Source organism: Phascolarctos cinereus, unplaced genomic scaffold, assembly GCF_003287225.1.
Source record: "Phascolarctos cinereus isolate Bilbo 61053 unplaced genomic scaffold, phaCin_HiC Scaffold_5;HRSCAF=322, whole genome shotgun sequence".
NCBI lineage: Eukaryota > Metazoa > Chordata > Mammalia > Diprotodontia > Phascolarctidae > Phascolarctos > Phascolarctos cinereus.
The window spans coordinates 8,147,537-8,219,625 of NW_027555958.1; the positions used below are offsets into that span (position 1 = coordinate 8,147,537).

Sequence of the window (72,089 nt, forward strand, 5' to 3'; positions counted from 1 at the left end):
TTAAATGTGCATTGAATTGAGAACCGGGGGCTTCGGCCTTGGTGGGACAGAGCAGCAGGCAATCAACTGATAAAATTGGGCCACAACCAATCAGCACTTACTAAACCCTTCCTCTCTGCTGTGCTCTGGGATACAGAGACAGGAGTGGATTCTTCTTTGCCCTTACTGAGTCTGCATTTTATAGACAACAGCATGGGAACAGACAAGACCTGGCAACTAGTCAGATCAACCGTGCAGGGAGTCTAGAAAAGTACATAGTTGGGGTAATGGAGATTCCACATTTGGAAACAGGCAGAGGTACAGGTAGGTGGGCAAAATATGGTGTCAGCAGCAGGGAATATACAGAGGTCCAGTACTGTGAAAAGTCAATATCTAGGAGGTACGGTAGTGGACACCTAATACTGCAGCTAGGTACCCCAGTAGGCAGAGGTACTGGACTTGGAGTCAGGAAGATGAATTCAAATCCTTCCCTAGACAATTACTAGCTATGTGACTGTGGCCAAGTCATTTAAACACTATTTACCTCAGTTTCTTCATTTGTAAAATTTGTAAAATAATATCACTTACCTCTCAGGGTTATTGTGAGGATCAAATGAGATAACGTATGCAATGTGTGAACCTTACAGTACTCTGTAAGTGTTAGATATTGGGAGGGAAATAGAGTATAATAATCAGAGGAGTCTGGGAACAGAAGAGAGGTAGAACTCAAGACTTCCTTTTGGGAACCTGATAGAAGGTCAATTTAATTCAATTTAACAAACATTTATTAAACCTCTACTATGTGCTGGGCACTGTGCTAGGCACTGGTGGTACAAAGACAAAAATGAAACAGTCCATGCCCTCAAGGAGCTTCCATTCTACTGGAGTCATGCAGTTGATGTAGAGGGAGAGGGAGAAGGATCCCAATAGTGCACAGACCCAGGTCTGACTAGGTCTCTTTCGGCTCCAAATCTATGGATCTATGATCCTTTGATCTCTCGATAATACAATTTAGGAGCTAATGGGGACTGAGAGGCAATCCAGGACAAAGCATTATGGGAAAGGTGAGGAGGCAGAGGGCTGTGTCATTGGGAGATGAAGAAGAGGAATATTCTGGAAAGCAGAGAGGGGAAAGAGGTGCATTGACATGGGGCATGTCTTGTGTGGATGCATGGAGGCAGGGGAGACAAACTCAAGCCCAAGGAAGAGCTAACAGGCTGGTTTGTCACAAATGGGATCTATGGGAAGGGAAAAATATGGAAAGGAAGGCAGGTGCCAGACTATAGAGGGTTTTAAATACCAGGCTGAGATATGCATAGCTTATCTGAGAAGCAATAGGGAGCCACTGAAAGCTTTTGAGCAGGGGAGTTTCAGGGATAGATTTACTCTTTTAGGAGATTATTTTGGAAGCTACAGTAACTATGCACTAGGAAAGAGGAGAGCAAAGGCAGAGAGAATATGCTGATAGGCTGGGCAAGAGGTGATAAGCACCTGACTCAGGGCTGTGGCTACATAAATAATAAGGATGTGGTTTGGAAAGGTTCATTTCTTGGGAACTAGGGTTCATCACGGGGCTCCAGTTACTGGAAGCAGGAAACAGAATCAGGGTTGGACTTTGCTGACTTGGGACTTGGACCCAGGGGCCCTCATGTTGGTCACACCCTAGGGGCTGAATGGGTCCCAGAGCCTAAGGTGGGAATGAATCAGGAGGTAGGTGTTAATAGACTCCAGCTGTCAGGACTTGAGAAACCCAAGGGCTGGGAGCCAGGATAGTCATTAGAGCCAGAAGTATGTTATGCTTCAACAGTGAGTATGACATGGCTCTGAAAACATCCAATGTGGTCCCCGAGTGTCCTCCTGGTCACTGAAAGGTCACTGTAGTCACCGCAAGTTGTTTCTAGCTCTGCCACCCCTGGCTTATGCCCATCACTTACAGTCACCACACTAGTCAGAGGGACATAGGCGAGCTGTAGTGAATCCAGAAGAGGGCAAGCAAGGTTCAGGAGGGAAGAATGCTTATGGGAAGCAGGGATAGCTTTCTTGGAGTCAAGCAGGAAAGCCATGGTAGCTGTGGTCAAATATCTGAGAGACTGATATGAAGAAGAAGGCCTGGACTCAGCCTATGGAGCTTCCAAGGTCAGAAGCAGAGCCAGCGGCAAACGGTTCTTATTCCCTCCAAGACCAGAAAGCAACTCCTCTGTTTGAGTTCTAAACTGCTGGGCTGCCTCCATTTGGGTCTCACAGCACGGCTTGCCCTTTACTCCCCTCTGTCTCCTCAGAGATCTTGCTGTTCCTCATGCTCAGCTCTCTATCTCCCACCTCCCTGCTCTGGCACTGGCTCCCCATCCCCATGCCCGGGAATTGCCTCAGCCTGATTTCTGGCTCTTGACGCATCACTGGATCCCTTCAAGAGCCAACTCGAATCCGACTTTCTGCAGGAGGCCTCTCCAGCTGTGAGGTCCTTCCTGTCTTGCATCTGCTACGCTTTATCAATGCCTAGTGATGCCCATGCTGGCTTCCCTGTTTGAGTAAAGGCTTCCTAAGGGGGGACAAGTTGTGGTTTTGGTCTTCATGTCTCCAGGACTTAGTATGGTGCCTGTACACAGTAGGCACTTAACACATGCTTGTTGGGTTGATTAATAATATGGGGGGGAAGAGCAAATTTCAACTCATTTAGTGAAGAATCGTCTTAGAATCTGATCCATCTCAAAGTAGAATGATTCACCTTATATAGTAGTGAGCTCCCTTAAATGGAAGCAGGACAATTATCCTAGAATCTAGGAAAGCATGGAAAAGATTCCTGCATTAGTTGGGAGGATGGATCAGCATGGTAAAGAGCTTGATTTAGATCAAAAGGTTTTAATCCCAGCTGACTGCTCATGAGACCTTCATGCTGGGGCAAGACCCAAGCTCTGTGGGCCTCAGTTTCTACATCAGGCTGATGAAGGGTTTGGATCAGACAAGCATTTAGCTTCCTTTCCAGTTTAAAATCTATAATCCCCAATGACCTTGAAGGTCATTATCAACTATTATCACTACCAACCTCAACATACTATGAAGCAAACAGGAACATTGATGCCTCTTTGGGGAGCCCTGTATTGCTCTAGTCATTCTAAAAAGCAACTTGGAATGATGAACAAACAATTAATAAATAGAGCATGGCCTTTGACTCAGTGACTTTACGAGGCATAAACCCTACAGAAATCAAAGAAAGAGTAAAGGACCCTATGCACAGAGGGATTTATAATCTCATTTGGTGAGATCAAAGAATTGGGAATTAAGGTATGGCTGAACAAATTATGGTATATCCAAGTAAGACAATATTCTTGTGCCTTAAAGAAACAATGAAGGGAATAAGTTCAGGGAAACCTGGGAAAACTTGGATGAACATATATGGACTAAAGTGAATAAACCAGGAGAACAATGTGTATTATAGCATCAATATGGTAAAAATGAATAAATGCGAAAGACTTAAGAATTCTGATCAGTGAAGTAATCAGCCATGATGCCAGAGAACTGACGTAGAGGAACATTGCTTACCTCAGGGAAGAGACATGATGGATTAATAGGCAGAAGGAGAGACACATTTTTTGAATGTGGCCAATATGGGGTTTTGTTTTACTCTTCTGTGTTTGTATCATACAAGAGTTCCCTTCCTCCCTCTCTCTTTCCCTCCCTCCCTTCCTCCCTTCCTTCCTTTCATTCTTTCTTCCCTCTCTCCCTCCCTTCTTCCTCCCTCCCTCCTTCTTCTTGCCTCTCTCTCTTCCTTCTTTCATTTCTTCTATCCTGGTGGGAGGAGATAGGAGGGATTAAAAAATGCTTGATAATTGAAAAACATTATTTTTTAATAGAAAGAGAAAGAAAAGTCTCATAAGTATTTTGGGCAGCTACTAAGAGCTTGCATGCATTTCTACTTTATTTCCTGTATTTTCACCTTAGAGTAGAGGCTAGAGAGCTTAGCTTAGGGTTAGGAAGACTGGATTCCAGTCCTGCTCCTGACACAGACTTTCTGGGTGACTGAGGGCCAATCCCTCACCTGCCAGGGTTGTGGCTGCTCTTTTTGACCCTAAATGACAGACAAGGCATTGCTCTGTATTGGTACAAGGCATTTTCTCACCAGGAGTTCCATGCACCAGTGAAATTAAAGGTCCAGTCTAAAAATTTAGCCTGAAGTTTGTATATAGCAAGCTTGAAGTGCATGAAGAAGATGTTAAGGGAAAAGAGTTAGGCTGTCCCATGGCTGATGCTCTGCCCACACTCTGGATTCTCCATTCCTGGCTGACCATCCAAAGGAACAACGAGTGGGACATCTGGGGAATTGCGCTGTGGAGTTTCATGAGGCCCAGGGTGAGGAAAGACCTCCCTCCTGGGAGGCAACCAGCGAGAAAGCCAGGAAGCTTCTAGGTCTCTCTTTTTCTGTAGAGTCAGATACCAAAGACGACCAGAAGTTATAGGGAGAAATCAAGGCAGGTAGCAAAGTGCTGTGGAAAGAATTCTGACTGTGCAGTCAGAGGACTGCAGTTTGGGCTGTAACTCTACTTCCTACTAGCTGTGTGACTTCTCCCTCAAGGACCTGAGTTTCAGTTGTGACTTTGCTACCCATCAGCTGTGTAACTTTGGCCCTCTCTGGGCTTCAGCTTTCTATCAAGTGAGGGGACAAGGTGACCTCTTTCTGTCCCTTCCAGCCCTCCTCCTAGAGTTCTATGATCCTACCACTCCACCCCAAGTTTCTTTCTTTTAATCCACTATTCTTTCACCATGTCCTAAAGGGATCTTCAGGGATTTGTGCTGAGGGAGATGGTTGGCCTCAAATCCAGAAGGAGCCCATTTCACATTTTGCCTGGGGCTAGTCCTGAGCTATACAGATCCAACCTCAGCTCCCAAAGAGCAAAGTCCCTAATCCACTGGGGCCATAAATTGATAGGTCTGGGCTTTATCATGAGCTTGAGTCTATTACGGGAGAGCACCCAGAATCTCTAAGAGCTAGGAAGGACCAAGCCTATCTGCTAGCATCTGATGGGGCCTAGAGAGGACAACAGCTTCCCCCGAAACCTCTACAAAGACCACTATTTCCATAGCCGCAAGGGTCCCATGAGTTTTCCAGTGGGGCCAAGATGTTCCAAGCAACTAATTTCTTTCATGACAGATGTACCCATTCTTTCAAGTTTGGACCTCCGATTAGACAGATGGTGGGATTCTAGGGCCAAGTTTCATTTAGGGGGCCCTCTACAGTGATCTCCTTCATTTGGATGGGAGTTAAGATGGAAGAGGATAGTCTGAGCCAGGCTTAAGCTCTGACTCTAGGCAGAAGGTAGGTGGGAGAAAAGGAAGGAAATATTGACTGATTTTCCCTACCAGTGAGAGGGAATGTGTTGGTAGGGGTAGAACTGGGACAAAAAAAAAAAGAATTTCCTTCTGTTCCTTCATAGAATTGGTGGTAATTGTAAGTAGAGTAGGACAAAGGTATAATTTGGGGGACAATAAGACTACTACCCCCAAATATTTTCCCTCCCCATAAAAGAGACTCAATTTAGGTTGTTTTAGTTCAGAAGAATAGGGCACTTTAATCTGTCATTTACACCTTAGTGTGAATTGATTCTATCTAAACTTTGATCTCTGTACCTAACTGAAATTGTCCTTGTGGGGAAGAGGGAAGATTTGAGCTTGAGGTTGCATAGGGGGAGCTATGAGAAGATCATAAACTCTGGAGGACAGAAGGCCAGCTTCAGGAGGCAGAGCACAGATGAAGAAATGAATTAAGTGCTCACCTAAATGTTTTCTGGCCCTTTTTTCCCCTCAGATTCCCTGCTCTACATGAGGTCACCCATTCTACTCAAGGAGGAAAAACTTCTACTGTTACAGGTTGCTCCTTTTATCAAGGCCCAACCCACCCTCCACTGCCCCACCCCCCACCCTGGCCCTTAGCAGCCATCCATTGCAGCTGGCTGTGCCTTCTGGGATCAAGTGCAGCAAGGCTGGCCCCTCTTCCATGTAACAGCCTTTCAAGTATTTTAAGACATTGTGTTTTAAAGAATTTTGGGGGGTGGCATTATTTTGCAGAGGGAGAAGCTCAAACATCCAAGTATTTTAAAAGGAAAACAGTGTGCAGTCCTGGCTATGCCAATTAGATTGCTGGGCTCAGAGAATGGAGAACCAGTTCTGGAACCCCACCTTTGACATTTAATACTTGTATGACCACAGAAAAGTAGTTTAATCTCTCTGACCCTCAGTTTCTTCATCTTTAAAATAGGATGATATAGCCTGTAGGTACCTATGTTACAGGATTGTTGTGAGGATGAAATGAGATGATGTATATAAAAGGCATAGACCTTAAAGCACTATAGAAATGTTAGTTATTGTATTATTATAACTAATCTTTTCTCCTTCAGGCTAAATACCCTCAGATCTTCTGACAGATTCTCTCTCTTTTTTAAAATTAATTAATTTATTTTTGGTTTTCAACATTCACTTTCACAAGATTTTGAGTTCCAAATTTTCTCCCCATCTCATCCCTCCCCCCACCCCAAGATGGCATGCATTCTGAATACCCGTTCCTCCAATCTGCTCTCCCTTCTATCTCTGCCCTCCCTTCTCTTCTCCCCTTCCCCTTCAATTTTCCTGTAGGGAAGAATAGATTTCTATACTCCATTTCCTGTATATCTTATTTCCCAGTTGCATGTGAAAACAGTGTTTTTTTTTTTTTAACATTTTTTTTTAAAACTTTGGGTTCCAAATTTTCTCCCTCCCTCCCTCCCCACTCACCCTCATTGAGAAGGCAAGCCAATACAGGTTATACTTGTGTAGTCATGTAAAACACTCCCACAGTAGTCATGTGAAAAACTAAGTATATTTCCCTTAATCCTATCCTGTCCCACATTTATTCTATTCTCTCTTTTGACCCTGTTCCTCCTTAGAAGTGTTTGCTTCTGATTACCCCCTCCTGCAATCTGCCTTCCCCTCTATCTTTCTCCTGCTCTCTTGTCCCCTTCCTCTCTGTTTTCCTGTAGGGTAAGATAGATTTCCATACCCAAATGAGTGTGTGTGTTATTCCCTCCTTAAGCCAAATCTGATGAGAATAAGATTCACTCATTCCCTCTCACCTTCCACCGTTTCCCCTCCACCATAAAGGCCTTTTCTTGTCTGTTTTATGTGAGATAATTTACCCAATTCTACTTCTCCCTTTTTCCTTCTCCCAGTGTAATCCTCTCTTACCCCTTGATTTTATTCTCCAGATATCACTTCATCTTCAACTCACCCTGTGCCCTCTATCTATCTATCTATCTATCTACATGTAATTTTTTTTTCCCTCCAACTACCTTAATACTGACACAGGTCTCATGAGTTACAAATATCATCTTTCCATGCAGGAATGTAAATAGTTCAACCTTAGTAAGTCTTTTATGATTTCTCTTTCCTGTTTACCTCTTCATGCTTCTCTTGAGTCTTGTATTTGAAAGTCAAATTTTCTGCTCAGCTCTGGTCTTTTCATCAAGAATACTTGAAAGTCCTCTATTTTGCTGAATGACCACTTTTGCCCCTGAAGGAATATACTCAGTTTTGCTGGCTAGGTGATTCTTGGTTGTAATCCTATCTCCTTTGCCCTCTAGGAATATTGTATTCCAAGCCCTCCAGTCCCTTAATGTAGAAGCTGCTAAATCTTGTGTTAACCTGATTGTGTTTCCACAATACTTGAATTGTTTCTTTCTGACTGTTTGCAATATTTTCTTGACCTGGGAAGTCTGGAATTTGGCTACAATATTCCTAGGAGTTTTTCTTTGGGGATCTCTTTCAGAAGATGATTGGTGGATTCTTTCCATTTCTATTTTGCCCTCTGGTTCTAAAATATCAGGGCAATTTTCCTTGATAATTTCTTGAAAGATGACATCTAGGCCCACATGGAGTGTGGTGGAGGCTGTGGCAGGAGGTGGTGGGAGCCAGTTGTGTGGGCTGCCGCTATGGCAGATGAGATCAGCAAAGCTTAGACTGCCCAGCCTGGGGGAGACACCTCTTTGGGAAAATAATTAGCAACAAAATCTTAGCCAAAATAATTTTGGAGTATGACTGGTGTCTTGCTTTCCATGATGTTTCCCCACAAGCTCTAACTCATTTCCTGGTGATATCTAAGAAACCCATTACTGAGATATCTGTTGCAGAAGAAGATGATGAAAATCTTCTCAGGCACTTAATGATTGTTGTTAAGAAATGTGCAGCTGACCTGGGTCTAAAGAGAGGATACTGAATGGTGATCAATGAAGGTGCAGATGGGGGGCAATCTGTCTATCATATCCATCTGCCTGTCCTTGGAGGATATCAGATGCAATGGCCTCCTGGACAAATTGTTGGAATGATTTGTTTTATTTAGAGAGCAAGGCAGGTTTACAACATATGTGTTAAGCTGAGTATACTTAATGTTTTCTGTGAAACAGGAAATTGGGAAATCACTTCAAAATGTGCACAATAAAAGACAGTTATCTGTTTCCCACGCTTCTGAAAAACAAGAGAAAGAAAGATGATGGCTTTCAGATACTCCAATCATTTTTAAATTGTCTCTCCTGAATCTATTTTCCAGGTCAGTTGTTTTTTTTCCAATGAGATATTTCACATTGTTTTCTATTTTTTTCATTCTTTTGGATTTGTTTTACAGTGTCTTGATTTCTCATAAAGTTACTAGCTCCCAATTGCTCCATTCTAGTTCTTAAGGAATTATTTTCTTCAGTACGCTTTTGGACTTCCTTTTCCATTTGGCTAATTTTGCTTTTTAAGGCATTCTTCTCCTCATTGGCTTTGTGGACCTCTTTTGCCATTTGGGTTAGGCTATTTTTTAAGGTGTTATTTTCTTCAGTATTTTTTGGAGTCTCCTTTAGCAAGCTGTTGACTAGTTTTTCATGATTTTCTTGCATCACTCTCATTTCTCTTCCCAGTTTATCCTCTACTTCCCTTACTTGCTTCTCAAAATCCTTTTTGAGCTCTTCCATGGCCTGGGACTGATTCGTATTTTTCTTGGAGGCTTTGGAAGTAAGAGCTTTGACTTTGTTGTCTTCTTCTGGTTGTATGTTTTGATCTTCTTTGTCACCAAAGAAAGATTCTAAGGTCTGACTTTTTTTGTGTGAGGTTTGTTCATAATCTGAGCCAATTACTTGAGTTATAAACTCTTTGTTAAGGTAGGGGCCTGCTACCAGTTTGGAGAACGTACTGTCCAAGCTTCAGGGGTTTTGTGCAGCTGTTTTCAGAGATACTTCTAGAGACCTGCAAATTTTCAGTTCTTCCAAGGTGGTATGATCAAAGGTTGAGATGTTTACTCCTTTTCTGGCCTGAGCTCTAACCTATGAGTGACTACAAGCATTCTTTTCTACTTGTAACTGTGAGGAGGATTTTCTTTTCACCACCACTACAAGCTCTACCTTGCCAGCACTCTTCTTTGCCCCAGGATCATCACCCAGAATTGTAACCCAGATCCAAGCATGAGAAAAGCAAGAGAATCCTGCACCAGCAAAGAAATCCCCGCAATTCCGCTCTGATCAGCCAACTCAATTCCCCCTCAGTCTGTGGGCCAGAAGCTCCGGAAACGGCTGCCATCCTAGGGCCACTTTCAGGGACTGGGGCTGGGACCAAGCTTCTCTCTCAGTGTGGTCACAGACTTTTCTTACTGACCTTCTAAGTTGTCTTTGGTGTTCATGGGTTGGGAAGTCTGGAAGTCATCACAGTTGCCATGATTTAGTCCTCTGAGGGCTGCTCTAGGATAGCTGAGGCCTGTTCTGCCTGTGTGCCCATGCTGAACTGCATTCCTCTTCTCACCCAGCACAGTATACCTTTCTGATCAACCATCCACGTTGTCTTTGGCTGTAAATTTGTTTCACTCTGTCTTTTTGTGGTTCTGCTGCTTTAGAATTTGTTTAGGGACATTTTTTACAGGTATTTGGAAGGGTTTGGGGGAGAGCTCAAGCAAGTCACTGCTGTTACTCTGCCATCTTGGCTCCACCCTTGATGGATTTTCAAATGGCCCATTCTTGAGTCTCTTCAGTCCTGGCAGCTAGTCCTTTGCTGTGCCCTGGCATCCATCTCCTCAGTCAACCTCCTTTCTCTTGAATTGACTCCACATTCAGCATCTCTACTTCAAGCCACAAAAGATTTCAGGCAGCTTCCTGAAGACCCTGCATATCCAGACCTTCCTCATCCAAAGGTACAGGTCCTTTCTCACCTGTGGTACACCCAGAATGGAAACAGAACCGTGGCCAAGCCAGCCCAGCCCCAAAGCTTCTTGCTGAAGTTTGCGTTGCCTTCACATCAACATAAAACAAAACACCTCAGATCCTTAGCTGACAACTCCTGCATTCTTCTCACTTCCAATGCCCTCCCCTTTCCAGGCAACCTGCCTCTCCTTCCTGTGCCTCATCTGGAAATAATGGCAAGGAGAGTTATTATCTGCTTGACTTTTAGAGCTGGGTCAGCCCAGAGGAAATCTAATGGAAGAGACAATGTGCAAATAGATATATACAAACAAGCTACAGACAAGATAAATAGGAAATAATTAATGAAAGGAAGGCGTTAGAATTAGTAGGTGTGGGGAAAGCTTTCATTTAAAAGATGGGCTTTTGTTGTTGTTCAGTTGGGCCTGACTCTTCATGATCGCAGGGGTTTTCTTGGCAGAGGTATTGGAGTGTTTGGCCATTTCCTTCTTCAGCTCATTTTATAAACGAGAAATTGAGGCAAACAGGGTGAAATGACTTGCCCAGGGCACACAGCTAGTACATGTCTGAGGCCAGGTTTGAATTCACAAGAGGAGTCTTCCTGGCTCCAGGCCAAGTACTCAGTGCCACCCGGCTGGGACCTAAGGGAAATTAGAGAAGCCAATAGGTAGAGATGAGGAGGAAGAGCATTCCAGCCATCAGAGACAAGGACTTCTGGAACTGACTGTCCCAATCCCTAATGCAATCTGAGATTGTTTTAAGAAAAACATCATGTCCAGGATTTGGGGTAAAGGACAATCCTGCTGGACTCTGAGGTTCCCACTAAAGCTGGTCAAGCGACGGCTGGACAGCTCCTGGCTGTGTGGCTAGAGAAAGAGGGGCTTCCTGTTGAGGTGCAGGTGGAAGGAGCTGCTCTGAGAGGGCCCTGTCAGGGTTCAGACTGTGGCATTGTATCTTAATTGTGGCAACTTTAGACATGACGTCTCTTTCTTGGTAACTTAATCCATTAGCTCTTTCCTGGGGTGACGTTCTTGTTCTACGGGAAGAAGGCGTGTCTATATCATGGATGGCTCACTGTGAGGAGAAATTTGGAAATGAGTTTGGTCTTGTGCAAGGAGGTGCAAGCCCTCTGTGGTGCCTCCCCCTTCTGGGCAGTGCGGAGCCTGTTCTGTGCCTTGAGGGCAAAGAAGATTTCATTTTTATGACTACAACCTTATCATTAGTACAATGCCTGGCATATATCCATATCCATATCCATATCCACATCCATATCTATATCTATATCTATATCTATATCTATATCTATATCTATATCTATATCTATATCTATATCTATATCTATATCTATATCTATATCTATATCTATATCTATATCTATATCTATATCTATATCTATATCTATATCTATATCTATATCTATATCTATATCTATATCTATATCTATCTATACGTGTATATATATATATATGCATACATATATAATATACATATATTGGGGGCATGGTGAGGGGTAGGGGGAGCCAGACAGAAGATTTCATTGGCTTTGGGAGCTTCCCTCCCATGTGAGGAAATCCCCTCTACCAATGCAGTTCAGTAGCTTCTTTGTAGCTTAGAGTCTTAGAGCTGGAATTCTTGTGACTTTTTGTGTGTCCTGGCCCCTTTAGCAATCAGTCTGGTGAAGCCTATATAGGTCTTCTCAGAATAACATGTTTAAATGCACAAAATAAACTACCTAGGATTACAAAGAAAAGCAATTATATAGAAATTGTTATAAAAATTCACAGACCCCCATGTCCAGGAAGCCTGTGAGAGCTGCCTGGACCACTGGGAAGTTAAGTGATTGGTCCAGGGTCACACAGTCAGTCTCTGTGATGTGACTCAGGTTTTATGGGCTGCAGCTCCTGCTCTCTGTCTACTATGGCACACTGCTTCCTCTCATTTCTCATCATTGGCACTAAGTCCGTCTTTGCTAACTTGTTTGGAATGGAAGGCCTCATCCCTGGGCTGGCCCCTTTGATCATCCTTTCCTTTCCAATGCTGCAGAAGCTAAAGCTTGTGTTTCATGATGTACTTGGCTGAGGGCATCATTACCCTTTGGGTTTGGACCTTGGCTGGCCTCCTTCCACCATAAATGATGTAAATATACCTGAAATCAGGCTTCACATGGGCCTCTTCTGAGGAGTGTGGTTTTCTTCTGCAAGTAGTAGCAGCAAAATATTTCCCCTTCCCTCTTCTATGGGATCAGCAAGGAGATTGTCACCATTTTCGGCCTTTCTGTGAGGCCCTGAATTTACCTAAGAGCAGACAGTGACTCTCTCAGGACAGATAAAAACTTCATAGGAGATGACAGTTGGTAGGCTGAGTTCTCTGCAAGGGAAGAACAGCATGGTACCACGGGATGGGAGAGAAGAACAATATCTGGGGAGTCAAGATGACTTGGGCATCCATCCCAACTCTCCTATTTGTCCCCCGTGTGGCCTTGGGTCAATCTCTTCCCTTCTCTGCATCTCAGATTCCTCTTCATCTGTGAAATGATGGGCTTGGACTGGATGGTCTCGAGCGCCTCTTCAAGTTCCTGAACAATGAATCTTCAAGAGTTGGGCTGACACCTTGCTTGCAAAGAGCTTCTTAGACTTCGTCAGGGTTTCTCTTCTTCTCTCCTGTCCAATCCTGCCAACGTTTCAGCAAGATGGAAAAGTGTTTAAATGCAGTTTGGGGGCCCTTGAAAAATGCAGATTAGTGGGAAGGTCAGTGCAAAGTTGTGGGGCAAAGCACAGAAAAGCAGATGGTACTCGGTCGCTTCTAGGCATACTGCCTTATTCTCATGTGATGAAAATGCACTTTGAAAGGGCTTTCTTTTCATTAGAACCACTGGCTAATTTCCATTTGGATCACCCTGATTTCTCTCAGCCTTTGTGCTTAGAGGCAAATCCCTGCTCTTCTGACTTGGATATAAAAGAGAAAACTAAGATGATGGAGTAAATGCTGTGGCCAGGAGGTGGGACACAGAATCATGCAATACCCCATATGGAAGGGGCCTCTAGTGCAACCTGCATCTGCCTCTAAACACATTCCCAACAAGTGGCCATCCAGCTCAGCCTCCAAGGTGAGGGAAACACCTACCTCCCCAGGAAGACCATTGCATTTGGTTATAATTTTAATTTCTAGAAAGCTGGTTCCTCTATTTCCTTCTTTGCAACCTCTGCCCACAGTACCTTTGGGACCAAACAGGGCAAGTTGAGGCCTCTTCCATAGGGCAGCTGTTCAGACACATGGAGCCAGCTGGCATATGGTGCCAAGCTTCCTTTTCTCTTGGATGGGCATCCTCAGTTTCTTCAGCTAATGCTCACGTAGCACAGGCTCAAGGAGTTTCTCACTGATTGAATTCCCCTGGGTGTGTCCCAGCTTATTAATGTCCTCCTTCCAACATGAAGCTCTCATCTGAGCACAATTCTGAAGCAATGGTCTGGCCATTCTCAATTCAGTCCCCTCCATCCCATTCCACAGACATGTGGTAAGCACCTATTACTTTCCAGGCACAGCATTCGGTATTGACAATCAGACAGGAACAAGACATATTATACTAAGGCATAGAAGGGGTGAGTGTTCTATACCCAGATGTGTAAATACAAGATTCAGGCAAAATTAACTCAAAATAATTTATAAGGGCACTGACAATGGAGGTGGGGTGGTGATCAGGAGAGGCCTATTGGAGGAGGTTGTCCTTGAGCTGAGCCTTGAATAGAACTTGGAGTTCCAAGAGCAGAGGTGAGAAGAAAGAACATTTTAAGTCCCAGGAACAGGACAGAATAGTTAATTAAATGGGAAGGTTGTAAAGGATCAGTAAGAAGTTGGCCCCTTCGGCCCCAACTTAGATGAAGGAAGGAAGGGTACTCAATCTGAAAAGAAGCCAAGGGCTTTAAATTCCAAATAGAGGAGTTTGATTTTAATCTTAGCAGCCATAGGGAATCATGGAAGCTCTTGAGCAGGGGAGAGTCATGGAGGATGGACTGGAGAAGAGAGAGGTTAGATGAAAGGAGACCAGTTACAAGGCTGTAGCTGTAATAAAGGGGATGAGGTAGTGGTGACTGGGGAGAAGGGGACTGAAGTGAAAGAGCTTATGGTGCTAGTATCAACCACATTTGGCAAAGGTTTGAATTAGCTTTTATAGTTATAAACTTCAAACCCTTAACAAGTTCATGAATATGGGTACTTCTACTGGTATAGACAACCAATTTCCACCTTTGCTTCTGATGCAGTTCCTGTGACCTCCTTGAAGTTCTTCCTAGAGATTTTAACTAATGGGTCAGATTCTGTCAGTTGGTCCCAACCTGTGGACTTTGGACCTCTGGGGAGCCAATATTGTAGGGCATGTGGACAAATTTGCCCTGTCCAGAATCTAGCTTCCATACTCCTTATTCAACTGAAACTATCCTCCCCAAATCACCAACAATCATTTAATCCACAAATCTAATGACCCCTTCTCAGTTTCAATCCTTCTTGACCCCTCTGTAACCATTGACACTGTTGACCACCCTCTCTTCCGGGAAACTCCTCTCTGGGCATCTGTGACTCTAATCTCTATTGGTTTGGAATTGGTGCTCCTTGTAGAGATTGTTTCATTGTTAGTATTTGAATCCCAGTGCCTGCTATGAAATAGACACTCAGTGATACCTGTTGATTGATTCATTGTTCTGAAACCTGTCCATAGCTTTTCAACGTCCTTTGCTATTTCTTCATCTACGTCACACTCAGCAACTGTAAGTGTCCACCAAGGTTCTAACCTGGAACCTCATTTCTTTTCATTTCTTTTGTCTCTACACTCTTGCTCAATGACCTCATCAACTATGAGTTCAACTACCCTTTCTATTTGGATGTTCCAAGGCCTATACATCCAGGCCTAGTCTTCCTTCCTTCCTTCCTTCCTTCCTTCCTTCCTTCCTTCCTTCCTTCCTTCCTTCCTTCCTTCCTTCCTTCCTTCCTTCCTTCCTTCCTTCCTTCCTTCCTTCTTTCCTTCCTTCCTTCCTTTCCTTTCCTTTCCTTTCTCAGTTTATATTACTTCTCCCAGTGGAATATAAGTTCCTTGAAGCTAGTGACTATTTCATTTTTTTGACTTTGTATCCCCAGGCCTAACACAGTGCCTTGTACATACCAGGTATTGAACAGATGCTTGTGAATTGATGTATCATTCCTTCTAACTGAGCTGTTTTGGATTCCATAAAGGGTAGTACCCCCTGGATATCCACTTTGGTCTTTATGTTACTGGAAAGCTTCTTTTCCAGGAAACTTTATCATCTTTAAAATAGTCCTAAATTCTCTTTTTGGTGGAGAGTGAACCTGGCTCCCCACCAAAGGCACCAGGCTTGCTGACTAGAGTGAGTACCTACACTCAGTTCTTTCTCTGTTATTCCTGATTCCTTTTAAACCAGGACCATATTTTCATAGACAACACACTTCTTTTGGGACTTGTAGGAGATGTGTTTAGCCATGTCTGCATTTGAATATCAAGACGAATGTCTCCACTTGACCTGCCAGACGTGGTGTCTGCATGTGATTATTCATTTGGCAATGCCGAGCAAAGCTTTGATCTTTTCTCCCCCGTGGTTTTGTTTCATGATTTATACCATTTGTAGTGGCATGCGATTGGGCTGAGCTGGCTCACAGAGGTCAGGCAGAAAACCCCCTGGGCTTGGGAGGGCTTTTGGGTCTGGTGATAAATCCCTGAGTAATAAAGGTTTCCACTGTTCCTTTTTATGCATCTGTGGGGACCCTCCTTAAACCACAAAGAATCCAAAAGTTTGCATAGACAAATTGTGTTTTCAATACCTGAAAATCTGTTAAGGGCTTTTTGGCTACTCCATCTTTGTTCCTGGAGAGGGACTGCTGGCTGGGTATTCTTTTGACCAAGAGGGGCTCTTATAAGCTTACAAGGAACAAAATATTATTGATGATGATGATGATGATGGTGATGGTGATGATGATGGTGATGGTGATTATGACAGTGTGTTTTGACAGCTTGCCTTAAGGCAAGTATATGGTATCTTTGTATATGGTATCTCATTTGATTCTCCCCACAACACTTTGAGGTAGGTGCTATTATTATTTCTATTTTGCAGATGAGGAAAATGAGATTCAGAGGGGTTAAATGGTTTACCTAGAGTCACACAGCTAGTAAGTGTCTAAGGCAGGATTCATAAATCTGATCACACATTCTGATGCACACGGGTGTGCTCCATAATTGTTAAAGGAACTAGATGGAGCAAGACCCCAGTGAGAAGTATTGGGTACAACTCTAGCTTACTACATGGCCTGAGTCTGGCCCAGCAGTCTGCTTAGTTTTAAATGGAGAAAACTTGGTGGGTCGCATATCATTTCAAGTTCTAGGGGAGCACCCTGAATTGAATACTTAAGTCATCCCTGCCCTCCTGCATTTTCCCCCTTAAATAGCAATTTAAAAAGAAAAGAAGTTGACTTTGAAGTACAGAGGCTGTTAGATGCTTCCAAAGGTGAATGCAAGATTTTGAAAGTAAAAATCTCTAGGAACATAGAGGAAAAGATTGTAAAGACTCTAAAAGAGATAGATCCTCCCCTGCCCCTCCCCCAACCCTACCAAGTCTTTACAGCGTAGAGTCCTACGGAAGAGACTGGGGAAGTGGCCAATATCCTTCAGGCTGTGGAAGCGTGGATAGTCACAGCCTGCTAATGGAGAGCGAGCTTACATCATGAGGCAGGAACTGAGACTCTTTTACTCTGTGTCTGCTTCTCAGCTCCTAAACAATTTTCTGTGGTGCCTGCAGTTAGATGAGGATGCCATTGAGCTAGTCCATCAGGCTATGTATCTGGGCTAAATGTCACACACAACTCACTGGATGGGTCAGCCTGCCTGAGGGAAACTGCCTTAGGGCTCTCAGTGGCCCTTAGTGGCCCCTTGCTTCCATAGCCCATCTGTTTGATATCAGGGTTCTCCTAGTGATGCTATGTGACTACTGGCCGTGGAACCCAATGACCTTCAGAAAATCAAACTTGTAAGTGCCTCTGACTCTAATTCAAACTCACTAGAGTGCCTACTAGTACCTTCATGTTCCAGAGTGACCACAAGAAGGTCAAACATGTCTCCCTCAACACATTCTTTGGCATCTTCATCAGGGTGGAGGACTGAACCAGACTGGTGACAGGCCTGGCTATGGGACAGCACAGTTCTTAGATTTCTTAGAGAAAGCTTTGGTTTTCCTTTTCTGCTTTATAAATCCTGAGGTAACTGAGCCTTTCTCTCTTCAAAGACAGGGAGTGTCCACTGATTTTATTATGTACTGGTTACTGAGCCGGTCTGGGATGGGTAGCTGCAAGAAATACTACCCAAGTGATCTGGCCTTTTTGGGGCTGGGAGGGGGATAGTTTGTGAATATTTTCAGCTGCTGCATTTCCCTAGACACCTCCAGGTGTCAGAATGGAGCAGAATTCACCTCTCTGCCCTATTCCTACATTATAATCGCTACCACATTTCAGTACTTGTAAGCCCAGCCGTGGAACTATCACTGCGAAGTCTTAATGAAATGAAAATGAAGGAGGAGGGGAAAAGGGATGTAGACTGGCCAGAAACATTGTCATTCAACACACAAAGGTTCCAATGATGCTGTTAGTTTATGGATATATATTCCAATATATATTCCAATCATGCAGATCACAACCCCTGCCCTTCCCAAACAACCCTCTCATCCATGTCCTCCCACCATAAATTGGCCACAAGTAGTCTATCCTTTTGGGTCAACCAGAGAGCAGACCCTGAAAAGGTTAATCTTTGCAGGCTGGGAACTCCCTTTTTTGAGCCATAATGTCCTGATTGGTGAGAGCACATATGACATCTGGTTGGCCCCAGACCCAGTCACCTTTCTGCCTTCCTACTATCCTTCCCCCCTCCCTGACCCACACACACTCCCAGTACCTCATCACTTTCTACTTCTGGAAATAGGAATCAAATCAACATGACCACTGAAGCACCGATATACTGCCCTAGGGCTCCACTCACCAACCCTGGAATTTCCCAGACCCAAACTCCCTTCCTTTGCCACTCTCTATTTATATGTGTTGTCTATCCCTACTATAATGTAAGCTTCCAATAGGCAAGAATGGGCTCTTTTGTGTTCATATCACCAGAACTTAGCACAATGCCCGACACATTGTGAGTGCTTAATACATTCATTCTCATTTGTCTATTCTCATAGTATGAGAGAGGCCTTCTTCTACTTCTTTTGAAGGTCTCTTGACCTCAGGAGGACATGTGGGCACATGTGGGCAGGCCACCTCTCCCCTCTCACCACATAACCAGATGATTTTCTTTTTGTAGCACACATTTCTTAGATGTAGGGATGACAACACTTCACAACCTTTCTGTATAGTTGAGTGGGCTGCACCCCACAATAAATGTCTCTGTCCATTGTCCACTGAGTGACGCTCATTTAAGATTATTTAGCAAATATAATTTTCTCTTATTTGCACCTTATCTCCACCCTCATATCCAACATGTACTCAGTGATCCAGTAACCTGGTCTCCTCACTGTTCCCTGAACAAGGTTCTTTTTTTCCCAGCTTGGAGCATTTTCTCTGCTTATCCCCCACTGGGAATGGTCCCTCTCCTTGTCTTTGCCTCCCAGCTTCCTTCACATCCCACATAAAATCCCTTCTTCTCTCGGAGGCTTTGCCCCGTCCCCTTCAGTACTAGCGCCTTCTGTCTGTTGAGCGTTTCCAGTCTATTCTATCCCAGCTTGTTGTACATACTTTGAGGCATGTTGTCCTTCTCAATGGACAACTCCTTGACAGCAGGGAATGACTTTTGCCTCTTTTTGTATCCCTGCATTTATCACAATGTTTGGCACACAGTAGGCACTTAATAAATGTTTATTGACTGACTTACACACTTAAAGCCATGTAACACCAGAATGTGAGTGTTAACTATTTTTGATATTTTCACCCAGTCACAAAAAATATCCCAATGGTACTTTATATGTTTTAGAAATGCTTGTTTTATTTCATAAATTAAAAGACAATAAATTAAATTTTAAAAAATAATGAGATGGCACTTGGGGTCCTATAGCATCATCAGACAATGGTCCACTCAGGGAGGTTTAATAAAGATTCTATGGAGGATGGCTGGGCAGAACACCCTTGACTATTCCTCCCTTCCATTAGCTTCAAGCTTCATTCATTACTTCATTTACAAATGGGACTAGATACAGTGGTGGGGAACCTGTGACCTCAAGGCCACATATGGTCTTCTAGGTCCTTGGGTGTGACCTTTTGACTGAGTCCAAGTTTTACAGAATAAATCCTTTTATTAAGGGGATTGATTCTGTGAAGTTTGGATTCAGCCAGCACTAGAGGACCTAGAGGATTATATGTGACCTCAAGGCCACAGGTTCCTTACCCCTGGACTAGAAGCTTAATCAAAATAAGTATTTTGGAAATTTTCTCCATCTTCAAATTCTTCTTAGGACAAAAGCTTCACCTCATGGGACTTTTTCTTTAAATACTTAGAAGTTTTCATGAGTTTAAAAATGAATCCCAAATTTTCCTTTGAAGACTTTCGGAGGGAGTTGGAATGATCATAGGAATATAGCTTTGGAGCTGGAAAGGGCTTTGAAGGTCATTGAGTTCCACCCCTTGCATTTGATGGACTCTCCAGGATTTGTCTCCTAAGGCATAGACAGGTCATTGTGACCTGCGTTGAGGGGGCGCTTTCAAGGCAGGGCTTGCTTTACTCTGGTCCTCCCTCTTGTCTTCCAATTTCTGAGCAGTCACCTCTGCAGCTTCTATCCTTCCCTTCCTTTCTAATGGTCCAGGGCCCAGGAGAGCTCTGGGTCTCCATCCCTCCTGGGTTTGCCTCCTGCTTATGGTTTCAGATTTGCTGTTATACTACACTGAGCTAAATGTCAGAGACCTGGCTTTGTAACATTGTTTTCAACTATTGACCTGCCTAGCTAACTCTCTATTTGTCTTTTTCTCTTTCTGCCTCTCATTCTCTCTATTTCTCTTTATCCTTCTCCCCTCCCCTCCTCTCTTTTCTTCTTTCCACCCCTCTTTTCCCCTCCCTTCTTCTCTTTTCTCCTCTCCTCTCCTCTTTCCCCCCTCTCCTCGCCTCTTCTCTCCACTCCTCTTGTCCTCTCCCTTCCCATCTGCTCTCCTACCCTATCCTCCCCTTCTCTCCCTCCCCTCCCCAATCCTCTCTTCTTCTTTACCTCTCTTAGCAGTTTGTGTTTGACTCACAGGTCAAAGGAAGAACAGAAATATTCCCTCCAGTGAAAGGGACAGTGTTGGCCTTAGACTTACTTAGACTTACAAAGACTTGGATCTAAGGCTGCCTCTCATATCTACTGGACCTCTAACCCTCAATCAAATCATCTCACCTGTTGGTTGAGAAACAAATAGGTGGACATTGTGATCGATGAAGCTTAAGATGGCGTAAGATGGATATCATGATGCCAGTGGCTTTTTTGGCCAGTGATTTCCCTTCTCATCCCTTAAAACAATAACACCAATCAAAACCCTTGTGACTTTTCTTTCTTTCATTAACTTCTTATCTCATAAATTGATAAAATTGGTGCCTAGAACAGGGTGCGGCACATAGTAGGTGTTTAATAAATGCTTGATTATTGGTTGAAATTGGGTGTGTATATGTTCTTGTTTGTGTTAGTGGAAAGAGGGCATGTCTTGGTACTTATCATTCATCTGCACCCCCAGGTCCAATGATTCCCCAGGGCTGGATGAATATTTGATAAATCTTCGTAGAAATGAAAGAATTAGCATCGTACATTCTAACATCAGTGCCTTTTTTCTGAGTCCTCATTCATCTTGACTTTATTGGCATTTCTGCTGCTCTAGATCACACCTTCTCCTGTGGACCAGCCTCTGCTCCTTAGCTTACATGGCTTTGCTGTTTCTTTGCTCTCTTCATAATATTTGACTATTCTTCCTCAGCCTCCTGGGTCATCTTCCTATTATGTCCACTAAGTATTGATATCCACCCTGAATCCTTCTCTATCTCTCCACTCTACTTGATGGTATCATTTTGATGGGGCTACTTTTTCACCATCTTTTTCATGAAATACAATATGAATGATGGCCCTAGAGTCTATGTTGTTCTAGAATAGGACTCAAAACAGTCAGGTAAGCAAAATAAAAGCCATTATTATCCTATTCTCTTTAAATTGGCAGAAGAAGTGTTTCACTTGCTACTACGGATTTAATTGTCTATGTATACCCAAGTCCCAAATGTGTATAGCCAACCCAAATTTATGTCTTGAACTGCTATCTCACATTGCTGTCTTCTGGAAATTTCTAATTGTATGTCCTACAGAGAGCTTAATCTTCACATATCTTAATCAGAATTTATTGTATTCCCCTCAAAAACTATCACTTCTCTAAAATTCTGTTTCTGCCAAGGACACTAACATACTTCAGGTCGGCCAGATTCCCAACTCTGGAACCCTTCTTGACTCTTCATTCTGTATCACACACAATATTCTAACAACACCCCATATTCTAATCAGTCACCAAGTTTTGTGGATTCTACCTTTACAATTTATCTCACATATGTTCCTTTCTCTCCACTCAAATAGCTTCTACTATAATTCAGACTCACTTTATTTCTTACCTAGATTATTGCATTCGCCTCCTAATTTTTGCATTAGCCTTCTTACTTTTGATCTCTGCTCCAAAACATCCTTCACACAGCTTCCAAACTGATCTTCCGCAAAAAAAAAAAAAGTCAGGAGTTGGGCAGCTGGGTGCTGCAGTGGATAGAATGCTTGGCCTGGAGCGAGGAAGACCTGAGTTCAAACCTGACCTCAGCTACTTACTAGCAATGTGACCCTGGGCAAGTCACTTAACCTTGTTTGTCTCAGTTTCCTCATCTGTAAAATGAGCTGGAGAAGAAAATGGCAAGCCACTCCAGTATCTTTGCCACAAAAAATATCAAATGGAGGGTCACAAAGCATTTTTTAATTAAAAAGTAAGTCAGGAAAACAGGACAATGATAAATGTTGGAGAAGACATGGGGAAATTGGAACATCAATGCATTGCTGGTGGAGCTGTGAACTGATCCAGCCATTCTGGAGAGCAATTTGGAACTATGACCAAAGGGCTATAAAATTGTGCATACCCTTCGACCTAGCAATACCACTTCCAGGTCTGTATCCCAAGGAGATCATAAAAACAAGAAAAGGACCCACATGTACAAAAATATTTATAGCAGCTCTTTTCATGGTGGCAAAGAATTGGAAACTGAGGGAATGCCCATCAATTGGGAAATGGCTGAGCAAGTTGTGCTATATGAATGTAATGGAATACTATTGTGCCATAAGAAATGATGAGCAGGTGGACTTCAGAAAAACCTGGAAAGACTTAAATGAACTGATGCTGAGTGAAATGAGCAAAACCAGGAGAACATTGTACACAGTAATAGCCACACTGTGCGATGACTGACTTTGATAGACTTGGGTCTTCTCAACAAAGCAAGGATCTAAGACAGCTCCAAAAGACTCATGATGGAAATTGCTATCCACATCCAGAGAAAGAACTATGGAGTCTGAATGCAGATGCAAGCACACTATTTGCATTCCTGTTCCTTTGTTGTTTTGTTTTATTGTTTCATTCTCATGGTTCTTCCCATTAGTTCTCATTGTTCTTTACATCATGACTAACAGGAAAATATGCTTAATATGAATGTATAAGTAGAGCCTATATCAGGTTGCACAACATCTTGGTGGGGGGAGAAGGAGGGAGAGAAAATTTAAAACTCAAAATCTTATGGAAGTGAACGTTGAAAACTAAAAATACATAAATTAGTTATTTAAAAAAATCAAAAAGCAAAAAAAAAGTAAGTCAGGTCATACAATGAGAAAAGACTAGAAGCTAAAGATAGAAAGCACATAAGGACTTTGACTACATTTCAAAAGTTTTAATATGGCTATCATAGTGGTGATTTTATTTAATGAAATTATCTGTTTCTATGACGTATTTTGACAGACAAATTCTTTGAGATTAAACAATTTAGTCTACTTTTAAGTTTGATTTTTTAAAAAAATGCATTTTATTGATTATAATTTTTAATTGTGTTGATGTGTTTAGTATTTCTACTTTTCTGCACTTATTCAATAGGTTTTCGTGCTCTACAACATGGTCAGGTTTTTAAAGGTGCCACTTATACCTAAGTAATATGTGTAATCCTTTTAATTTACATTCAGTTATCACCCAACTTCTATAACATCTAAGCTTTCCAAAATTCTCTTGAAGTCCTTAATTTATTTCCTGTTTATCTTTTTGTTACGTTTATTCAGGTGTGAAAGGGAGCTTATTAATGTTCCCAAATGGTTTAGTTTTGCTTTTTTTACCCTTGTAGTTTGAATAGCTTTTCCTGTAAATACTTAAATATTAAGAGAAATAGAAGCAATGAGGTACCTAGTGTGGTTTGAAGAGGTAGAGGTGATGGTTCCATGGGCCTAGGCCTAGGAAATGATGGAGAAGTGTGAACACCTGGAGGTATATCTGGAGAAGTTTATGGATGATTTCCATTGGTTCAGAGTTATTGACAGCAACTTCCAGCCCAGCAGCCAGGTGAAGCTCAACTGGCATTGAATTTTATTGTGACCAGCTTTGAGAATATTGATGAGTGTTAACAGTGTCTTCATGATACTAATTAGCAGACTATAGAAGTTTTTTGAATATATAGATCAAGGTCGTAATCCTCAATTGTACACGAAAGAGGGCTTAGAGACGGCTCTAGGTAAAAATGACAAGTTAAATAAAAAATAACTCTTTGAAGAAATTTGCAACAAAAATGTTGATTTTTCTAAAGTTTTCCCAAGGCTAAATATTAAGGTATCCAAAATGAAGAACATCCTCCCAATATCAAATAGCTTCTTTCATTGTGTCTAAAGATGTCCATTTCTGACTTTCTTTGAATTGTTATACCTTTTTGAAATGTTGTCTGAGGGAGACAGTGATTAAGATGAAAGTGTCTTAAAATATGAATGTGGAGCAATTATTTAAAGGCCATTATATTTTCCCTCAAGGAGTCTGTGTTTCAAAAGACCTTTAGTGGACATTAGCATTTGCTCTTCATATTACAGAACATATATCCAGCTATCATTTGTGTTTCATAGAATGTTACTTCCCAGGACAAAAAAAAAAAAGATGTCTTTATTTTATTGTCAAACACCAGAGTATTGATGGTGGTGAATTTCTTCTATGTTAATTAATGACATTAGGTGGAAAAGTTGTACATAGGAAAAAAAAAGGTGACTGTAGACAATAACTGCCATAGTCAATTTACTCTTTTAATAGGTAAGCATGATTGCTCATCTGGAAGACTTAAAAAAAAATTGACCTGATAGCTATTTGTCTTTTGGATACTTTCCATTCCATTTTTTCCTCATTATATGTTTTTATTATTTTAGTTTGCTGTGGAGATGGCTAACATCATCAATGGTATTTGTATTTTGTGCAGTTTAGCTATGAAGATTAACCTATGTCTTTATTTAGTGTAGCTATATTTACATCTAGCAAATATAAAATCTTTTAAAATAAAAAATAATTAGATGTGATGCCATTTAAGTACATTTATGTTAATAATTGCTCATTAAATATTGATGTTATTTCTTTATCTATTTTACTTTTTTTAAGGCAGTTGGGGTTGAGTGACTTGCTCAGGGTCACACAGCTAGTAAGTGTCAAGTGTTTGGTCTGGGGGCAGATTTGAACTCAGGTCCTCCTGACTTCAGGGCTGGCGCTCTGTCCACTGTGCCACCTAGCTGCCCCTATCTATTTTATTTTTAAACACGATGTAGTTTCTCTGTTCCTCTGTTATTTCTTTTCTTTCTTTCTTTTTTTTTTAAACCAAGTCTTTTCGAAGTGTTTTGTTGGGTAAGATCATGATTGCTGTTGCTGCTTTTTTGAGTTCACATGAAACATAATATATTCTGTTTCAGTTCCTTATCTTAACCCTGTGTGAATATTTGTATATCAAACTCGTTTCTGGTAAGCAATGTATTCATGGATTCTGCTTTACGATTTATTCTGCTCCTGTCTTCCATTCTATGTTGAGTCTATCCTGTCCACATTCATGGTTATGATTGCTAATTGTAAATTTACCTCCGTAATATCTTTTTATACTTTTCTTCTCTTTCCTCACCCTTCCCCTTCATAAAGCAGAAAGTAGAGAAAGAAAAGAAATACAATCAACAATAATTATCTTTAATCAAAGACTTTTGCTCTCATTCCCTTGATCTTCTTTTCAACTACCCCAGACTACCATAACAGGCTATTACAATTTGTCTTTCTTTTCTTTTAATGCCTATTTTACTCTCTGCTCTAAGAAGCTGAAATTTGTTTTGCTTGGATCTATTCCCTCCCTAAACACATTACTTCCCTCTCCATCTCCATCTAGTTCCATCTTGATTTTAATGTATTTCTGTATCAAATTCTGTGTGTAACCCTCTTTTCAGTGAAGTTCATGAGACAACCCCCTTCAACCTCTTCCTCCATTTTTTGTATGCTTTTTGTATCGTAGTCCTAATTCTGAAAAAATAAGTTTCTTCCTCTCCTTTCTCATTTCTTTCCTTCTGTATTTCCTTTCCCTTTCCTTCCTCTTTGAAACCACCAAAACAAAAGAAAAATGCTTCCACCTTCTGTATTTGTTCTTGTAATCTGTCATCCTTGAAAACAGTGTATTTCTAAAAGGACATTTGTCTTTTTTCCCCTTTTTAGGATGTAAGAAAGTCATCACCATTTAGTCCTTTCTAATTCCTCAAATGTGACTTGGTTCCTCTGAACTCACATGTTTCCTTTTCAGAAAAAAACCTTTTCTCTTCTGTCTTTTACTTCAGAAATGCTATTCTTTTACAGATGTTTTTCCTCTGCATGGTTATACTTAGTCTTCCAGGATAAATTATTTTTTTCTTTATACGCCTTTGTCTTTTGCTTTTTGTAACATCACAGGCCACCATTTCCTCTCTTTTACAGTAGCTGCAACATAATAAGATCCTGAGTGTTTCCTTGGTGCTTGAACTCTTTCTGGTTGTTTGCAGTCAGTATTTTATCTTTTTCCTGGAAGCTCTAGATTTTGGCTACACAATTTCTGGATATTTTCCATTTGGTGTTTCAGGAGAAGATCAGGGGATTTCCCCCCCCCCCCCATTTGCATTCTTTTCCTCTGTTTCTAACAGATCTGGGGAGTATTGTTTAATAATATTTTGAAATATGGTACCCAGGTAATCAGTTCCATACACATGAATAAACCTTCCTTAAGAAATTTAAAAGTAGCTGGTAGCTTTTGGGTAGAATCTTTGACTCTTCCATAAAAAGCAGCCAATGTTTTTATGTAAACCATCAAGTTAGTATGATGACAAAAGGCGATATAGCAGTGTCCCATCTTTGTCAGCTAAGGCAGCCCGTGGAATGCTTAAACCTTTCTCAGAGCTGTGTTATGATGTCTTTATCTTAGCTCTATTGACTATTACTTGCATTTTAAAATAGTGTTTTCCCAGGTTGTTTGGCATCCTATAGGAATTATTTACCTTATTTTACAATTGAGGAAACTGAGGTTTAAAGAACTTGATTGATTTGCCCATGTTCATGAAGTTAGAGCATGTCAGAGTTGGATTCAGACCCAAGGGTTCAGTCTTCTTTCCACTAGACCTCACTGCTTTTTAGGAAAGATGATTGTCAGAAAGTTGATAATACTCCACACCTTTATTTTTCTACTTTCTCTATGATGTATGCTATTGTTTGTTTCTCTTATGCGGACAAACTAGGTTAAGTTAAAAGTGCAAAGCAAGGACATATAATCTGTCCTTCATTTACATCTTTGAAAACAGCAGCTCAGCCACTCAGGCAGGAGCACACATGGATAATTACCATCCAGAAACGCTGAAACTACCATTCAAGGTCTGAGCTAACAATTAACCTTAACTATCAGAATGCTGTGAATGCAACTATAGCCTCATCCCATAGCAGGGCGGAGTGTTTTCTAAGCACAGAGAGAGATCACAAGAAAGAGAAAGAAGAGAACAACTGTTATTTTAAGAGATAGAAATATCTTTTTGCTCACCTTGGCTGGAAATCCATTCACCAGAAAAAAAAGTATTAAAGATATCAGGGAGTTTCTTTTCACAAACATGCCAAGTGTATTGGAGAACATCTGTGTGGCTGTGACATCTGGAGAGTGCTTAGTAGGGTTTTGTGTTAATGGCTTCATTGGACTAGTAAACTGTATTGAGTGTGTGAAGACCAGAAGAATGACCTCAATTGATTTCATCCTTACTGGCTTGGCCATCTCCAGGATTGGTATATTGTTGGCACTAATATTAATGAACTTTTTTGATTTTTTCTATTTTAAAACAAATGTCATTAGTAATTGGAAGACTTCAGGAATCATCTGGAACTTCAGCAACCATTCAGGTGCCTGGTTTGGAAGTTGCCTCAGTATCTTCTATTTTCTGAAGATCGCCACCTTCTCCCATCCTGCTTTCCTCTGGCTGAAATGGAGAGTTAACAAGGTGGTCCTCAGGATGCTGCTGGGATGCTGGCTCACATCCTCGTTCATTATTCTTCCGACGACAGAGAGAATTACTAAGATTCAGGTAGTTCCCATTGATCAAGAAAATAAAACAACTATTACTCATATTAATCAAGGATCGGAAATCCTGAAGTGTTCCATCCCGATTCTCTTCAGTACTGGAGGTTTGGTCCCCTGTGCTCTCTCCGTCATCTCCTGTTTCCTCTTAGTATTATCCTTGTGGAAGCACACCCAGCAGATGCATCTCAAGGTCACAGGCTACAGGGATCCCGGTACGAAGGCCCATGTAAGAGCTATGAAGACCATAATCTCCTTCCTCTTCCTCTTTGTGCTATACCATTCAGGCCTCATTATGGGAAACTTAAATATGTCTGTATTTCGCAGTAAACTTGTGGCAATGTTTTCACTAACCGTCATGAGTGTCTATCCCATGACCCACTCTATCATTCTGATCCTGGGTCACAGCAAGCTGAGGCATGCCTCTCTGGGGGTACTGGGGAAGCTCAAAGACCATCTCAAAGTCCCTGGGAAAGTCTAAGTGGCAGAGTCTGAACTTTAGGAAACCTTGCGTTTTTCAGGGAGGGATGTGGTAGTGAAGAAACCACATTGAGAGTTCTTGAAGAAATGTTTTGGGGGCATATTGCATAAATTTTAATTAGAAATCATTAGAAATATTGAAATCTAAAGTTTGGTTTAACCACCACATAGGAAACAAAGAAGTGGATGAATGCTACCTTTTCTCCAGATAATAGCAGGAAGTTAGGTAGTCAACCTATCGAGCTTGTCCACTAGCGTATATGGATCTTGGATAGACATTTCATATAGAAAAAAAAGTTAGATCTTGCTTTAAAAAGAATGAAGAGATTAATATCTTAGTGGTCCTAAACATTTCCCTGAAACAAAGAATCATCTTTTAATCATAACAATCTACTCCTGTTTTTGAAATTCTGTGAACCATGGAATGCCGTGGTCTTTGAAGAATTAAAAAAGAATGTATCATTTGGAGGGTAATGGAGAGATACAGACTGAATGAAAACAGATATCAAAATAACAAACAAGGTAGTACGAAGAATTGGAATAAAGGATATCACCTAATAGATGTTTGGCAGAAAAATTAAATGGGCTGGTCACATGAAGAGAACGAGAAATGGACACCCTGTGCATTCTACGGGTGTCCTTGTGATGTCAAGAATCACGTCTGGCAAGACTTAGGAGAAAATGTGAGTGAGAGTCATGTAGAACAGACATGGGTGGATGGACTGTAACCCACATCAATGGAAGGGAACACTCACTTTAATGAGACCACAGGAGACCTGGGTTTGGTTCTCAAAGGATATGTTTGCTATTTCTGCCATTTTGCATTAATTTATGTGTTCTTTACATCCTAGCTTATGGTCAGTCTTTGCCTGAATGCTCTAGGTTGCTGGCAAACAGGGTCATACCTAGCATTAAAAACGTTCTGTTCAAATCCTTCATTTCTTTTCTGCTTATCTTTCTGTTAGATTCATCTCAGTCTGGAAAATGGGTCAAGAAATCTCTAACAGTCCCTGAAGTATGTATTATTTAGACTGCCTGTAATTTGAACGTGAACTTTTGAGTTCTTGGATGTTAAATTATTCAGTGAATATGTTTATCTATATATGTTTATGTATGTGTATGTGTATATAATACATACACATATTTTTTATAACTTATCATGTCTTTAAGAATAATATAGTTTCTTTGCTTGTCTTTCTTCATCATTTGAGAGATAGCTTTATGTAGTAGATAAAGTACTGAATCTGGAATCAGAATGACATGAATTTAAATCCCACCTAAAACACTTACTAGCTGTGTGACCCTTTGACAGGTCATTTAATCTATCTCAGTTGGAAGCTTTTCATCTGAAAAATGAAGATAATAATAATAACATTTAACTCCTAGGGGTATTGTGAGGATCAAAAAGATATTATGTGCAAAGTATTATTAAAGCCTTAAAATGCTATAAAAATATGTGGCATTCTCATATTGATGTACCATCCAGGGAGCTAGATGGCTAGAGGAGCTAGTGGATAGAGCACTAGATCTGGAGTTAGGAAGACCTGAGTTCAAATTTGTTCTTAGATGCTTACTAGCTATGTGACCTTGGGCAACTCACTTAATTTCTATTTGCCTCAGTTTCTACAACTGTAAAATGGAGATAATAATAGTGCCTATTTCCCAGGATTTTTATGAGGCTCAAATGTGGCAATATTTGTAAAGTGCCTAACAAAGTGCTTGGCAGATAGTAGGAATTATATCAAGGCTAGCTGTTGTTGTTGTTTTTACCTTGGGTGACATCAAGGTTGCTCCTCCTACCTTTTCAGATCTTCCTGATGTATAATTAATTCCATTCCATATTTTAATTCTATTCATGTTTACATTTTAAGTATATTTCTTGAAAGCACGAAAATTATTGGGCTTTGTTTATAATTCATTTTGCCACACTCCTCCATTTCATGGATCAGTTCATCTCATTCATATTCGTAGATATTATTGTTTGTTTTTCTTTGTCTGCTCAATTCTGTTCTGTTAAATACTTCTTCTTCCTCCTTCTGCTTTGAGGCTGTCCTCTCCTTAACTCTATCCTACATTTTAAACCTCTCTTCTAGTTATATGTCAGTGTCTCACTTATTTCACTATATGTTTATCATTATGCTGTTGATTAATTGAGCCTTAAAACCAGTTTCACTAAATACTTTCTGTGTACAGGCATTCCTGCCACCTAGAGATTATCTCCACAAAGAGACACATCAGCTCAAATAGAATATGAACTGGTAATAGGGACAAGAGTGAATTCTGCCTATGGAACCTGTGACCCAGGAACCTCTCACAATGGGCTCACACTAAACTGGGTCCAATCACAGTGGCTACTGTGACTCATTATTGCCCCCACCTAGAGTTTATTCTGGGTGATCTCCAAACATAGCATGTACATGTGCCCACATACAATATAAAGTCTTCAGATAGAATGTTCATATATTTCCAAACCATGCCACCTGCATCCCAGTTATCCTTATCCTCTTCATCTTGCTCAGTCCCCTCCCTTAGATCCTTAGAATCTATCCCTAGGGCCCTTGGGTTTTATAAGTGAGCTTTGATCCTATCCTCTCCAGAATTTGACATCCATAGCACAGCAAGAAAAATAGTCCATGCCCTCAAGGAGTTTCCATTCTTATGGGGAAGATAACACAAGTTGGGAAGACCTAGAATTTCTTCCCTTCCTTTTGCTTTTCCCTCAGGGTCCCAAAACTTCCTGACTGCATGGCATTCTGGTTTGACTCCCCTTAGCAGAGACCTAAAGCTGAGGTTGCCAGGAGGGTGACATCTTATGATTCTGGGTGACTCCTTTCCCAGATTTTCTGTTCCATCATTTACAGGTTTTAGTCATTTTCTTCATCTCCTGCAGAGGATTCATGGATGAATGCTTTCTCTCCAACACACATGATACACAGGAACCCCCTTTTGTGTATAGAATGTCAGATAGCTGAACTTTTGAACTTGGGGTCACCCTGGAGGAAAGAACCGGGACCAGTGCTACCAAGAAATCTTCCTTCTCTGTTAAAAGGCTAGACTTCAAGACCAAAATGCCCAGGCATTTTCCCTTCTCCTCTCACTAGCTGGTAAGGTTTTAGGAACATTTATCCATCGACTCTCTCCTTGGTACATGTAGGTGAACATGAGCAGCCCCAAAGTCCTTCTCCAGGAAACTCTTTCACTTGTCACCCATCATCTTTCGGGCTGGAGAAATTCACCCTAAGCATTTGTCAAAATCTACTATGTGCCAAATACTGCTCTGAATGCTGGGGTTACAAATACACAGAATGAAACCACAACAATGACAACAGTGACAATAATAGCTAACATTTATATAGTGCTTCCTATGTGCCAGGCACTGACAAATTGAGAAGAGGAGGAAGGAGGGTCTAGGAGACCTGGATCAGTGTCCTTTATCCCTGGATGACTCTCTATTCTATTTCACCCCCAAATCCTTGAATTTTTGGCACTAATAAATATCTAAATAAAGACCTAATAGAACTGTCACTGACTAAAGCCCGAGACTCAGAAAAAGGTGAACACTATTGATGGGGTATGGGCCCTGGAAACCCTCCCCTCCCCAACTTCCCCTGAACTCTCCCACATGGCCTGCCATGTGAAGCTCATCTCACTATAATCATTTCAACTGTCCTTGCATTGTGGCGTTGACCCTGACCCAATCTTCAATTCTCTGTTACCTCTAACCTGGCCCAGCCCTCATTGTCTGCACCTGGCCCCACCTTATACCACCACTCCTTGATGCCTTCTAGAACACTTCCACATGGCCCAGGTCCCTGGCATTCACCCGGGGCACTTGGCCCTTCTCAGTCCTTCTCTGTTACCTCCCAGTCACCTTAGACTACTTGGCCACTCCTAGACCACATCCAGATCTTCCCAAAGTCTTTCTGTGTTAAAGGCCCATCTTGCCTCCATTAAAATGCTCAGATTCCTTAAAAGAATGGCCCCCTTGTCAATACAAGTGTCACAATAGCTCATAAAATTTCACCCACCTTAACCAGTGTTTTAATAAACCTTGTCTCTGGCTGAAAGAAGGCTTTGGTTGAATTCATTCAAGGCAGGACCCATATTGTTTACCCTTGAATTTGGGGGTTCCCAGCACCCCTAGACCTCAACACTATTATTGTTTTCTAGAAAACAATGTTTTCACCATTGCTACCTTCCCCCCTAATTGTTTACCTCACAGAGTCATCAGGGCTGTATGGGAGCATATCTTGGGGGGAGGTACATTCTTGGCATGGGGGACAGCCAAAGGCATGGAGAGGGGCCCTACAGTAACTTGCTGGTTTTGTGCCAGGCACTGTGCTAAGCACCTGGGATGCAAATACAAGCAATCAAGACAGTTCCTGCTCTCAAGGAGCTTACTTTCTAATGAAGAAAGATATTGCTAAAGGGAAGCTCGAAAGTGGTAGCTAAAAGGCAGGGAGGTATTCAGACAGATGGTGGGGTTAGGCATGGCTTTAAGCAGGCCTGATCAACCTGTAGCCCAAGGGCCACTTGAGGCATGCCAAAGGATTTTGGGCAGCCCACAAAAAATGTATCCTCTACATTTTTTGTGGGCTGCCCAAAATCCTTTGGTGGGCCACAGGTTATGCAGGCCTGGCTTTAAGCAATGGAGGGGCAGAAAGATGGGGAAAAAAGTAGAAATCAAGGTGATAAAAGATAGTAATAAAAATTTCAAATGTCTATATAAATTAAAACAAAGACTTTAAAAGTAGAAATGACAATGATTTTATCCAAATTTTATCCAAATCACTTTCAATATGTGTGGCAAGATGCATTGCTTCTCATATCAGTAATTATGGAGAATGATTTTAAGTTGAGAAATTCATAGACACTGGTGTTTCTCAAATATCCAAGGAATAATAGCATAGTGTCACAGATGCCTGAGCAACAAAATCTGAAGAACTCCACATTCCACAAGTAACCTTCCTACTGGGGACTCTATCCCAACCACAAACACCTGGGTACATTTTGGGGTCTGCTCCATTCTGAGCATTCTGGGTAATTTGGTGAAGGAAATGTGGCAAATGAAAGCAAAAAGAACTCAATCTAATTTCAGCAATTAATAAAGCATATGCTTTATAAAGTCATCACTTCCCCCATTCAATTCAAATCAACCTATAAGTCACTGAACATGTGCAAGACAATTATTATTTTTTTTTAAAAGCTTTTCACTCAGGAAAGCAAATCACTGCCTCCAGCAAGGTGCCTTCATTCACATGCCGACACAGGACAGGATTCCTTGAAAGATCTCATCCTTGGAATATCAGCAGAGGACTCCAGAACTTGTGATTTCTCCATGATCATGCAGCTAGGGCAGAGCAGCAGAGTCCATTTTCTCAACAATGAGATTGTATCTCAGTGAGGAGCAAGGTGATAACACTTCATTTCCATTTTCCCATATGTTCTTTAAACTCTAGGAGGTTGCAGACACCCATTTTCAGGTCAAATTAGGCTAAAGAAAAGAATACATTTACATCTTCACAACCAAATAGGTCAGCCTGTGTCAGGAGAACCCATGCAACTTTAACAGCTGGCAGTGTTGAGAGGGCATATCCAGCATCTGAACTCAAATAACTTCCTTAAACTATTTGCAAGAAGAGGGAGAATTATTATGAAGGTAGAGGCAGCCCAATCCTATAGAAGAACTTAGGAATTTCTGACCAAAGAGGAAAATAGCAGTTAAGGAGAAGAAACCTAATATTATTTCAACAGGCATATCATGCTATTCACCTTGGCTGGAAATATATTAACCAGCAGTGCTACTAACTGACTTTCTCTTTGCTGCAGATATGACAAGTGCTGTGGAGAACATATGTGCAACTATGGCTACTAGAGAGCTCCTAGTTGGGTTTTTGGCCAATGGCTTCATTGGACGGGTGGGGTGTCTATACTGGACTTCATCCTCACTGTCTTGTTCTGTTCTGGTCACTAATGGCAAATCTGTTTTATATAACATTCTCTCCTAAGGTGTATAACCCTGGTAAACTGAGGTACATGGAGATCATTTGGTTCCTGAGCAATGAATCAAGTGCCTGGCTTGCCGCATGTGTCAATGTCTTCCTGAAGGTCACCACTTTTCCCCACTCTGTCATGTTCTGGCTGAAATGGAGAATTCACAAGGTGGTTCTGAAGATGCTAGTTGGCTGCTTATTCATTTCCCTCTTCATTTGCCTTTCAATACTGGAGAAAAAGAGTGATATTTATGGAATTTGTGTTGTTTCAGAAAGCATAACAAACATGATTCAGAAAATCCAGGTACTTAAAACCCTGAACTTACTCACCCTATTTTTCTTCCATTTGGGGGCCTTGTCCCCCTTCGCTTTCTCTGTCTCTCTTAAATACTGCTTCCTGTTACTCTTCTCCCTGTGGAACCACATCTGGCGGATGCTGCTCAGTGTCTCAGCACCTAGAGAAGCCAGCATAGAGAGACAGATGAGGGCTGTGAAATCTGTGCCTACCTTCCTCTTCCTAGTTGTTCTATACCATTTGGGCAGTATCACAGGAGTATTAAGCCATTCAGTGTTCCAGGGCAAGCTGAACGCTTTGTTGACATTGGCAATAATGGAGATCTACTCCTTGGTCCACACTAGCATCTTGATACTGGGGAACAGCAAAATGAAACAAACTTCCCGGAGGGTGCTGTGGTAGGCAAGTCTTGTTTCAAGTGCTCTGAGAAAGTTGTTAGCATATCCTCCACATTCCTAGGTGAAAAGAACACTTGAAGAACTTTTTAGAGGGTCAGAGTAGATTATTCAAGATCATTGAAATCCCGTTTGGTCTAAACAAACTTATAGGAAAAAAAATGAGGACTATCTATCATCCAGATGATGACTTTTAGTTAGAAGGGTTACCTATTGAACTCATTTATCAATGAGTTCGTAATGATCAAAAAGAACCATGTGCTGGAGATGTAAAAGTCTAGATCTGCTTGCCAATGGATTTGGTCATTTGCTACTCTGGAATCTTTTCATGGATCCTCTGTGGTGAACTTATTGAAGGACATGAGTAATACAAAATAGGGAGGTCTCATTTCTTCTGGTAAGCTGCATCATTGACAGAAATATCCACAATGATGTATCAGAGATTTATTTGTTCTTTTAAATATTTTAATATGGTTCCTAAAGGATATTTTAATATCTTCCATATTTTCCTTGCTTATTATTTCTTTGTTCCCCAGAATGTAGAAAATCTTTCAAAGTTTCCATACAACTCTGAAAGATAATTATAATCCTTGAAATACTCATTTAGCAATCACAAAATAATAGTTTTTCAAATGTTTATGATAAGTTGTCTAATTTATTTTCTATTTATTTTTTGTTAGATTTTTCTAAGTCTGAAAGAAGTCTGATTAAGTATCCCAAAAACTCTTGGTGTGCTTTATTGTTTTCTGAAAATTCAATTAATTACATCTGATTTTTTTTAATGTTAGGCCTACTAGTGAATGTGTGTTTAACATTGATAAAAAATCAGCAAAATAAAACAAAGAAACAAAAACGACAGTCCCAGCTCTCAAGTTGTTCACAGTCAACGATATGTAAACAGCTTGGTACAAACAAGATCCATGAGACACTGGAAAGAATTGGCAGAGTACAGACACTGGTATTAAGCGGGATTGGGAAATGCTTGTTTTTGAAGGTGGAATTTTATTTTTATATTATTTATTGGGTTTTTTTTTTGGCAATTGGGGTTAAGTGACTTGCCCAGGGTCACACAGTTAGTAAGTGTCAAGCATTTGGTCTGAGGCAGGATTTGAACTCAGGTCCTCCTGACTTCGGGGCCGGTGCTCTATCCACTGTGCCACCTAGCTGCCCCTTGAAAGTGGAATTTTAACTGGGACTTGAAGGAAGCCAACGAGTCAGGAAACAGGGAAAGAATACGGGTGGGGGGGGCAGCCAGGGGAAATGTCCATTGTTGGGAGATGGAGTATCTTATGGGAGGAACAGCAACAATTTCTGTTGTTACTGGATTGCTGGAAAGTTAGGGACCAAAAAGGTTACGGAGGATTTTGAAAAGTGAAAGAGAAGATTTTATATTTGGTCCTGGAGGCATTGGGAGCCACTGAGGCTTGTCAAATAGGAGGAGTGACATGATTGGATCTTTACTTTAGAAAATCACTTCAGTGGCTGAATGGAGCATGGAATGGAGTGGGGAGGGACTTGAGGCAGGTGGACCCTTCAGAAGCTATTGACATAATCCTGGGATGAGACGATGAGAGGTCTGCACCAGAGTGGGGGCAGTGTCAGAGGAGAAAAGTTTGTTTTTTTCTTTTTATTATTATTTTTTTGTTTTCTTTTTATTCTCTTCAGATTTTGAAAAAAAATTCCTACCTCATTCTGACATTTCTTATTTTATCGTTGAATTTTTGAAGTCTCTCTCTTCATCTGTATTAGAGGTTTGAGTGGGTTGATTCTTCAGGTGTTCTGGTTTTCTTTTTCCCCTCCCCTTTGGAGGCTTACTTTTTAAACTTTTCTCCTGGGGGGAGGTTAGAAAAGGCAAAGAAACAAGCTTTTGTTATGCACCTGCTAAGTGTCAGGCTCTGTGCTAAATGCTTTAGAAACATTATCTCACTTTGACACCATGATCCTGTGAAGTAAATACTCTTATCATTATCTCCATATTGCAAATGAGGAAATGGAGGCAGACATTGGTTAAGTTACTTATCCAGAGTCACACATCTAGTCAGCGTCAGAGGCCAAATTTGAATTCAGGTCTTCCTAATGCCAGACCCAGTGCTCTATCCACTGAACCAACGAGCTAGCTTTCTGAGAGAGAGAGAGAGAGAGAGAGAGAGAGAGAGAGAGAGAGAGAGAGAGAGAGAGAGAGAGAGAGAGAGACAGAGAGAGAGACAGAGACAGAGACAGAGAGAGAGAGACAGAGAGAGAGAGAGAGAGAGAGAGAGAGAGAGAGAGAGAGAGAGAGAGAGAGAGAGACAGAGAGAGAGAGAGAGAGAGAGAGAGAGAGAGAGAGAGAGAGAGAGAGAGAGAGAGAGACGAGAGAGAGAGAGAGAGAGAGAGAGGGAGAGCTTAGAGGAAGTCTTTTCTTAGCAGTTCTTAGAATAACAAGCCCTAGAAATCAAGGAATATGATGGACCTAGTTTCCCACACAAGTCTATGGCTCTGAGGGCTCCAGAACACCATTCTAAAGTATTGCTCTCTCTCAACTAACTCTCCTTGGAGGAACTTTATTATATTTCCATCAAGTTTATAGAACTAAATTCTTTACAGCAGCAATGCAGGGTCATGGTTAGCATTTTCTGAGCCCATCAGGAGTTGTGTCCCTTTGGCAAATACAGCACACAGCACAGGCTTGTCCCTCTACATAATTACATTAGACTTTGGGCTTTATCTGGGGTCAACCTTGGACTAATATTTGTGCAAACTCACTGAGGAAATTATCACCTTGGAATTTTTGTTACTGGGTATACTTATTTTGGAGTCCACTAGAAAAAACGGCATTTTTTTCTCTCTTGGTTTTAGGTTATAAGTTAGTCATTTTTTCCCCCTATTTGTTCCTTTTACAAATCAAACAAATTCTCTGAGACAACTTTTTCATAGTTGGAATGTTTAAGTACTGATACCTATTATATGATTCAATCCTTTACAAGGATTGATTTTGTGGCCATGACATGTTGGTGCCTAACTGACAAATGTTCATATTTTTCTTCTGCTTTTAAATAGACCTATACATTTTTTTTTGCCTCATTGGAAGATCCTTAAGCACTGGAAATTCATAGAATATAATTTGGCTATTGACCTAGAAACCCTAAATAACCAGCCTTAAGTGCTTAATCTTTGGAGGGATGCACCCTGAGTAGAAAGGGATATCTAGAAATTTTGTCCAGACTCAAGTTTGGACAGCTTGATTCACTGAGGGAATCATGAAAGAGTTTTCACCTAGATGATTTTGGTTTCTCACCAGAGGGGATGGGGTAACTGCTAATTAATCCCAGGTCTCAATTCCCTTCAGGGAATGCTACATATGGCATGGGAAGCCCTGTAGAGACCAAGTTTCCTTCTGAGATAGAAAGCTAGATTTTCTTTGCCTTTGCATTTCCTGTATTCAGATCAATTTAACAAATATGTATTAAGTGCTTACTATGTGTCAAGTATTGTGTTAAGTCACGAGGTAAACAAAAGATGAGCCAAACCAGTCCCTTCCCTCAGGCAGCTTGCAGAGCAGCAGAGGAGACGGTGTGAAAACAACTATGTATAAACAGGACAAACCAGAGTAAATTGGAGATGATGGAGGGAAGACACTACCATGAAGGGTGATTGGGAAGTGCTTGTTTTCAAAGGTCTGCATCACTCTATTTGGGGAAAATCACGCTTTAAATCTGTATAAGTGGAATGGTCAAATATCTTTCCATACCAACTGCTGTGAGACTCTTTCTTGTCAGACATTCAAGACAAGAGCAGGGACAATACTTATGTCTCCCAGGTACTCCCAAGGACCATTACATATCGACACCTGAACAACATGTCCAAAATAAACCCTTAACAATTTTCAAAAGATGAAAAAACATTGACAGGGAAGAGTAGAGCAGAGGTCCACCCAGAGAAAGCTCGCTGAACATGTACAATGTATTCAAAGTTTTATAATCCCATTTAGATTGATGTGATGCTCCCACAGACATTCTATGACTGCTTCCTGTCTGCTTAAGAGGTGATGAAGAAATTTGGATTTTTGAATGACTGCTGAGCCAGAAATGGGTACACATCCAAAGAAACTAGATGGCCAAAGAGACACCCTCCCCATCTCTTCCCTGACTTTATTTGGTTGAACAAGACAAGGAATCCTCTGATGTTCCAGGTGCAAAGAGATTTGTGAGCAGAGTAACACCACCCACTCTGCTGCCAGTGACCTAGCTTCACATCTGGGTTTCTATGTCTATCTTCATGACAATTTCTCAGTAAGTATTCCTTTGAAAAGTCTAATTGATATTAATTGGTTGATTTATACTGGGGCACTATGAAATGGTCCAAATGATATTGAGGAGATATTAAGGAGCACTAGTTAGATGATACTGAAAAGCTAAATCATTATTAAGACTGGATAGTGGAAAATATGCCAGAATGGGATCTCAAACTGAGAACATTAGAGAAGACCCCATAATCCCTCAAGGGTATCTCTAGAATTCTGAAGAGGTAAATGTAGGAAGCATGAATCCACCTCTTGGTAGTATGAAAGGGAATTAATGAGAGACTATGGGGGCAACATGCACAAAGTCACTATTTTCCCACACAATTCAATTCAATGTTTTAATCTCTGACCATGTACAAAGCTATAAAAAGTCATGGATTCAGAGAGTAAGAGGGTTAAGCTTAGAAAATGCAAAGCTGCCTCTTTTTTTTTCTGCTGATGTGTGTGATTTGATGCTGAGGGGTTGTGGCACCTTGGGAATTTCAAGGCTCTGTATGCTTCTGACCTTGGAAAATGTAGGGCTGATAGGATTTGGTGCTTTGGTGTGGTATTTATCACTCCCCTGCCCACTTTCCCACCCTCCAAGTGTGCCAGCAGAGAAGGTGCTGAATTTGCAAAGGAGACAGAGCTGTTGGTTAACTCTTCCTTTGACTTTCTAATATGGCAAGTGTTCACTGTTCTGAAATTCCTGCGATGGGGTGGAGGGACAGATAGCAATCTTCTATCAGACTGGGTCTCCATGAAGAAGATGGTCAAGAAGGTGGCAAGCTTCAATCATCACATTTATTCATTGATTTTCTATATCCTCAGATGCTAGGCTATTACTGATGACTCTTGAAGGCAAATTAGGCTGGGGGAGAAGAGTCAAAGCAGTGAAATAGAAACTGCTTTTCATTTACATCTGGGCAAACAGCACCTTGCCTCTCAATCAGGAATAACATAGAACTTTTCCATCTGTCCATGTTCAAAGGACACATTCAGAATCTGGGCTAAAATTACTGCCCGGTCTATCAAAGGAAGGGTAGCAGGTGTCCGGAAGACAGCTGAAGCTCCAATTCATAATAGTGTTGGGTACTTTCTGGCAAAGAGGGAGACTGTTGTTATGAAGGCAAAGACAATTATCATTTTAAAGACAGATATACCACATTGTCTGGGAATATTTCAGTTATAGTACTTTGAAAGGTGCTTTTTTTTCCCTGCAGACATGCCAGGTGCCATTGGAAACATCTTTGTGATGGTGGCAGCTGGAAAGTGTCTAGTGGGTGGGTTCACCAATGGCTTCATTGTACTGGTCAATTTCATGGACTGGGTCAAGACTGGAAGACTGTCTTCATTGGACTTAATCCTCACTGCCTTGGCCACCTCCAGGATTATTTTAATGGGGTCATTTGCATGTATGGTCATTGTAATTAATTTCTTTATCTTTCATGAGATGATATATCTAGAATCCATCTGGAATTTGAGCAACCACTTAAACACCTGGTTTGACACCTGCCTCAGTGTCTTCTACTTCCCGAAGATTTCCAACTTTTCCCACCCTGCCTTCCTCTGGCTGAAGTGGAGGGTTAACAAAGTGGTCTTCAGGATGGTTTGCATCTGCTTCCTCGTTACCTTGCTTGTCGATCTTTTGTTGGCGGAGAAAATTACTATATCTACAATCTGTGTAGCGCATGGAAATAGAACAAATGGCACTCATGAGACACAAATAACTAAAGAGCACCATTTTTTCAATCTGATTCTCTACTACATGGGGGGGGTTTGTCCCCTTCATTTTCTCTCTCATCTCCTGCCTTTTGTTGGTCTTCTCCCTGTGGAAGCACAGCCAGCAGATGCAGGGGAATGTCACAAACTGCAGAGACTCTGGCACAGAGGTCCATAAGAAGACCATGAAATCTATAGTCTCTTTCCTTTTCCTCTTTTTACTATACCATGTGAGCATCGTCATAGGAACCTCGAGCTACATTCTTTTGGACAATCCTTTACTTGTTTTGTTTTCAATGATAATAACAGCCATCTACCCCTTGGCCCACTCCATCATCTTGATCAAGTTGAATAACAAGCTAAGGCAAGCCTCCCTGAGGATTCTCTGGCAGCTCAGGCACTGCCCCCAAAGGATCTGGGAAAGGCTTTGTGGTACAGGTTAAACTCTGGAACATCTCCCTTCTTCTGAGGAGAAGAATCCATTTCAGATTATTTAAAGAACTTTTCAAAGGCCTTTAGTGATCATTGAATTTCACTCTAATTTAAGTTTGACTAACCATTTATACAGGAAAAAACAAATGGATGAGTAATTGTCTACATTAAAAGCTAGCAAATGGAAGCTTAAGGACCAAATCTAGCCAATTGGTTGTTTGGAATGGTCAGGCCACAAGTTGAGGATGGTTTTTATATTCAAAAATACAATAGAGCTTTATTTTTAAAAATGTAAAACAAAAATATTCTTAATTCAGAGACACAAAAAATAGGCTATGGACCATTATTCAGTGACAAACATAGGTCAGTAAACAAACAACCTACAGAGCTTACTCCTCAACATATAATGTATGTATATAAAGATATATATATCCAATACATACATATATATGTAAATATTGAAACATAGATATGCATGTGGTACATACACACAAACTTACACACACAGGAGATACCAAAAGCCTTAGTGCAGTTTTGAAGTTGCACTAAGACTTTTGGGACATTTTGTATATATACACATATGCAATGTTCAGACACTGCGAATGGACAAACTATTGGACCTAGAACTAAACTGGAAGAGGAGTATGAGCAGCATTTTCTTAGTGATCCTAAACCTTTTCCAGAAACAAAGGCCTGTATTTTTTAATAACAATAATTGGCCAAGATGGCAGAGTGGAAGTAGCAACCTCAGCAAACTCTCCCATCTCTCTCCAAAAAACTTTACAATGACATGTCAAATCAAAGTCTGGAATGGCAGAGCCAACAAAAGGTAAGGGTGAGACATTTTTCTAGCCTAAGACAAGTTAGGAGGTCAGCAGGAGAGGTCTGTGATACTTTAGTGGGGGCTTGTCCAGAATGTACACCAGTGGTGGGCCTTGGAGGTGGTTATGACAGTAGCAGTAGCAGCAGCAGCAGCAGCAGCAGCAGCAGTAGCTTTAAGAGCTCTCATCTCAGAGACAGTAAGAGAGTTTGCAGGGACCCTGACCTGGCATCATATGCAGGACCTGGCCCTGTTTGATGAGGATATGCAGCTCCGGAGTGGAGAGAATGTCCTGTGATTAGTCCTAATGCCCTGATCACAGGTCCAAGGAAGAGAGGAGCACTAGCACTTGTGGGTGCAGGGAAGCAGGGCCCTGGAGAGTAATGATCACACCTTTCCCTGGATCACACCACCTCGAAAACACCAACAAACTTACAGACCCCAGAACGAGCTCTGGAAACAGCAGCATAAAAAAGCTTGAAGCTGGTGACAGTGCCTCCCCACCCTCATGTGAGCAGTGTCCAACTGTAACATAACATTCAAGGTCAAGAAAGAGACTTGAAAAAATGAACAAACAACAACAACAAACTTGACCATAAAAAGTTATTGCGGTGACAAGGAAAACCAAGAAATAAACTCAGAAGACAGCAATGTGAAAACAGCTATATGCAAAGCCCAAAATAAAATAAAAATTAAATTGAAGCCCAACAACAATTCCTAGATGAGTTAAAGAAAGAGATAACAGTGGTGGAAGAAAAGAAATGAGATTGATGTGAGATAATTATGAAAAGAGAATTCCTGGTAAAAGAGGCACAAAAAATACTAAAAAAAATAGCACCTTAAAAAAAATGGAATTGGCCTAAGGGTAAAAGACACACAAAAACCAACTGAAGAAAAGAACTCTTTAAAAAACAGAATTGAACAAAAGGGGGGAAAAGCATATAAAAGTTCACCAAAGAAAATAATTCATTAGAAACTAGAATGAGGCAACTGGAAACTAATGACTCCGTGAGATGTTAAGAAACAAAACAGCGGTAGTTTGGTGGTGCAGCAGATAGAGATCCAGCCTTGCAGTCAGGAGGACCTGAGTTCAAATCCAACCTCAGACACTTGACACTTACTAGCTATGTGACCTTGGGCAAATCACTTAACCCTGATTGCCTTCCCAAAAAAGCAAAAAAATAAAACAAAACAAAAAACAAACAATACAACAAAGTCAAAAGAACAGAAAAAAAGGGAGGTGAAGCCAAGATGGTAGAGTAAAAGCAATGAATTGCTTGAGCTCTCCCTCAAACCCCTCCAAATACCTGTAAAAATGGCTCTAAACAAATTCTAGAGCAACACAACCTACAAATTTCCAGCCCAAGGCAACCTGGATGGTTGATCGGAAAGGTCTATTGTGCCAGGCTGGGAGAGGAGTACAGTTCAGCATGAGCACACAAGCAAAGACCAGCCCTCAGTGAACCTGGAGCAGGCCTCAGGGGACTAAATCACTGGCAGCTGTGGCAGTTTCCAGACTACTCAACCCACAGACAACAATGATGAATTAGAAAGCCAGTAGGAAAGGTCTATTGGACATTGATGAGAGAGAAGCTCCATCCTAGCCCCAGTCCTGGCACAGCCCCAGGGTGGTGGCTGCTTATGGAGATTCTGGCCCACAGACTGAGGGGGAATCCAGTGGCTGATCAGAGGGGGATTGCAGGGATCTCTTTGCTGGTGCCAAGGCAGGATACTCTTGCTTTGCCCATGTTTGGATCTGGGTCACAGTTCTGGGTGGCAGTCCTGGGGCGAGGAGGAGCTCTGGTGTGGTGGTGGAGCTTGCAGTGGTGGTGCAGGGAGAATCCACCTCACAGTTCCAAGGCAGAAAAGAGTGGTTGTGGTCACTCATAGACCAGAACTCAGGTCAAGAAAATAGTAAACACCTCACCCTTGATCATACCACCTTGTGAGAATGGAAAAATTACAGGTCCCTAGAAATATCTCTGAAAACAGCTACACAAAACCCCTAAAGCTTTGAACAGTACATTCTCCACACTGGAAGCAGACCCGTACCTTCACAAAGAGTTTAAAACTCAAGTAATTGGCTGCGATCATGAGCAAACTTCACAAAAAAAAAAATCAGACCATAAAATCTTTCTTTGGTGACAAAGAAGAGCAAAACATGCAACTGGAAGAAGACAACAAAATCAAAGCTACATCCCAAGCCTCCAAGAAAAATATGAATCAGTTCCAGGCCATGGAAGATCTCAAAAAAGATTTTGAGAAGCAATTAAGAGAAGTAGAGGAAAAACTGGGAAGAGAAATGAGAGTGATACAAGAAAATCATAAAAAAAAAAACGAAGTCAACAGCTTCCTGAAGGAGACCCAAAAAAATACTGAAAATAACACCTTAAAAAAATAGCCTAACCCAAATGGCAAAAGAGGCCCAAAAAGCCAATGAGGAGAAGAATGCCTTAAAAAGTAGAATTGGCCAAATGGAAAAGGAAGTCCAAAAGCTCACTGAAGAAAGTACTTCCTTAAAAATTAGAATGGAGCAAATGGAAGCTAATGGCTTTCTGAGAAATCAAGAAATCGTAAAACAAAACCAAAAGAATGAAAAAACTAGAGGACAATGTGAAATATCTCAATGTAAAAACAACTGACATGGAAAATAGACCCAGGAGAGACAATTTAAAAATTATTGGACTATCTGAAAGCCATGATTAAGCAAAAGAGTTTAGCCATCATCTTTCAAGAAATTATCAAGGAAAACTGCCCTGATATTGTAGAACCAGAGGGTAAAATAGAAATGGAAAGAATCCACCAATCACCTCCTGAAAGAGATCCTCAAAGGAAAACTCCCAGGAATATTACAGTCAAATTCCAGACCTCTCAGAGCAAGTTGAAAATATTGCAAGCATCCAAAAAGAAACAATTCTAATATTGTGGAGCTACAGTCAAGATAATACAAGATTTAGCATCTTCTATTTTAAAGGATCAAAGAACTTGGGATATGATATTCTGGAGGGCAAAGAACTAGGATTACAATCAAGAATCACCTACCCAGCCAAACTGAGTATAATCCTTTAGGGGAAAAAAAGATAGTCAATGAAATAGGTTTTCAAACATTTCTGATGAAAAGACCAGAAATGGATAGAAAATTTGACTTTCAAATACAAGATGCAAAAGAAGCATACAAAAGTAAACAGGAAAGAGAAACCATAAGGGATTTGATAAGGTTAAACTGTTTATATTTTTTACATAGGAAAATGACATTTATAACTTATAAAAATATTCTCACCATTAGGGCAGTTAGGAGTATATATAGACAGAAAACAGAGGTGTGAGTTGAACGTGATGGTATAATTATCTAAAAAAATAAGATGAAGGGATGAGAAAGAAGAATGCATTGGGAGAAGGAGAGAGGGAAAGGTAGAATGGGATGAATTATCTGATGTAAAAGAGTCCTGAAAGAGATTTTACAGTAGTGGAGAAAATGGGGGAAGAGGGAAGGGGAACACATGATCCTTACTCTTATCAGAATTGGCTCAAAGCGGGAATAATATACACACTCATTTGAGCTGTACCATACAAAAAAGCAGGAAGTGAAAGGGGTAAAAGAAGCAGAGGAGGAGCTGATAGAAGGGAGGGCAGTTTGGAAGAGATAAAAGTCAGAAGCAAAAGAGACTTGAGAATGGACAAGGTAAAAGGATAGAGAGAGTAGGATAAACAAGGGGAAATAGGATGGAGGGAAATGTATAGTTGAAATCATTATAAAAAAAAAATTAGACTTCCGCTTCTGGGAGCCAAGATGGCGGAGTGAAAAGGTAGTCGCTCTCACTGTCCCCTATCAACCTCTGAAAACCCAGAAAATATCAGCCCAGGAAAAAAAAAAAACCCTGGAACACCTGAACTAGAAAAAGAAAGAGGAGCAGCAGTGCAGTAGCCCAGCAAACGGTCTCTCCAGTGCCTCAGCAAAAAAGGGGGCCCCAGGGATAAGTACCCTGTGGCATTCATCTGAAAGGAGGTGAAGAAAACAACCTAAAGGCTTCCTAAAGCCCCGGTCTTGCTGATTCCAACCCAACACCAGGTGAGCTGTAGGAGCCCTGAAGCCTCCAATTGTGAAGAAATCCTGAAGCCCAGGTGGTAGAGCAGGCAAACACCAACACCTGGACCTCTGAGTGCCTCAGTGAGGGGGGAACCGGTGGAAACCAGCTCAGAAAACCACCAGGAGCCTCAGCACTCCACTGCAAAGGAATCTCCCGTGCATTAGCAGAAAGAGGAGACAACACTGCAGGGGGCCCCAGGCAGATAAACACCTGCAGCACCATCTAAAAGGAGCTGAAGAAAGCTAAAGGAAAGGAAAAGCAGGCAACCTAGAATTGCCTGAAAGTTCCAGCCTTGCTGATTCCAGCCCAACACAAGGTAAGCTGCCAGAAACCTACAGCCTCCAATTCCCAGCATAAGAGGCCCCAGCAAGCAAAGCCAGTGACTAAGACCCAGGCTTCCAACACAAGAAGCTTGGGTCAGTACCCTCTGTTCCCCAGCAGGAGAGCTCAATCCCTTTAAAGGCCAGGGAATAAAGAAACACCATGAGTAAAAAGAAACGTACCATAGATTCATATTATGAGAAGAGTGAAGATCAAGACAGAAATTCTGAAGAGGACAACATTGTCAACAAACCCACATCTGCAACAACAAAAGGGAATATGAACTGGTCTGAAGCCCAAAAAGCCTTCTTAGAAGAGCTCAAGAAGGATTTTAATAGTCAAATGAGAGAGGTAAAAGGTCCTTCAAAAATACAATTGGCCAATTGGAAAAAAAATACACTGAAGAAAACAAGTCCCTAAAAAACACAATTGGCCAATTGAAGAAGGAAGGACAAAAACTAACAGAAGAGTACACTGAAGAAAACAAGTCCCTAAAAAACACAATTGGCCAGTTGAAGAAGGAAGTACAAAAACTAACAGAAGAAAACAATCTGTTAAAAACTAGAATTGGACAAATGGAAACTAATGTCTCTATGAGAGAGCAAGAATCAGTCAAACAGAAACAAAAAAATGAAAAAATGATGAAAATGTAAAATACCTCATCAGTAAAACAACCGACCTGGAAAATCGACTCAGGAGAGACAATTTAAAAATTATTGGACTACCTGAAAATCATGATGAAAAAAAGAGCCTGGACAGTATCTTTCAGGAAATCATAAAGGAAAACTGCCCAGAAGTCCTAGAACCAGAAGGGAAAATAACCATAGAAAGAATCCACCATCACCACCTGAAAGAGATCCCAAATTGACAATGCCAAGAATATAATAGCAAAATTCCAAAATTACCAGATGAAAGAGAAGGTGCTGCAAGCAGCCAGAAAGAAAGAATTTAAATATCATGGAACCACAGTCAGGATTACACAGGACCTTGCAGCTTCTACATTAAAAGACCACAGGGCATGGAACATGATATTCCTAAGGCAAAGGAGCTTGGAATGCAGCCAAGGATCAATTACCCAGCAAAAATGAGCATCATTTTTCAAGGGAGGGGGTGGATATTCAACGAAATAGGAGACTTCCAAACTTTCCTGATAAAAAGACCAGAGCTCAACAAAAAATTTGATCTTCAAGTACAGGACTCAAGAAGGACTTAAAAAGGTAAATGGGACAGAAGGATACAATATGTTGTTAATAAGGGGGGGGCTGTTTAAACCCCTACAAGGGAATATGAGACTTGCAACCCTTGAGAACTGTATTGTTATTACACCTTGTTAAAGGAGTATACATAAAGAGGGTGGATATTAGTTGACTTTGATGTAATGATAAAAAAAAATCTAATCAAGTGGGTTAAATGGATCCAAATAAGTGGATTAATCTGATCTTAGAAAAGTACTGAGAAAGGAGGAGGCAGACAAGGGTAAATTACATTACAGGAAAAGACACAAAATCCTATTACAGCAGAGGGAAAGAAGGGGGGGGAGCATTGTTTGAACCTTACTCTCATCAGATTTGGCTCAAGAAGGGCATAATATAATCAGTTAGGTATAGAAATCTAACTTGCCCTATAGGCAGTAGGAGGGAAAAGGGGAAAGAAAAGGAGGGGGAAAGAAAAGGGAGGGGGAAAGAAGGGAGGGAAGCAGTAGTAAGACTAAAGGGGAAGAAAAGGGAAAGGGATAATAAAAGGGGGAAGGGACTGAAGGAGGCGGTGGTCAAAAGCAAAACACTAGTGAAGGGGAGAAAGGAAAAAGGAGAAAGAAAAGCATAAATAGGGGGAAAAGGATGGAGAAAAAGACACAGATAGTAATCATAACTGTGAATGTGAATGGGATGAACTCTCCCATAAAACGGAAACGGATTGCAGAATGGATTAAAAACCATAATCCTACAATATGTTGTTTACAGGAAACACATTTGAAAAAGAGTGACACATACAGGGTAAAGGTAAAAGGCTGGAGCAGAATATATTATGCGTCAGCTGAAGTAAAAAAAGCAGGGGTAGCAATCCTGATCTCAGACAAAGCAAAAGCAAAAATAGATCTAATCAAAAGAGATAAGGAAGGAAACTACATCCTGCTAAAAGGCACCATAGACAATGAAGTAATATCATTACTAAATATATATGCACCAAATGGTATAGCATCCAAATTCTTACAGGAGAAGTTCAGGGAGTTACAGGAAGAAATAGACAGCAAAACTATACTAGTGGGGGACCTGAACCTCCCCCTCTGCACTAGATAAGTCTAACCACAAAATAAACAAGAAAGAAGTTAAGGAGGTGAATAGAACATTAGAAAAGTTAGGTATGATAGACCTCTGGAGAAAACTGAATGGGGATAGAAAGGAATATACTTTTTTCTCATCAGTACATGGCACATACACAAAAATTGACCATGTACTAGGGCATAAAAACCTCACAATCCAATGCAGAAAGGCAGAAATATTAAATGCATCCTTTTCAGATCATGATGCAATAAAAATTATATGTAATAAAGGGCCATGGAAAGATAGACTAAAAAATAATTGGAAACTAAATAATCTAATCCTAAAAAATGATTGGGTCAAACAACAAATCATAGAAACAATCAATAATTTCATTCAAGAGAATGACAATAATGAGACAACATACCAAAACCTATGGGATGCAGCGAAAGCAGTTCTTAGGGGAAGTTTTATATCTCTAAATGCTTACATAAATAAAATAGAAAAAGAGGAGATTAATGAATTGGGCATACAACTAAAAAAACTAGAAAAAGAACAAATTAAAAATCCTCAACTAAACACCAAATTAGAAATATTGAAAACCAAAGGAAAAATTAATAAAATTGAAATTAAGAAAACTATTGAACTAATAAATAAAACTAAGAGCTGGTTTTATGAAAAAACAATAAAATAGATAAGCCTTTGGTTAATTTAATTAAAAAAAGAAAGAAGAAAACCAAATTACTAGTATCAAGAATGAAAAGGGTGAAGCTACCACCAAGGAAGAGGAAATTAAAACAATAATTAGGAATTATTTTGCCCAACTATATGCCAACAAATTTGACAATCTTAGTGAAATGGATACATATTTACAAAAATATAAATTGCCCAGATTAACGAAGAGGAAGTAAAATACTTAAATAACCCCATCTCAGAAAAAGAAATTGAACAAGCCATTGATGAACTCCCTAGGAAAAAATCTCCAGGGCCAGATGGATTTACATGCGAATTCTATCAAACATTTAAAGAACAATTAATTCCAATACTATATAGACTATTTGGGAAAATAGGTGAAGAAGGAGTCTTACCAAATTCTTTTTATGATACAAATATGGTGTTGATACCTAAACCAGGAAGAGTCAAAATAGAGAAAGAAAATTATAGACCAATTTCTCTAATGAATATAGATGCAAAAATTTTAAACAAAATACTAGCAAGTAGATTGCAGCAACTTATCACAAGAATAATACACTATGACCAGGTAGGATTTATACCAGGAATGCAGGGTTGGTTCAATATTAGGAAAACTATCAGCATCATTGAGCATATCAACAAAAAACCAACAGAAACCACATGATCATCTCAATAGATGCAGAAAAAGCTTTTGATAAAATACAACACCCATTCCTATTAAAAACACTAGAAAGCATAGGTATAAATGGAGTCTTCCTTAAAATAAAAATAGCATATATCTAAAACCTTCAGCAAGCATTATATGTAATGGGGACAGGCTAGAAGCATTTCCAATAAGATCGGGGTGAAACAAGGATGTCCATTATCACCACTGTTATTCAATATTGTACTGGAAACCTTAGCTTTAGCAATAAGAGAAGAAAAAGAAATTGAAGGCATTAGAATAGGCAAAGAAGAAACAAAGCTATCACTCTTTGCAGATGACATGATGATATACTTAGAGAATCCTAGAGAATCAAGTAAAAAACTACTTGAAATAATAAACAACTTTAGCAAAGTTGCAGGCTATAAAATAAACCCACATAAATCATCAGCATTTCTATATATTACCAACAAAGCCCAACAGCAAGAGATAGAAAGAGAAATCCCATTTAAACTTACTGTAGACATTATAAAATATTTAGGAGTCTACCTCCCAAACAAACCCAGGAACTCTATGAACACAATTACAAAACACTTTTCACACAAATAAAATCAGATCTAAATAATTGGAAAAACATCAGTTGCTCATGGGTAGGCCGAGCTAATATAATAAAAATGACAATCCTACCTAAGCTAATTTACTTATTCAGTGCCATACCAATCAAACTAAAAAAAATTATTTTATAGAGTTAGAAAAAATAATAACAAGATTCATTTGGAAAAACAAAAGGTCCAGAATATCAAAGGAACTAATGAAAAGAAATGCAGGGGAAGGTGGCCTAGCAATTCCAGATCTTAAATTGTATTATAAAGCAGCAATCATCAAAACTGCTTGGTATTGGCTAAGAAATAGGGAGGTGGATCAGTGGAATAGGTTAAATATGCAAGACACAGTAGTCAATGACTATAGTAATCTATTATTTGATAAACGCAAAGACCCCAGCTTCTGGGAAAAGAACCCACTCTTTGAAAAAAACTGCTGGGAAAACTGGAAAAGAGTATGGCAGAAACTAGGCATAGACCCAAATCTCACACCATATACCAAAATAAAGTCAAAATGGGTTCAGACTTAGATATAAAGGCTGATACCATAAGTAAACTGGGAGAACAAGGAATAGTTTACCTATCAGATCTATGGAGAACAGAAGAATTCATGACCAAACAGGAGATAGAGAACATTATGAAAAGCAAAATGGATAATTTTGATTACATTAAATTGAAAAGTTTTTGCACAAACAAAGCCAATGCAACTAAGATTAGAAGGAAGGTAGAAAATTGGGAAAGAATTTTTACAACCAGTCTCTCTGATAAAGGCCTCATTTCTAAAATATATAGAGAATTAAGACAAATTTATAAGAACACAAGCCATTCCCCAATTGATAAATGGTCAAAGGATATGAACAGACAGTTCTCAGATGAAGAAATTAAAGCCATCTATAGTCATATGAAAAAATGCTCTAAATCGTTATTGATTAGAGAAATGCAAATCAAAACAACTCTGAGGTACCACATCACACCTATCAGATTGGCCAACATGACAAAACAGGAAAATGATAAATGTTGGAGAAGATGTGGGAAAATTGGAACTAATACATTGTTGGTGGAGTTGTGAAATGATCCAACCATTTTGGAGAACAATTTGGAACTATGCCCAAAGGGCTACAAAAATGTGCATACCCTTTGATCCAGCAATAGCACTTCTAGGGCTATATCCCAAAGAGATCAAACAAATGGGAAAAGGACCCACATGTACAAAAATATTCATAGCAGCTCTTTTTGTGGTGGCAAAGAATTGGAAATTGAGAGGATGCCCATCAATTGGGGAATGGCTGAGCAAGTTGTGGTATATGAATGTAATGGAATACTATTGTGCTATAAGAAATGATGAACAGGCTGACTTCAGAAAAACCTGGAAAGACTTATATGGTCTGATGCTGAGTGAAGTGAGCAGAACCAAGAGGACTTTGTACACAATAACAGCCACGTTATGCAATGACTAAGTTTGTTAAACTGAACCCTTCTCAGCATTACGAGGATCTAAGACATCTCCAGAGGCCTCGGATGGAAAATGCTGTCCACATCCAAAGAAAGAACTATGGAAGTCGAATCGCTATCACTTATTTTTACCTTCTGTTGAGTTTTGTTTCATCTTTCTGATGGTTCCTCCTATTGGTTTTAATTTTTACTTACAACTTCACTAATGTGAAAATATGTTTAATGGGTATGTAAATGTAAAGCCTATATCAGATTGTGGCCTCTTGGGGAGGGTGGGGGGGAGAAGGGAGAAAAATTTTCAACTCAAAAGCATATGGAAAAAAAAATTTACCATGAGTTTCTGTGAGAAAGACTTCATTTCTCAAACGTATAGAAAACTGGGTCAAATTTATAGAAATAAAATCCATTCCTCAATTGATAAATGGTCAAAGGATATGACTGGGCAATTTTGACATAAAGTAATCAAAGCTATCCATAGTCATATGAAAAAATGCTTTAAATCAATAAGGAGAGAAATGCAAATTAAAACAACTCTGAGCTAATATCCCACACCTGTCAGATTGGCTAATATGAGAAAAAAGGAAAATGACCAATGTTGGAGTGGATGTGGGAAAATTGAAACACTAATGTGCTATTGGTGAAGTTGTATACTGATTCAACCATTCTATTTGACCAATTGTATTTTTTAAGGACTTGTTTTCTACAGTTAATTTTTTTGTCCTTCCTTTTTCAAACAATTGATTCTCTCTTGCATATCTCTCATTTCTTTTCCCAATTTTTCTTCTACCTCTCTTATTTGACTTTTAAAATTCTTTTTGAGCTCTTCCAAGAAGGTTTTTTGGGCTTCAGACCAGTTCATAATTCCTTTTGAGGTTCCAGATGTGGGTTTCTTGACAATGTTATCCTCTTTAGAATTTCTGCCTTGATCTTCACTGTTCCCATAATAAAAATCTATAATACGTTTCTTTTTGCTCATGATATTTGTTTTTTTTCTCATGGTATTTGCTTATTTCCTGGCCTTTTAAAAAAATTGTGGTCTCCTGCTAGGGAGTAGGGGGCACTGACCCAAGCTTCTTGCCTGCTCACCCGGGCCTTTCCTTTCCCTCCTTTCACTTTCTTTGGCTCCTTTCAGATGGATGTTTCTCCATCTGGGGCCCTTGGAGCACTTCCCAGAGTTTTACTGAGGCACTGGGATACTTGACCGCTGTAGAACACCAAGGCAAATGGTAATTTTCCAAACTCTTTTGCACTGGTTCCCCTGCCCATACTGAAGCATTTTTTTTTTGAGGGTGAGGTCTTGGTGTTCGCCTGCTCCACCACCTGGGGTTCAAGATCTCCCCCTGGTATGCTGAGGTGAGGCTTTCAGCTAGCTTGCTGGGACACCTCCCATTCTGTACTGTTCCCTTTCCCAGAGGATAAGAGGGGCCTTTCCCATTAATCTCTCAAGTTACCTGGGCTACCAGACTGCTGTGCTCTGTCTTTCTTCTGGTTCATCTGTTCCTGATATTTCCTGGGCTTTCAGAGGTTAATAAGGGATGGTAAGAGTGACTGTCTTCTTACTCTGCCATCTTGGTTCCCTGAACTGATTCAATAATTCTGCAGAGCAACTTGGAACCGTGCCCAAAGGGCTATAAAACTATATGTACTCTTTGACCAAGCAATTCCACTACTAGGTCTGTATCACAAAGAGATTAAAAATGAACAAAAAGGAAAAAGACCTATGTGTACAAAAGTATTTATCATAGCTCTTTTAGTGGTGGGAGAGAATTGGAAATTGAGGGGATGTCCATCAATTGGGGGATGGCTGGATAAGTTGTATATGATTGTGATGGAATGCTACTGTGCTTTAAAGAATAATGAGCAGGATGCTCTCAGAAAAACATGGAAAGAGTTACATGAACTGATGGAAAGTGAAATGAGCAGAACTAGAAGAACATTGTACCCAGTAACAGGAATATTGTATGATGATCTGCTATGAATAAGTTAGCTATTCTCAGCAATACAATGATCCAAGACAATTATGTAGGACTTAATGATGAAAAGTTTTACCCATCTCCAGAAAAGAAGTAGTAGAGCCTAAATGCAGATCAAAGATACTTTTTTAAAAATTTACTTTCTTATTTTTCTTGTTTTTTTTTCTGTATTTTCTTTCACAGAATGACTTACATGGAAATGTGTTTTGCATGAATACACAAGTAAAATTTATGTCAAATTAATTGCTTGCCTTCCCAATGTGGGGGTGGGAGAAGGGAAGGGAGGGAGAGAATTTGGAATTCAAAATTTGAAAAAAAATTAAAATCATTTTTACATGTAATTGGGAAAATAAAATGTTAAATAATATTTAAAAAAAGAAACAGAAGGACACATACACAGAATTAAAATAAGGTCCTGAAGCAGAATCTACTATCTTAGCTTGAGCTAAAATAAAAAAGGATGGAGGTAGCAATCATGATCTCAGACAAAGCAAAAATAGACTCAATTAAAAGAGATAATCAGGGAAACTGTATTTTGCTAAAATAAATCATAGACAATAAAGTAATATCAAACAGTTTTACATCAAGTTACTCTGATAAAGGCCTCATTTCTCAACTGTATGAAGAATTAAGTCAAATTTATAAAAATAATAACCATTCCCCAATTGATAAATGGTCAAAGAATATGAACAGACAGTTTTCAGAAGAAGAAACAGGAACTACCTATAGTTATTTGAAAAATACTCTAACTCACTGTAGATTAGAGAAATGAAAAGTAAAATAACTCTGAAGTAACATCTTACACCTATCAGAAATGACAAATACTTGAGGGAGCATGAGAAAATAGGTTCATTAATTTACTGTTAGTGGAGTTGTGAACTGGTCAAATCATTCTGGAAAAAAAATGGATTATAAAACTGTGCACACTGTTTGATCCAGTGATACAACTAATAAGTCTGTAATCCAAAGAGATCAAACAAAAGGGAAAAGAACCTATATACACAAAATATTTATAGCAGCTCTTTTAGCGGTGGCAAATAATTGTAAACTGAGTGGATGTCCTTCAATTGGGGAATGGTTGAACAACTTGTTATATATGATTGTGATGGAGTATTATTGTGCTATAAGAAATGATGGGGGAGATAGTTTCATAAAAACATGGGAAGACCTATATGGACTGATTGATTTAAAGAGAAGTAAGCAGAACCAAAAGATCATTGTATACATTAACAGCAATATTGTAAGGATGCTCAACTGTGAAAGACAGTTACTCTGATCAATACAATGGTCCAGGACAGTTCCAAAGGATTCATGGTGGAAAATGCTATCCTCCTTCAGAGAGAACAGATGAATTGAGTGCAAATTGAAATATATATATATATATATATATATATATATATATATATATATATATATATATATATATATTTATTTATTTATTTTTCTTGCTTTTTGTGACGTGGTGATATGTGACATGGAAATATATTTTGCACAATTTCACATCTATAATCGAGATCATGTTATTTGTCTTCTAAGTAGGTAAAAAAAAGGGCTCAGAAAAGAATGGAATTTGGAACTCAAAATTAAAAAAAAAAGAATATTAAGTATAAATAAGCAATACATTTTTAAAAAGAAAAAAACTAATACTTTACTGTGTGGTACTGACTACAGAGAATTCTAATGAGAATTACTCAGAGGGAATGCTGAGACATATGATGAATTTAAGTAAGCTACAACAATATGAAATAAGAATTACAGAGAAGAACCATAGGAAAAAGCATCATGACTGCAAGGAAGATAGGAATGTCAGACAAGAAATGAGAGCGAGATTGACAATGACCTCTTCAGGTACTGCAGTGATATATTTTGGATATCAAAAGAAAGACATCTTCCAGAATGTTGTGTTGACCTCCTACGGCAAAGAGGACATAGACAAGAGTCATACGGGATGCCAGGCATTTGGGAACACATTACAACTTTCATTGCTAAAACGACCATATACACTGTTGAATTGATAAAATCATAGATTCTTGGAGTAAATGAATATGTTTCTTAAACCCCCACCTTTTTTTTTTAATGAGGCAGTTGGAGTTAAATGACTTGCCCAGAGTCACACAGCTAGGAAGTATTTATTATGTGTCTGAGGCTGGTTTTAACTCAGGTCATCCTGACTCCAGGGCCAGTGCTCTATCCACTGTGCCACCTAGATGCCCCCAAAATTTTTTTATAGATATAGTCAATGCTGTTGTGCTTTAATTATGATTTCTTCATGGCCTTAAATACTTTTCAAAGTTGCTATACAGTACTAATAGATGTAATTATTAATATTTCTACTTAGTAGTCACCAATGGTTTGTCTTGTCTAGTTATTCTAATGATCTCTTCAGTTCTTTCATGTCTTTCTCATTTTGTATTTCTCTTAATTTTCTTGTAGTTTAAAGGCACATGTTGACATCCTTGACAATTAGTAACTTCTCTATCTCACTACAATTTGTTTAATATATAATTTAAGATTTTACATACTATGCCAATCAGTGAATACATACATATATGATATTTAATGTAAGTTTTTGTTGTCTGTCATGTAGTAAAATGCCATTTTTCCCATTTCAATTAATCATATCTATACTCTTATTTGATATAAAGATTATTACTCTTAATTTAAAAAAAATACTGCTGGTGAATAAATTCTTCTTTCTCCTGTTATGTATGACCCTTTGTTTTAAGTGTGATTTTTGTAAGCAACAGATTGTTGGGAATCTGCTTTCCAATCTATTCTGTGATGTTCCAATATTTTATGTTGTGAGTTATTTACATTTGAATTAATGGTTATGGTTAAGTTTATTTTTCTTGCCATCCATTCCCATTAAAATAAATATCTTTCATAATGTTCTTTTTTTTTCTATATTGCTGTTATTTCTCATTTTAAAATTAAATTTTGTTTTAATAAAGAAAAATCAAAATGTGAACAGGCAGTTCTCTGAGTCTAGTGCATACTCATGGTATTGGCAACACTGAAAAAAAGGAAAATTGTAACTTTTAGTGGGGACTTGGGAGGACAAGTACTTGTATTTGCTGCTAGTGGAACTATGGATTTACATAACTGTTTTGAAAAGGAATTTAGAATTATACCTGAAAAGTTAATAAACCTTGACCAGATGATACCACTAGAAGGTTTTTAAATCAAAGAGATAAGAGAAAGAAGGAAAAATCTCATGTGGATGAACATTTATATCAGTACTTTTTATTGTACAAAATAACTGGAAAGAAAAGGGATCCATTGGGGAACAGCTGAAAAAAGTATGGTACATGAATTTAGTGGAATTTCTTATGATGTAAGAAGTAATAAAATAGATATATTCAGAGAAACCTCAGGAGACTTGTATGAACTGATGCACGGTAAAGTGAAAAGAGGCGGCAGAGCAATTTACATGACTACAACATTGTAAAGGGGTAAAAAGGTGAAAAATTTAAGAATCAACCACAATTCCAGAAGACTGATGATGAAACATTGCTCCCTACTCTCAAGAGAGAAATTATAGACTTTTGGTGCAAATTGAGCTGTGTTTTTTTTTTCTGATGTGCCTAAGTGTGTGAATTTGATTTCCTCAATTATGCTTATATGTGTCACAGGTGAAATCTGAAATGATGGAAGAAACAAACATTTGAGCTTCCAAGCATTTGGATTTATTAGGCAATGCATGCCAACTGCATAACAAATTGGGACCAGGCCTTCCTCAGCTTGGCACTGGACCCCAAATATAGAATAAGACAGATTTCTATGCATTAAAAGCAAACAGTTATCAGGATACAAACCAGGTACAAGATTGGGTAATCTGATTTCTAATTGGAGGAAAAATTAAGGGCTTTCCAATCTGGGAGGGAGAGAGCAATTAAGTACAATTCCCTAACATCAGAAAAAGAGGTGTCCCACTCCCCCCAAGTGTCTATATTCAATTAAAGGCATAAGAAAACAGTAGCTGACTGACTAGTATGAGGCCATTTTTCAGATAAGACATATGAGTTGCTTGAGACTTATAATTGTGAGAAAACTCCTTGCATCAGTCTTCAAATCTGACTGGGTTTCTAATCAGCATGACTTAGGTCCTTACTTAAGGGCCTCTAAGCAACAAGTAAAGGTGATCCAGCTTCCTAGACATGCAGAGTTAGGTTCAAACAATGCAATAATGTTTTCTCACAATTTCTGTAATTGAATAAAGTTTTCTCAAAAGACAGAAATTAGATTAGACCCATAATTGAATAGAAAAGGAACTGAGCTAGATGCAGAATTGAGTCACAAGACAGAACTAAAGTGGTTCACTCAATTCCCACAATCCCCTCATGTGTTACAAGAGAGGACTTTTGTTGGGGGTCAGAAGTTCAGGGTGTGATAATGATAGATATGTCATAAAAAGAGGTCAATTTCTTTTTATTCGGAGGAGACAACAGAAGGCAGTTAAGAAGGGAACACAGACAAGCAAGGCAGTGTTGGGACTACCGTGTTACAAGTACCAGATGCATACTAAATATATCAGCTGTGTGTAATAAAAATTCATAATGCCAGATACAATACTCTTTTTCTGCTCTTGGTATATTAAAATGTTCCTGTTTCCTGATGTTTGTCAAGCTCACAAAAATTGTAGTAATAATACCTTCAACCACAATGCCACTACCTCCAAAGTCATGACTTGTCATGCTATTCAACTCAATTTGATAATTTTTAACTATGTGCATATTTATTGAAAAGTATTTGATTCAAAGGAGTGAAACATCATTTTCGAGATTCAATATCACTTAGGTTTCCTTTTCATATGCTAAAATGAGATAAAAACTCCTGGAAACATAACAAAAGAGAAAACCATGCTCTTTGACCTCTGATCATTAATATTGATTAAGGATTCCAGGACTGAGAGAGATGACTTTGTTTTTTCCATGATCGCATGGCTAGTAAACATCAGACCTAGGATTCAAGTCTGCGTGCTTTTTTCTATCAGATTAGGATGCATCTCAGTTAAGAGGATGGTTAGGGAAGTGATGCCACATCACCCTCACCTTCCTTTTTGTACATTTTCCATGTTCGTGATTTTTGCTGACATGGTTTTTCAAGTAAAATTAGGCTGAGAAAGAAAAGGCAAATCAATGAAATAGAAGCTGTTCTCTATTTACATTCAAATATCAACTCAGCTTCTAAGGCTGAAGACCTCATGGAAATGAACTATGCTGCCATGCCAAACACACTGGAGAGCATCTGTGTGACTGTGGCAAATGGACGGTTCCTGGGATTTGGCCAATTTTGACTTCATTGTATCAATAAACTGAATAGACTGGGTCAAGACAGGAAGATTATCTATTTTGAATTTCATCATTACTGCCATGGCAATCTCTAGGACAGGTCTATTATAGTTACATGTAGCAACTTTTTCATAGTCCTGCTAAACTGAGATACCAGTGATTCAAGTGCTTACTTTGTATGCTGACTCAGTGTCTTCTGCTTCCTTAAAACTGTCAAATTCTCTCAGTCCATCTGCCTCTGGCTGAAATAGAGAAATAAGAATGTGCTCTTTAGGATTGTCCCTCACGTCCCATTTCCTGCTAGTTCTTTCCTTGTAGAGGCATATCTAGGAGCTGCAGCTTGTTGTCACAGGTTCTGGAAATCCGAGCAAAGAGGCCCACGTTAAGGCCATGAAATCAATTATCTCCTGCTTCTTCTTTGTACTATACAATCTGGGGATCATCATAAGAATGAGTCTATTCTGTACTTGAAAACAAGGTGGTTGACATGGATGGTCATGGCCATCTCCCACTTGACCAACTTCACTCTTCTAATCCTAGGGAAAAGCATGCTGCTGTTCCCCTTCCTGAGGAAGCAGTGGCAGCTCGGGACCTTCCTCAAAAGCCCTGGGCCATTCTTTTTAAAAAATTTAGTGTATTTTATTTTCCCTTAATTTCATGTTAGAACAATTTTTAACAATTGTTTTTTTTTATCAAGTTTTGAGTTCCAAATTCTATTCCTCCCTCTCTTCTCTTCCCCCTCCCGTTTACTGTTCTCATGATACCATCTCAATAAGTGCCTTTGCTTTGTGCTAATTCTGTCATTTACCTGTTGGCGGCAAATACACTTATGGCAGCTTTTAAGGTACAGTTTTAAGAACACCTTAGGCCCACCTTGGATCTGGGTATTGTCATCCCTCCTCCTGGTAATTCAACCACTGAGTTTAGGCTGAGAAATACCTTTACCACCCTGAAGTCTCAAGGAGTGACTCCCTCATAAGCACTGTATTTCTTTTCCATATATGTCTGTGTTCTTGACTTCCCAATCTCACATTTGACAGAGCCATCCTCTTCCTCAACTGGCTCCCTAGAAAGTGTATCTTATTTTCTAACCAACCCTAAGGGTATGGCTGATTCTTCAGCCAGCCAATAGCTGGCTGCTCTGTAATTCCATCTAGTTTGACGAAAGAACTTCACACCTTGTAAAGGTCTTGTTGTTGTCCATTCATATTCAACTCCATTTGGACAGCCAATCCCATTTGGGGTTTTCCTGGCAAAGATATTGGAGTAATTTACCATTTCCTTCTCTAACTCATTTTATAGATGAGAGAACTGAGACAAAAAGGGTTAAGTTACTTGCCCAAGGTCACACAGCTACTAAGTGTATGAGGCTGGATTTGAACTCAGGTCTTCTGCTTCATTGACTACACTAAAGCCCTTTTTCTGTGTAGATCACAACAAAATGTGTCAAGTTCTCAAAGAGTTAGGAGTACTAGATCATCTTACGTATCTCCTGAGGAACTTGTATATGGTCCAAGAAGAAACAGAACTGAATATGGAACAAGTGATTGTTATAAAATTGGAAAAGCAGTGTGACAAAACTGTATATTGCCACCTTATTTATTTAACTTATATGCAAAGTACATCATGTGAAATGCCAGGTTAGATGAATCAAAAAGTGAAATTAAGGTTGACAAGAGAAATATCAACAACCTCAGATAAGCAGATGATACAGAAAGTGAAGAAGAATTAAGAAGCCTTTTGATGAGAGTGAAAGAGGAGAGTGTAAAAGCTGGTTTGAAGCTTAACATAAACAAACAAACAAACAAACAAAACAAACCCTAAGATAATGGCAACTGAGCCCATCACTTACTGGCAGGGTCAAAAATGGAAGCAGTGTCAGATTTTATGTTCTTGGGCTTGGAGATCACTGTAGATAGCTACTGCAACTCTGAAATTAAAAGAGGCTTGCTCCTTCAAAGGAAACCTATGGCAATCTAGGTAGTATACTAAAAAGCAAAGTCATCACCTTGCTGACAAAGTCGATATAATCAAAGTATGGCTTCTATAGTAGCATGTATGACTGTGGGAGTTGGACTATAAGGAAAGCTGAGCAGTGCAAAATCAAGGCTTCAAATCATGTTGCTGGAGAAGACTTTTGACAGTCCCTTGGACAGCAAAGAGATCAAATCAATCAATACTTAAATTAGTTCAGGCTATTCACTGGAAGTTCAAATACTGAATCTGAAGCTTAAATACATTTGCCACATAATGAGAAGATGGGATTCATTGGAAAAGACCCTGATGTTGGAGAAGACTGAGGGCAAAAAGACAAGGGAGTGGCAGAAGATGAGATGGATAGACACTGTCATATAAGCAATGAACATGAGCTTAGACAGACTAAAGGAGGCAGTGGGGATACAAGAACCTGACATACTATGGTCCATGGGGTCATGAAGAGTTGGACGTGACTGAACCACTGAACAACAACTTCTGCTTTCAAGCCCAGCATTCTATCCATTGTGAATGTCCTTATGCTGACATAAAGAGAAGAAAGAGGGAGAAGAGGGAGGAGAAGAGGGAGAAAAGGGAAAAGAAGGAGAAAAGAGAAGGAAGGGAGGAAGAAGGAAAGGAAGGAAGGAAGGAAGGAAGGAAGGAAGGAAGGTAGGAAGGAAGGAAGGAAGGAAGGAAAGAAGGAAGTGACAAGGTACACATTCTGGAAACCCCTTCCTTGAACTCTCCTTGAATTTTCCCACTTGATCAATTAAGTCTTGGTTCACCTGAGGTATCATCCCAGTAATCGCACCAACTAGCCTTTAATCTCTTAGAGTCATTAGCTTCCGCTTGCCCCATTCTAATTTTTAAGGAGTTCTCTCAAGTGAATTTGTGCCAATTCTACTTTGTAAGAACTGGTTTTCTACAATTCATTTTTGTCCTTCCTTTTCAAAGCTATAAACTCTCTCTTGCATACTTCTCACTTCTTTTCCCAATTTTTCTTCTGTCTCTCTTATTTGACTTTTAAAATCTGTCTTGAGCTCTTTTTGGGCTGGAGACCAGTTCCTATTCCCCTTTGAGGTTTCGTATGTGGGTATATTAACAATGTGTACACTTCTGAATTTGTGCTTTGATCTTCCCTTTCCCAAAAATAAGAATCTATGGTCATTTTCCATTGCTGCTTTTTATTCATGGTGTTTGCCTATTTCCTGACTTTAAAAAAAGAAATTCTGACTTCTCTTGCTGGAATGAAGGAGGCACCTACCCAAGCTTCATTTCTTGCTGGTCATGGCCTTGCACAGGGATGTTTCGATGCTGGTGGATGTCTGGAGCTTTGCTTTCTGGAGTTGTGCTTCCCAGAATTGTGTTGAGGCACTGCGTGATTTTGCTGCTGGACAGCTCAATCTCCTCTGGTGGTTTTCCAAGCTCGTGTCTACTGGTTCCCCTGCCTGTATTGAGGCTCTTAGAGGGTCCTGGTGTTGACACTTGCCTGCTACACCCACGTGGGTCTCAGGATCTACCTCCAGTATGCTGAGATGGGGCTTGCCACTGCCTTGCTGGGTCACCTCCAGTCCTGTACTGCTCCCCCTCCCCAAGAGCAAGAGGGACCTTTGCTGTTCATCCCTCGAGCTTCCTGAGTTACAAGACTGCTGTGCCCTGTCTTTTTGCTGGCTCAAGGGTTTTCCTGAGTCCCTATTTTCTGGGCTTTCATAGATCAATGAGGGAGGGTGAAAATGACTTACTTCTTACCACTTTCATTTTGGCTATGCCCAATCTCCCAATTCTGTTACCTCTGACTCACCCAGCCTTTCAATGTCTATTACCTTCTCACCCTTGATACCATCTACACCCCATCCTCCCTTGACCACATGGTCTAGATTCCTGGTGTTCTCCTGGTCCTTCTCTGTTACCTCACAGTCATCCCAGCTTATTGGCCACTCCTATCCAGATCTTCCATAGACGTCTCCTCACAGTCACCCCAAAATACTTGACCACTCTTAGATCCCTCCCACAGTCTTTCTGTATATAAAGTCCATCTTGTTTCCATTGAGGGGCTGAGATTCGATCTGGCCAATGGCTGAGATTCAATCTAGCCCACTTGTAAATATGAGCATCACAAATGTTCAGATTCCTTGAGAGTCTGACCAACATGGCAAATCTTTAATAAACCTTGTCTTTAGCTGAAAGAATACTTGGGTCCAATTTGTTTGGGCAGGACCTATATGTCCCTATTTCAGGGTCCCAGAACCCCTAAGCCTCTAAATCTAAACAGAAGGAAGGAAGGAGGGAGCAGTGTTGCTCAACTGGAACTGGTGAGTTGGATTTCCAGCGGGGCAGCTACTACCACTCGCAGGTTGTTGCTTGTCCTTTGCTCTGAAAGAGTATTATGACCTTAGGAAGGTGATGCCATGACTTTCAAGTGAATTGGATAGAAAGTAGAGGGATTGACAATGGTGAAAAGAATTCAAAACATTAGAATGTACACTCTTGAGGGCAGGAACTTTGTCTTTCCCCAGTACTTAATACAATTCTTTTGTTGTTTAGCTGTTTCAGTTGTGTCCAGCTCTTCATGACTTCATGACAGCATCTTTGCAAAGATACTGCAATGGTTTGCCATTTCCTTCTCCAGTGGCTCACCTTTTTGTCAGCTGGTGATGACTACCACCAGGACAGTGCAATGAGCAATGAGGCAATTAGGGTTAAGTGACCCAGAATCAAACAGTGACAAAGTGCCCGAGCTGCTTTTGAACTCTTTCTGGTTCTTCTGGCTTCAGGCCAATGCTCTATCCATTGCACTACCCAGCTGCCCCAAGCAATTCCAGGGATTTGAGGGAGCATTTAAGAAATGTTTGTTGACTCCTTAATTAATGTGATTAACTTTAGATATCAGAGGTGGAAAGAAAAGAATGATCTGAACTTAACAACAAGTCAGATGAAAATTTTCATGAGCAAAGGAAGAACGGGAAAAAAGAATTTTACATGAAACTGACAATTTCTATTATACATAGCTCACTTTTCTTATTGAGCACATAGTAAATCCCACACATAACTTTGAAAAATGCCCTGCTTTTCAGTGCTTCCCTGTGGCCTTCTTTCAGTTCTCTTTTATGTATTGAAAAATACTGCAACACTCCTATTTTGTTGCTTTTCTTCTTTTATTTGGCAGACTAATTGTCAATCATAACCTCTTCTCCAAATCCTCCTCCCAAACTGAAAAAAAAAAAAGAAAAAACCTCATAACTGAAGCAAAAGAAATTTCTACATAGGCTCTGTCTAAAAACAAACAAAACAAAACAAAAAAAGTGTCTCTCAGCCTTCACCCTGAGTCCATCACCTCTCAGTCAGTAGGCTTCATCATCAGCCCTATAGAGTAATAGTTGGTCATTGCATTGATCAAAGTTCTCAAGCCTTTGAAGGTTGCTTTGCTTACAATGTCATGGTCATTGTATAAATTGTTCTTGGGATTCTGATTATTTCACTCAGCATCATTTCATATAGGCCTTCCCAAGTTTCTCTGTACTGTCCCTTAAATCATTTTTTACATCACAAAAATATTTTATTACAGCTAAGTGGTACAGTACATGGAAGACTGAAGTTTGCATCAAGACTGGTCGTTGGTGGCTGTTGTCTTTGGGTCTTGAAGAAGACCAAAATGACATCACTATTCTAGAGTCAAGTTAGAGTGTGTCAGAATGTGGCTGATCAGATGAATATGAGCTCGGAATGTTCTACCACAGGTTGCGTACAAATAGTCCATGTGAACATTGGGGGTGGATTCTCTAAATATGTGCAACTTACATTTCTTTTGAGTTACTTCAATTCTGCTTTGCTCATAGAGCACAGTACCTTCTCTGATTTTGACACATCATACTAAATGGTCCTTTGCCAGTGCCATGTTACACAAGTGTCCTTGTATCGCCTCTTCTGACCATCATGTGAATGCTTGCCCTATGTGAGCTCTCCATAAAATAGTCTTTTTGGCAAGCATACATTTTGCATTCAGACAACATGACCAGCCTGGACAATGTGACCAGCTCACTGGAGTTGTGCTCTCTGAAATAGAGTTTGAATGCTTGACCGTTTAGTTTGAGAAAAGACTTCAGTGTGATCCTGCCAGGTGATTTTCAGAATCTTCCTAAGACAATTCAAATGGAAGTGATTTGGTTTCCTGGCATGGTGCAGATATAACATCCAGGATTCACAGGCATACAACAATGAGGTCAGCACAATGGCTTTGTAGGCCTTCAGTTTGGTAGTCAGTCTAATACCTCTTCTCTCCCACACTTTTTTTTGGAGCCTCCCAAACGCTGAGCTAGCTGTGGCAATGCATACTTCAACCTCATTCTCGATGTGTATATCCCTGAAAAGTACACTATCAAGGCAAGAACTTATCCGCAACGTTCAGAATTTCTCTATATGCTGTCAGCAATGATTCCATGTATGGATGGTGTGGTGGTGGCTCATGGAGCACCTGTGTTTTCTTGGTATTGATTGTTAGGCCAAAATCAGCATGAGTACTGAACTTTGGGTCAGGAGGACCTATGTTTAAATCCTACCTAAATTACTTAATCTTTTTCAGCCTCAATTTCCTCATTTGTAAATTAGGAATAATAATAGCACCTACTTGCAGGATTGCTGTTGATAAAATGAAATGCACATATAAAGAACTTTGCAAGCCATGCTAAAGCATTATATAATGTTAGCTATATAGGACAATTTGTATTTACATTCCCTGATTGATGGGTACCTCTTTAGTTTCTAGGTTTTGCTACAATAAAATAGCTGCTAATTAATAAAAATATGAAAATTCCAAAGGAAAACAATTATTCAGTACTCACAAAGCGGAATATGAAAGGACCACAAGGACTCGGAGTGATTAAAGAGATTAAAAAAATAAGGAAAGAAGAGATTAGGAGTGGAACTGATAGCACAGATAGGTGCTGGTCAATTATACCATTATAGTGTACACCCTGAGAAAAGAATGGAAAAGACAGAAATCAAAGATTCAATAATAAAATGAGAAAGAACAAGTGGGAAAACAAATGAAAGAATATGCAAACATTTATTGTTATTGGGTGGAAAGAAAAGCAAGTTTAACCATCATAACCATTGTCATAAAAATTTGGACAGTACTAAAATGACTCAGAAAGCAAATTCCAACAATTTACTACTTGCCAAAGACACATTATTAAATACCCAGAGATTCCCAGAGACTTAAAAGAAGAGGTGGAATAGAGTTTATTATGCATCCCTTTAGAATCTAAAAAGTAAGAGGAACAATCTTGGTGTCAAATAAGATGATAATTAAAGTTGATGTAATCAAGACAGATGAACAAAGAAACTCCATTTTCTTAAATATGCTGTAGATAATTTTAAAAGTAAATGTGAATTGTCTATTCACTGAATAGCATGTTGTGTAAAAGCTTAAAGAACAAATTAAATTAGTTACAATGAAAACAGCTAGTAAGATAGACATTTGTAGACACTTTTGGATATGTCAGCATATCTCTTTTAAACTGATACAAGTTTGGCAGAAAGTTAAACAGGGGAAACAATTAAGGATCTAAACTGAACATTAGAAAACCTAGATAGGACAAGCCTTTGGTTTACTGAATAGAAATCTTAAGAAGTATACTTTTTTTCTGTATTGTGCAGAAACTTTGCAAAGATTGATGATATTCTAGGTCATAAAAAAATAAATAAAAGGAAAAGGCATAAAATAAACTGACCATATCTTTTATACATCATACAGATGCTTGGTGTATCTTTTCTCTCACCAGTATAGGTGTTCCTTGCAACAATGCATATCACAACATGATCAGGCCCACTATCCAATGTGAATCTGGTTTACGCTTTCCCAAATGCTACAAAGTATCAATTCTACTGAGCTGATGGGCTTCATATGTTCTCTTAATATTAGAACATCAAAGGAGTACATGTGAAATCTAATATTTGTTCTCTGCTCTTGCCATGTAAATAGTCTATTGCCTTTTTGGTCAAAATATCCTTCTTCATAATTTTTTTTTATATGTTGAAGTCTACTTAGAGTTAGCAAGTATCTTTTTATTTCCCCCTGAGTCATCTAATTTTTTGGAGATTATTATTCTATTATTTCAACCATTCAACAAAATTGGTGAACTATTGTTATTAAAATGATGGCTGTGTCAGAGAGAATTTTGGAGTTATTAAAGGAGTTTTGTAATTGTCAAAGTCAAGACAGCCCATGTTTCTCTTCCAACTTCATTCTCAGCACAACTTACTGTTTATTTCCTAGTACGTCCTTAGTGAGAGACCAAGCAAAAGTTTGTGAAGTTGTAAATAAAGCTTAGCTTCTATTTCATTATTTTTAACTTTCTTCCTCAGTATTATTTATCTAGAGAAGAGACCTAGAAGTAGTATAATACAGAGATTATAGAAGAAGAAATATGTCTACAAATGTATCACCTTTCTGATGATTATATTCATTTAGATGCAATTTAGTCTATGAGATAGCGTGTTGGAATCATGAATTTGAATCTATCTCTGGGTAATCACTTATGGTCTATGAACTCTGGCTTCCTAAGAGAAATTAATAAATATTGCTATCTCTGCTGTCATAATTTTTGAAGATCTTGTCCAATTTTGACATAGGAACCATGGACACCTTGTCTGAGGAGAACTTTTAGAAGCAGTGTTTTGCTCTCCTAAGTAAAGTACTTTGTTTAATAATCTTGTGCATTTGTTTTTGTCTTGAAACTGCGACTTCACTAGAGTATGAGACCCGCTTGTCCAGTGCAGACTGGTGCCTGTACTGCTATGTATAGTACGGGATGTTGCCAAAGGCACTGGGAGGTTATATAACATCCATGGATCACACAGCCAATAGGCACTAGAGTCAAGACTAACACTCAGATCTTCCTGACTCAGCCTCTTCACGACACTTAGTGTGTCTCTGTCTCTCTCTGAATGGTGCTCATTTTTCATGTGCTGGGGCCTTCGATATTCAATAGCTCACAACCACACAATGACGTTGCTAGAATTAAATAGATGGTCCTTTATTTCAAGAAAAATTTCAGATCCTTAAAGGGATTTTGGAATTTCCAAAGACAATCCAGTTCACACTTCTCCTCCAGTTTAATTACAGACCCAATTCAATGTCCATTTACAATTTTGTTTCCTGACTAATATAATGGTTGATAAGCTCTTTAGGGCATTTGTTTTACTACATACCACAATCTAGATCAGGGGTGGAGAACCTGCAGCCTCGAGGCCACATATGGCCCTCTAAATCCTCAAGCACAGCCCTTTGACTGAATCCAAACTTCACAGAACAAGTAAGGGGAATGTGAGAGCGATTCGACTTCCATAGTTCTTTCTTTGGATGTGGACAGCATTTTCCATCCCGAGGCCTCTGGAGATGTCTTAGATACTCGTAATGCTGAGAAGGGTTCAGTTTAACAAACTTAGTCATTGCATAACATGGCTGTTATTGTGTACAAAGTCCTCTTGGTTCTGCTCACTTCACTCAGCATCAGACCATATAAGTCTTTCCAGGTTTTTCTGAAGTGAGCCTGTTCATCATTTCTTAGAGCACGATAGTATTCCATTACATTCATATACCACAATTTGCTTAGCCATTCCCCAATTGATGGGCATCCTCTCCATTTCCAATTCTTTGCCACCACAAAAAGAGCTGCTATGAATATTTTTGTACATGTGGGTCCTTTTCCCATTTGTTTGATCTCTTTCAGATATAGCCCTAGAAGTGCTATTGCTGGATCAAAGGGTATGCACATTTTTGTAGCCCTTTGGGCATAGTTCCAAATTGTTCTCCAAAATGGTTGGATCATTTCACAACTCCACCAACAATGTATTAGTTCCAATTTTCCCACATCTCTCCAACATTTATCATTTTCCTGTTTTGTCATGTTGGCCAATCTGATAGGTGTGATGTGGTACCTCAGAGTTGTTTTGATTTGCATTTCTCTAATCAATAACGATTTAGAGCATTTTTTCATATGACTATAGATGGCTTTAATTTCTTCATCTGAGAACTGTCTGTTCATATCCTTTGACCATTTATCAATTGGGGAATGGCTTGTGTTCTTATAAATTTGTCTTAATTCTCTATATATTTTAGAAATGAGGCCTTTATCAGAGAGACTGGTTGTAAAAATTCTTTCCCAATTTTCTACCTTCCTTCTAATCTTAGTTGCATTGGCTTTGTTTGTGCAAAAACTTTTCAATTTAATGTAATCAAAATTATCCATTTTGCTTTTCATAATGTTCTCTATCTCCTGTTTGGTCATGAATTCTTCTGTTCTCCATAGATCTGATAGGTAAACTATTCCTTGTTCTCCCAGTTTACTTATGGTATCAGCCTTTATATCTAAGTCTGAACCCATTTTGACTTTATTTTGGTATATGGTGTGAGATTTGGGTCTATGCCTAGTTTCTGCCATACTCTTTTCCAGTTTTCCCAGCAGTTTTTTTCAAAGAGTGGGTTCTTATCCCAGAAGCTGGGGTCTTTGGGTTTATCAAATAATAGATTACTATAGTCATTGACTACTGTGTCTTGCATATTTAACCTATTCCACTGATCCACCTCCCTATTTCTTAGCCAGTACCAAGCAGTTTTGATGATTGCTGCTTTATAATACAATTTAAGATCTGGAATTGCTAGGCCACCTTCCCCTGCATTTCTTTTCATTAGTTCCTTTGATATTCTGGACCTTTTGTTTTTCCAAATGAATCTTGTTATTATTTTTTCTAACTCTATAAAAATTTTTTGGTAGTTTGATTGGTATGGCACTGAATAAGTAAATTAGCTTAGGTAGGATTGTCATTTTTATTATATTAGCTCGGCCTACCCATGAGCAACTGATGTTTTTCCAATTATTTAGATCTGATTTTATTTGTGTGAAAAGTGTTTTGTAATTGTGTTCATAGAGTTCCTGGGTTTGTTTGGGAGGTAGACTCCTAAATATTTTATAATGTCTACAGTAAGTTTAAATGGGATTTCTCTTTCTATCTCTTGCTGTTGGGCTTTGTTGGTAATATATAGAAATGCTGATGATTTATGTGGGTTTATTTTATAGCCTGCAACTTTGCTAAAGTTGTTTATTATTTCAAGTAGTTTTTTACTTGATTCTCTAGGATTCTCTAAGTATATCATCATGTCATCTGCAAAGAGTGATAGCTTTGTTTCTTCTTTGCCTATTCTAATGCCTTCAATTTCTTTTTCTTCTCTTATTGCTAAAGCTAAGGTTTCCAGTACAATATTGAATAACAGTGGTGATAATGGACATCCTTGTTTCACCCCGATCTTATTGGAAATGCTTCTAGCCTGTCCCCATTACATATAATGCTTGCTGAAGGTTTTAGATATGCTATTTATTATTTTAAGGAAGACTCCATTTATACCTATGCTTTCTAGTGTTTTTAATAGGAATGGGTGTTGTATTTTATCAAAAGCTTTTTCTGCATCTATTGAGATGATCATGTGGTTTCTGTTGGTTTTGTTGTTGATATGCTCAATGATGCTGATAGTTTTCCTAATATTGAACCAACCCTGCATTCCTGGTATAAATCCTACCTGGTCATAGTGTATTATTCTTGTGATAAGTTGCTGCAATCTACTTGCTAGTATTTTGTTTAAAATTTTTGCATCTATATTCATTAGAGAAATTGGTCTATAATTTTCTTTCTCTATTTTGACTCTTCCTGGTTTAGGTATCAACACCATATTTGTATCATAAAAAGAATTTGGTAAGACTCCTTCTTCACCTATTTTCCCAAATAGTCTATATAGTATTGGAATTAATTGTTCTTTAAATGTTTGATAGAATTCGCATGTAAATCCATCTGGCCCTGGAGATTTTTTCCTAGGGAGTTCATCAATGGCTTGTTCAATTTCTTTTTCTGAGATGGGTTATTTAAGTATTTTACTTCCTCTTCAGTTAATCTGGGCAATTTATATTTTTGTAAATATGTATCCATTTCACTAAGATTGTCAAATTTGTTGGCATATAGTTGGGCAAAATAATTCCTAATTATTGTTTTAATTTCCTCTTCCTTGGTGGTATTTCCCTTTTCATTCTTGATGCTATTAATTTGGTTTTCTTCTTTCTTTTTTTAATTAAATTAACCAAAGGCTTATCTATTTTATTGGTTTTTTCATAAAACCAGCTCTTAGTTTTATTTATTAGTTCAATAGTTTTCTTAATTTCAATTTTATTAATTTTTCCTTTGGTTTTCAATATTTCTAATTTGGTGTTTAGTTGAGGATTTTTAATTTGTTCTTTTTCTAGTTTTTTAGTTGTATGCCCAATTCATTAATCTCCTCTTTTTCTATTTTATTTATGTAAGCATTTAGAGATATAAAACTTCCCCTAAGAACTGCTTTCACTGCATCCCAAGGTTTTGGTATGTTGTCTCATTATTGTCATTCTCTTGAATGAAATTATTGATTGTTTCTATGATTTGTTGTTTGACCCAATCATTTTTTAGGATTAGATTATTTAGTTTCCAATTATTTTTTAGTCTATCTTTCCATGGCCCTTTATTACATATAATTTTTATTGCATCATGATCTGAAAAGGATGCATTTAATATTTCTGCCTTTCTGC

The 72,089-nt window shown here is 39.5% G+C and overlaps 2 protein-coding genes and 1 pseudogene across 2 annotated transcripts; all 3 read left to right on the plus strand.

Moving 5' to 3' along the window:
• The first annotated feature begins 7,934 nt into the window (after positions 1-7,934).
• Positions 7,935-9,560, plus strand: LOC110198039 (adenosine 5'-monophosphoramidase HINT1 pseudogene; annotated as a pseudogene).
• Positions 9,561-27,334: 17,774 nt separating this feature from the next.
• LOC110198040 (taste receptor type 2 member 7-like) lies at positions 27,335-28,273 on the plus strand. The gene has a single exon (XM_020972135.1). The coding sequence runs from the start codon at positions 27,335-27,337 to the stop codon at positions 28,271-28,273; it is 939 nt and encodes a 312-aa protein (XP_020827794.1).
• Positions 28,274-40,438: 12,165 nt separating this feature from the next.
• On the plus strand, positions 40,439-41,378 carry LOC110198041 (taste receptor type 2 member 7-like). Its single transcript, XM_020972136.1, is given in 2 exon segments — positions 40,439-40,984; positions 40,986-41,378. Coding segments are annotated over 2 exon segments (939 nt in total).
• The last annotated feature ends 30,711 nt before the right edge of the window (positions 41,379-72,089 follow it).

Bases quoted from the DNA above. Each gene is read 5' to 3' on its own strand.
- LOC110198040 (XM_020972135.1), top strand. From the start codon at position 27,335: ATGCCAAGTGTATTGGAGAACATCTGTGTGGCTGTGACATCTGGAGAG.